This window comes from Argiope bruennichi, chromosome 6, assembly GCF_947563725.1.
Source record: "Argiope bruennichi chromosome 6, qqArgBrue1.1, whole genome shotgun sequence".
Lineage (NCBI taxonomy): Eukaryota > Metazoa > Arthropoda > Arachnida > Araneae > Araneidae > Argiope > Argiope bruennichi.
In genome coordinates this window covers 13,367,838-13,439,926 of record NC_079156.1, presented here as the reverse complement: position 1 = coordinate 13,439,926, position 72,089 = coordinate 13,367,838, and the positions used below count along the sequence as shown (strand labels likewise).

Genomic DNA, 72,089 nt, shown 5'->3' with positions numbered 1-72,089 from the left:
AACTTAAAGTAAAAAAGAATTAAATAAAATGAGAAAAATTCAAAGTAAAACGAATACGAACAACTTGGATCAAACTTGCAGCCACTGCTTGGCAGGCCGATACTCGGTTCACAAGGCTACATACGACCCGTCGTGACAGAGAATTTAAAGCCACATGTTTATTTATTAGCTTTATAATTGTGCAAATCCCTGCTTGAAAGCCATGTGTATACGAGAAGGAATACGTCTGCGCATGCCCAGAATCTCTGAACGAATTTAGGGTTTTATTTCTAAAATTTCTTTATTTTGGAAGTATTTTTCAATAAAATATTGAAATCTTTGTAAATGTTGGTCGAAATATTAGTACTAGAAAAGAAAAATTATGATTTTCACTAAACTTAAAGTAAAAAAGAATTAAATAAAATGAAAAAAAGTCAAAGCAAAACGAACGCAAACAACGCGGATCGAACCTGCGGTCACTTCTTAGGAGGCCGACACTCGATCCACAAGGCTACATACAACCAGTCGTGACAGAGAATTTAAAGTCACATGTTTATTTATTAGTTTAAACTCTATAATTGTGCAAATCCCTGCTTGAAAACCATGTGTATACGAGAAGGAATACGTCTGCGCATGCCCAGAATCTCTGAACAAATTTAGGCTTTTATTTCTAAAATTTCTTTATTTTGGAAGTATTTTTCAATAAAATATTGAAATCTTTGTAAATGTTGGTCGAAATATTAGTACTAGAAAAGAAAAATTATGATTTTCACTAAACTTAAAGTAAAAAAGAATTAAATAAAATGAAAAAAAGTGAAAGCAAAACGAATGCGAAGAACGCTTATCGAACTTGCGGCCACTGATTAGCAGGCCGATACTCAGCCACGCAGGCTACATACGACCCGTCGTGACAGAGAATTTAAAGCCACATGTTTATTTATTAGTTTAAACTCTATAATTGTGCAAATCCCTGCTTGAAAGCCATGTGTATACGAGAATCAATACGTCTGCGCATTCCCAGAATCTCTGGACGAATTTAGGATTTTATTTCTAAAATATCTTTATTTTGGAAGTATTTTTCAATAAAATATTGAAATCTTTGTAAATGTTGGTCGAAATATTAGTACTAGAAAAGAAAATTAAGATATTCACTAAACTTAAAGTAAAAAAGAATTAAATAAAATGAGAAAAATTCAAAGTAAAACGAATACGAACAACTTGGATCAAACTTGCAGCCACTGCTTGGCAGGCCGATACTCGGTTCACAGGGCTGTTTATTTATTAGCTTTATAATTGTGCAAATCCCTGCTTGAAAGCCATGTGTATACGAGAAGGAATACGTCTGCGCATGCCCAGAATCTCTGAGCGAATTTATGCTTTTATTTCTAAAATTTCTTTAATTTGGAAGTATTTTTAAATAAAATATTGAAATTTTTGTAACTGTTGGTCGAAATATTAGTACTAGAAAAGAATAACTTTGATTTTCACTATACTTAAAGTAAAAAAGAATTAAATAAAATGAAAAAAAGTGAAAGCAAAACGAATGCGAACAAGGCGGATCGAACCTGCGGCCACTACCTAGGAGGCCGACACTCGGTCCAGAAGGCTACATACGACCCGTCGTGACAGAGAATTTAAAGCCACATGTTTATTTATTAGTTTAAACTGTATACTTGTGCAAATCCCTGCTTGAAAGCCATGTGTATACGAGAAGGAATACGTCTTCGCATGCCCAGAATCTCTGAGCGAATTTAGGCTTTTATTTCTAAAATTTCTTTAATTTGGAAGTATTTTTAAATAAAATATTGAAATTTTTGTAACTGTTGGTCGACATATTAGTACTAGAAAAGAATAACTTTGATTTTCACTATACTTAAAGTAAAAAAGAATTAAATAAAATGAAAAAAAGTGAAAGCAAAACGAATGCGAACAAGGCGGATCGAACCTGCGGCCACTACCTAGGAGGCCGACACTCGGTCCAGAAGGCTACATACGACCCGTCGTGACAGAGAATTTAAAGCCACATGTTTATTTATTAGTTTAAACTCTATAATATTGCAAATCCATGCTTGAAAGCCATGTGTATACGAGAATCAATACGTCTGCGCATGCCCAGAATCTCTGAACGAATTTAGGATTTTATTTCTAAAATATCTTTATTTTGGAAGTATTTTTCAATAAAATATTGAAATCTTTGTAAATGTTGGTCGAAATATTAGTATTAGAAAAGAAAAATTATGATTTTCACTAAACTTAAAGTAAAAAAGAATTAAATAAAATGAAAAAAAGTGAAAGCAAAACGAATGCAAACAACGCGGATCGAACCTGCTTCCACTGCTTAGGAGGCCGACACTCGGTCCACAAGGCTACATACGACCCGTCGTGACAGAGAATTTAAAGCCACATGTTTATTTATTAGTTTAAACTCTATAATTGTGCAAATCCCTGCTTGAAAGCCATGTGTATACGAGAAGGAATACGTCTGCGCATGCCCAGAATCTCTGAACGACATTAGGCTTTTATTTCTAAAATTTCTTTATTTTGGAAGTATTTTTCAATAAAATATTGAAATCTTTGTAAATGTTGGTCGAAATATTAGTACTTGAAAAGAAAAATTATGATTTTCACTAAACTTAAAGTAAAAAAGAATTAAATAAAATGAGAAAAATTCAAAGTAAAACGAATACGAACAACGTGGATCAAACTTGTAGCCACTGCTTGGCAGGCCGATATTCGGTTCACAAGGCTGTTTATTTATTAGCTTTATAATTGTGCAAATCCCTGCTTGAAAGCCATGTGTATACGAGAAGGAATACGTCTGCGCATGCCCAGAATCTCTGAGCGAATTTAGGCTTTTATTTCTAAAATTTCTTTAATTTGGAAGTATTTTTAAATAAAATATTGAAATTTTTGTAACTGTTGGTCGAAATATTAGTACTAGAAAAGAAAAATTATGATTTTCACTATACTTAAAGTAAAAAAGAATTAAATAAAATGAAAAAAAGTGAAAGCAAAACGAATGCGAACAAGGCGGATCGAACCTGCGGCCACTACCTAGGAGGCCGACACTCGGTCCAGAAGGCTACATACGACCCGTCGTGACAGAGAATTTAAAGCCACATGTTTATTTATTAGTTTAAACTGTATACTTGTGCAAATCCCTGCTTGAAAGCCATGTGTATACTAGAATCAATACGTCTGCGCATGCCCAGAATCTCTGAACGAATTTAGGATTTTATTTCTAAAATATCTTTATTTTGGAAGTATTTTTCAATAAAATATTGAAATCTTTGTAAATGTTGGTCGAAATATTAGTACTAGAAAAGAAAAATTATGATTTTCACTAAACTTAAAGTAAAAAAGAATTAAATAAAATGAAAAAAAGTGAAAGCAAAACGAATGCAAACAACGCGGATCGAACCTGCTTCCACTGCTTAGGAAGCCGACACTCGGTCCAGAAGGCTACATACGACCCTTCGTGACAGCGAATTTAAATCCACATCTTTATTTATTAGCTTAAACTCTATAATTGTGCAAATCCCTGCTTGAAAGCCATGTGTATACGAGAAGGAATACGTCTGCGCATGCCCAGAATCTCGGAGCGAATTTAGTCTTTTATTTCTAAAATTTCTTTATTTTGGAAGTATTTTTCAATAAAATATTGAAATCTTTGTAAATGTTGGTCGAAATATTAGTACTTGAAAAGAAAAATGATGATTTTCACTAAACTTAAAGTAAAAAAGAATTAAGTAAAATGAGAAAAATTCAAAGTAAAACGAATGCGAACAACGCTGACAGAACCTGCGGCCGCTGCTTAGGAGGCCGACACTCGGTCCACAAGCCTACATACGACCCGCAGTGACAGAGAATTTAAAGCCACATGTTTATTTATTAGTTTAAACTCTATAATTGTGCAAATCCCTGCTTGAAAGCCATGTGTATACGAGAAGGAATACGTCTGCTCATGCAGAGAATCTCTGAACGAATTTAGGTTTTTATTTCTAAAATATCTTTATTTTGGAAGTATTTTTCAATAAAATATTGAAATCTTTGTAAATGTTGGTCGAAATATTAGTACTAGAAAAGAAAAATAATGATTTTCACTAAACTTAAAGTAAAAAAGAATTAAATAAAATGAAAAAAAGTGAAAGCAAAACGAATGCGAACAACGCGTACAGAACCTGCGGCCGCTGCTTAGGAGGCCGACACTCGGTCCACAAGCCTACATACGACCCGCAGTGACAGAGAATTTAAAGCCACATGTTTATTTATTAGTTTAAACTCTATAATTGTGCAAATTCCTGCTTGAAAGCCATGTGTATACGAGAAGGAATACGTCTGCTCATGCAGAGAATCTCTGAACGAATTTAGGCTTTTATTTCTAAAATATTTTTATTTTGGAAGTATTTTTCAATAAAATATTGAAATCTTTGTAAATGTTGGTCGAAATATTAGTACTAGAAAAGAAAAATTATGATTTTCACTAAACTTAAAGTAAAAAAGAATTAAATAAAATGAAAGCAAAACGAATGCAAACAACGCGGATCAAACCTGCGGCCACTTCTTAGGAGGCCGACACTCGATCCACAAGGCTACATACGACCCGTCGTAACAGAGAATTTAAAGCCACATGTTTATTTATTAGTTTAAACTATAATTGTGCAAATTCCTGCTTGAAAGCCATGTGTATACGAGAAGGAATACGTCTGCGCATGCCAGAATCTCTGAACGAATTTAGGCTTTTATTTCTAAAATATCTTTATTTTGGAAGTATTTTTCAATAAAATATTGAAATCTTTGTAAATGTTGGTCGAAATATTAGTACTAGAAAAGAAAAATTATGATTTTCACTAAACTTAAAGTAAAAAAGAATTAAATAAAATGAAAAAAAGTGAAAGCAAAACGAATGCAAACAACGAGGATCGAAATTGCGGCCACTTCTTAGGAGGCCGACACTCGATCCACAAGGCTACATACGACACGTCATGACAGAGAATTTGAAGTCACATGTTTATTTATTAGTTTAAACTATAATTGTGCAAATCCCTGCTTGAAAGCCATGTGTATAATAGAAGGAATACGTCTGCGCATGCCCAGAATCTCTGAACGAATTTAGGCTTTTATTTCTAAAATATCTTTATTTTGGAAGTATTTTTCAATAAAATATTGAAATCTTTGTAAATGTTGTTCGAAATATTAGTACTAGAAAAGAAAAATTATGATTTTCACTAAACTTAAAGTAAAAAAGAATTAAATAAAATGAAAAAAAGTGAAAGCAAAACGAATGCAAACAACGCGGATCGAACCTGCGGCCACTTCTTAGAAGGCCGACACTCGATCCACAAGGCTACATACGACCCGTAGTGACAGAGAATTTAAAGTCACGTGTTTATTTATTAGTTTAAACTCTATAATTGTGCAAATCCCTGCTTGAAAGCCATGTGTATACGAGAAGGAATACGTCTGCGCATGCCCAGAATCTCTGAACGTATTTAGGCTTTTATTTCTAAAATATCTCTATTTTGGAAGTATTTTTCAATAAAATATTGAAATCTTTGTAAATGTTGGTCGAAATATTAGTACTAGAAAAGAAAAATAATGATTTTCACTAAACTTAAAGTAAAAAAGAATGAAATAAAATGAAAAAAAGTGAAAGCAAAACGATTGCAAACAACGCGGATCGAACCTGCGGCCACTTCTTAGGAGGCCGACACTCGATCCACAAGGCTACATACGACCCGTCGTGACAGAGAATTTAAAGCCACATGTTTATTTATTAGTTTAAACTCTATAATTCTGCAAATCCCTGCTTGAAAGCCATGTGTATACGAGAAGGAATACGTCTGCGCATGCCCAGAATCTCTGAACGTATTTAGGCTTTTATTTCTAAAATATCTCTATTTTGGAAGTATTTTTCAATAAAATATTGAAATCTTTGTAAATGTTGGTCGAAATATTAGTACTAGAAAAGAAAAATAATGATTTTCACTAAACTTAAAGTAAAAAAGAATGAAATAAAATGAAAAAAAGTGAAAGCAAAACGATTGCAAACAACGCGGATCGAACCTGCGGCCACTTCTTAGGAGGCCGACACTCGATCCACAAGGCTACATACGACCCGTCGTGACAGAGAATTTAAAGTCACGTGTTTATTTATTAGTTTAAACTCTATAATTGTGCAAATCCCTGCTTGAAAGCCATGTGTATACGAGAAGGAATACGTCTGCGCATGCCCAGAATCTCTGGACGAATTTAGGATTTTATTTCTAAAATATCTTTATTTTGGAAGTATTTTTCAATAAAATATTGAAATCTTTGTAAATGTTGGTCGAAATATTAGTACTAGAAAAGAAAATTAAGATATTCACTAAACTTAAAGTAAAAAAGAATTAAATAAAATGAGAAAAATTCAAAGTAAAACGAATACGAACAACTTGGATCAAACTTGCAGCCACTGCTTGGCAGGCCGATACTCGGTTCACAGGGCTGTTTATTTATTAGCTTTATAATTGTGCAAATCCCTGCTTGAAAGCCATGTGTATACGAGAAGGAATACGTCTGCGCATGCCCAGAATCTCTGAGCGAATTTAGGCTTTTATTTCTAAAATTTCTTTAATTTGGAAGTATTTTTAAATAAAATATTGAAATTTTTGTAACTGTTGGTCGAAATATTAGTACTAGAAAAGAATAACTTTGATTTTCACTATACTTAAAGTAAAAAAGAATTAAATAAAATGAAAAAAAGTGAAAGCAAAACGAATGCGAACAAGGCGGATCGAACCTGCGGCCACTACCTAGGAGGCCGACACTCGGTCCAGAAGGCTACATACGACCCGTCGTGACAGAGAATTTAAAGCCACATGTTTATTTATTAGTTTAAACTGTATACTTGTGCAAATCCCTGCTTGAAAGCCATGTGTATACGAGAAGGAATACGTCTTCGCATGCCCAGAATCTCTGAGCGAATTTAGGCTTTTATTTCTAAAATTTCTTTAATTTGGAAGTATTTTTAAATAAAATATTGAAATTTTTGTAACTGTTGGTCGACATATTAGTACTAGAAAAGAATAACTTTGATTTTCACTATACTTAAAGTAAAAAAGAATTAAATAAAATGAAAAAAAGTGAAAGCAAAACGAATGCGAACAAGGCGGATCGAACCTGCGGCCACTACCTAGGAGGCCGACACTCGGTCCAGAAGGCTACATACGACCCGTCGTGACAGAGAATTTAAAGCCACATGTTTATTTATTAGTTTAAACTCTATAATATTGCAAATCCATGCTTGAAAGCCATGTGTATACGAGAATCAATACGTCTGCGCATGCCCAGAATCTCTGAACGAATTTAGGATTTTATTTCTAAAATATCTTTATTTTGGAAGTATTTTTCAATAAAATATTGAAATCTTTGTAAATGTTGGTCGAAATATTAGTACTAGAAAAGAAAAATTATGATTTTCACTAAACTTAAAGTAAAAAAGAATTAAATAAAATGAAAAAAAGTGAAAGCAAAACGAATGCAAACAACGCGGATCGAACCTGCTTCCACTGCTTAGGAGGCCGACACTCGGTCCACAAGGCTACATACGACCCGTCGTGACAGAGAATTTAAAGCCACATGTTTATTTATTAGTTTAAACTCTATAATTGTGCAAATCCCTGCTTGAAAGCCATGTGTATACGAGAAGGAATACGTCTGCGCATGCCCAGAATCTCTGAACGACATTAGGCTTTTATTTCTAAAATTTCTTTATTTTGGAAGTATTTTTCAATAAAATATTGAAATCTTTGTAAATGTTGGTCGAAATATTAGTACTTGAAAAGAAAAATTATGATTTTCACTAAACTTAAAGTAAAAAAGAATTAAATAAAATGAGAAAAATTCAAAGTAAAACGAATACGAACAACGTGGATCAAACTTGTAGCCACTGCTTGGCAGGCCGATATTCGGTTCACAAGGCTGTTTATTTATTAGCTTTATAATTGTGCAAATCCCTGCTTGAAAGCCATGTGTATACGAGAAGGAATACGTCTGCGCATGCCCAGAATCTCTGAGCGAATTTAGGCTTTTATTTCTAAAATTTCTTTAATTTGGAAGTATTTTTAAATAAAATATTGAAATTTTTGTAACTGTTGGTCGAAATATTAGTACTAGAAAAGAATAACTTTGATTTTCACTATACTTAAAGTAAAAAAGAATTAAATAAAATGAAAAAAAGTGAAAGCAAAACGAATGCGAACAAGGCGGATCGAACCTGCGGCCACTACCTAGGAGGCCGACACTCGGTCCAGAAGGCTACATACGACCCGTCGTGACAGAGAATTTAAAGCCACATGTTTATTTATTAGTTTAAACTGTATACTTGTGCAAATCCCTGCTTGAAAGCCATGTGTATACGAGAAGGAATACGTCTTCGCATGCCCAGAATCTCTGAGCGAATTTAGGCTTTTATTTCTAAAATTTCTTTAATTTGGAAGTATTTTTAAATAAAATATTGAAATTTTTGTAACTGTTGGTCGACATATTAGTACTAGAAAAGAATAACTTTGATTTTCACTATACTTAAAGTAAAAAAGATTTAAATAAAATGAAAAAAAGTGAAAGCAAAACGAATGCGAACAAGGCGGATCGAACCTGCTTCCACTGCTTAGGAGGCCGACACTCGGTCCACAAGGCTACATACGACCCTTCGTGACAGCGAATTTAAAGCCACATCTTTATTTATTAGCTTAAACTCTATAATTGTGCAAATCCCTGCTTGAAAGCCATGTGTATACGAGAAGGAATACGTCTGCGCATGCCCAGAATCTCGGAGCGAATTTAGTCTTTTATTTCTAAAATGTCTTTATTTTGGAAGTATTTTTCAATAAAATATTGAAATCTTTGTAAATGTTGGTCGAAATATTAGTACTTGAAAAGAAAAATGATGATTTTCACTAAACTTAAAGTAAAAAAGAATTAAGTAAAATGAGAAAAATTCAAAGTAAAACGAATGCGAACAACGCTGACAGAACCTGCGGCCGCTGCTTAGGAGGCCGACACTCGGTCCACAAGCCTACATACGACCCGCAGTGACAGAGAATTTAAAGCCACATGTTTATTTATTAGTTTAAACTCTATAATTGTGCAAATCCCTGCTTGAAAGCCATGTGTATACGAGAAGGAATACGTCTGCTCATGCAGAGAATCTCTGAACGAATTTAGGTTTTTATTTCTAAAATATCTTTATTTTGGAAGTATTTTTCAATAAAATATTGAAATCTTTGTAAATGTTGGTCGAAATATTAGTACTAGAAAAGAAAAATAATGATTTTCACTAAACTTAAAGTAAAAAAGAATTAAATAAAATGAAAAAAAGTGAAAGCAAAACGAATGCGAACAACGCGTACAGAACCTGCGGCCGCTGCTTAGGAGGCCGACACTCGGTCCACAAGCCTACATACGACCCGCAGTGACAGAGAATTTAAAGCCACATGTTTATTTATTAGTTTAAACTCTATAATTGTGCAAATTCCTGCTTGAAAGCCATGTGTATACGAGAAGGAATACGTCTGCTCATGCAGAGAATCTCTGAACGAATTTAGGCTTTTATTTCTAAAATATTTTTATTTTGGAAGTATTTTTCAATAAAATATTGAAATCTTTGTAAATGTTGGTCGAAATATTAGTACTAGAAAAGAAAAATTATGATTTTCACTAAACTTAAAGTAAAAAAGAATTAAATAAAATGAAAAAAAGTGAAAGCAAAACGAATGCGAACCTGCAGCCACTCTTTAGGAGGCCGACACTCCATCCACAAGGCTACATACGACCCTTCGTGAAAGAAATTTAAAGTCACATGTTTATTTATTAGTTTAAACTCTATAATATTGCAAATCCATGCTTGAAAGCCATGTGTATACGAGAATCAATACGTCTGCGCATGCCCAGAATCTCTGAACGAATTTAGGATTTTATTTCTAAAATATCTTTATTTTGGAAGTATTTTTCAATAAAATATTGAAATCTTTGTAAATGTTGGTCGAAATATTAGTACTAGAAAAGAAAAATTATGATTTTCACTAAACTTAAAGTAAAAAAGAATTAAATAAAATGAAAAAAAGTGAAAGCAAAACGAATGCAAACAACGCGGATCGAACCTGCTTCCACTGCTTAGGAGGCCGACACTCGGTCCACAAGGCTACATACGACCCGTCGTGACAGAGAATTTAAAGCCACATGTTTATTTATTAGTTTAAACTCTATAATTGTGCAAATCCCTGCTTGAAAGCCATGTGTATACGAGAAGGAATACGTCTGCTCATGCAGAGAATCTCTGAACGAATTTAGGCTTTTATTTCTAAAATATCTTTATTTTGGAAGTATTTTTCAATAAAATATTGAAATCTTTGTAAATGTTGGTCGAAATATTAGTACTAGAAAAGAAAACTTATGATTTTCACTAAACTTAAAGTAAAAAAGAATTAAATAAAATGAAAAAAAGTGAAAGCAAAACGAATGCAAACAACGCGGATCGAACCTGCGGCCACTTCTTAGGAGGCCGACACTCAATCCACAAGGTTACATACCACCCGTCGTGACAGAGAATTTAAAGCCACATGTTTATTTATTAGTTTAAACTATAATTGTGCAAATTCCTGCTTGAAAGCCATGTGTATAATAGAAGGAATACGTCTGCGCATGCCCAGAATCTCTGTTCGAATTTAGGCTTTTATTTCTAAAATTTCTTTATTTTGGAAGTATTTTTCAATAAAATATTGAAATCTTTGTAAATGTTGGTCGAAATATTAGTACTAGAAAAGAAAAATTATGATTTTCACTAAACTTAAAGTAAAAAAGAATTAAATAAAATGAAAAAAAGTGAAAGCAAAACGAATGCAAACAACGCGGATCGAACCTGCTTCCACTGCTTAGGAGGCCGATATTCGGTTCACAAGGCTACATACGACCCTTCGTGACAGCGAATTTAAAGCCACATCTTTATTTATTAGCTTAAACTCTATAATTGTGCAAATCCCTGCTTGAAAGCCATGTGTATACGAGAAGGAATACGTCTGCGCATGCCCAGAATCTCGGAGCGAATTTAGTCTTTTATTTCTAAAATTTCTGTATTTTGGAAGTATTTTTCAATAAAATATTGAAATCTTTGTAAATGTTGGTCGAAATATTAGTACTTGAAAAGAAAAATGATGATTTTCACTAAACTTAAAGTAAAAAAGAATTAAGTAAAATGAGAAAAATTCAAAGTAAAACGAATGCGAACAACGCTGACAGAACCTGCGGCCGCTGCTTAGGAGGCCGACTCGGTCCACAAGCCTACATACGACCCGCAGTGACAGAGAATTTAAAGCCACATGTTTATTTATTAGTTTAAACTCTATAATTGTGCAAATTCCTGCTTGAAAGCCATGTGTATACGAGAAGGAATACGTCTGCTCATGCATGTTAAAGTATTTTTCAATAAAATATTGAAATCTTTGTAAATGTTGGTCGAAATATTAGTACTAGAAAAGAAAAATAATGATTTTCACTAAACTTAAAGTAAAAAAGAATTAAATAAAATGAAAAAAAGTGAAAGCAAAACGAATGCGAAACACGCTTATCGAACTTGCGGCCACAGATTAGCAGGCCGATACTCAGCCACGCAGGCTACATACGACCCGTCGTGACAGAGAATTTAAAGCCACATGTTTATTTATTAGTTTAAACTCTAATTGTGCAAATCCCTGCTTGAATGCCATGTGTATACGAGAAGGAATACGTCTGCGCATGCTCAGAATCTCTGAACGAATATAGGCTTTTATTTCTAAAATTTCTTATTTTGAAAGTATTTTTAAATAAAATATTGAAATCTTTGTAAATGTTGGTCGAAATATTAGTACTAGAAAAGAAAACTTATGATTTTCACTAAACTTAAAGTAAAAAAGAATTAAATAAAATGAAAAAAAGTGAAAGCAAAACGAATGCAAACAACGCGGACCGAACCTGCGGCCACTTCTTAGGAGGCCGACACTCAATCCACAAGTTTACATACCACCCGTCGTGACAGAGAATTTAAAGCCACATGTTTATTTATTAGTTTAAACTATAATTGTGCAAATTCCTGCTTGAAAGCCATGTGTATAATAGAAGGAATACGTCTGCGCATGCCCAGAATCTCTGAACGAATTTAGGATTTTATTTCTAAAATATCTTTATTTTGGAAGTATTTTTCAATAAAATATTGAAATCTTTGTAAATGTTCGTCGAAATATTAGTACTAGAAAAGAAAAATTATGATTTTCACTAAACTTAAAGTAAAAAAGAATTAAATAAAATGAAAAAAAGTGAAAGCAAAACGAATGCAAACAACCCGGATCGAACCTGCGGCCACTTCTTAGGAGGCCGACACTCGATCCACAAGGCTACATACGACCCTTCGTGACAGAGAATTTAAAGTCACATGTTTATTTATTAGTTTAAACTATAATTGTGCAAATCCCTGCTTGAAAGCCACGTGTATACGAGAAGGAATACGTCTGCGCATGCCCAGAATCTCTGAACGAATTTAGGCTTTTATTTCTAAAATTTCTTTAATTTGGAAGTATTTTTAAATAAAATATTGAAATCTTTGTAAATGTTGGTCGAAATATTAGTACTAGAAAAGAAAAATTATGATTTTCACTAAACTTAAAGTAAAAAAGAATTAAATAAAATGAAAAAAAGTGAAAGACAAACGAATGCGAACAACGCTGATCGAACTTGCGGCCACTGATTAGCAGGCCGATACTCAGCCACGCAGGCTACATACGACCCGTCGTAACAGAGAATTTAAAGCCACATGTTTAATTATTAGTTTAAACTCTATAATTGTGCAAATCCCTGCTTGAAAGCCATGTGTATACGAGAAGGAATACGTCTGCGCATGCCCAGAATCTCTGAACGAATTTAGGCTTTTATTTCTAAAATTTCTTTAATTTGGAAGTATTTTTAAATAAAATATTGAAATCTTTGTAAATGTTGGTCGAAATATTAGTACTAGAAAAGAAAAATTATGATTTTCACTAAACTTAAAGTAAAAAAGAATTAAATAAAATGAAAAAAAGTGAAAGCAAAACGAATGCAAACAACGCGGATCTAACCTGCGGCCACTTCTTAGGAGGCCGACACTCGATCCACAAGGCTACATACGACCCGTCGTGACAGAGAATTTAAAGTCACATAATTATTTATTAGTTTAAACTATAATTGTGCAAATCCCTGCTTGAAAGCCATGTGTATAATAGAAGGAATACGTCTGCGCATGCCCCAAATCTCTGAACGAATTTAGGATTTTATTTCTAAAATATCTTTAATTTGGAAGTATTTTTCAATAAAATATTGAAATCTTTGTAAATGTTGGTTGAAATATTAGTACTAGAAAAGAAAAATTATGATTTTCACTAAACTTAAAGTAAAAAAGAATTAAATAAAATGAAAAAAAGTGAAAGCAAAACGGATGCAAACAACGCGGATCTAACCTGCGGCCACTTCTTAGGAGGCCGACACTCGATCCACAAGGCTACATACGACCCGTCGTGACAGAGAATTTAAAGTCACATAATTATTTATTAGTTTAAACTATAATTGTGCAAATCCCTGCTTGAAAGCCATGTGTATAATAGAAGGAATACGTCTGCGCATGCCCAGAATCTCTGAAGGAATTTAGGCTTTTATTTCTAAAATTTCTTTAATTTGGAAGTATTTTTAAATAAAATATTGAAATCTTTGTAAATGTTGGTCGAAATATTAGTACTAGAAAAGAAAACTTATGATTTTCACTAAACTTAAAGTAAAAAAGAATTAAATAAAATGAAAAAAAGTGAAAGCAAAACGAATGCGGACAACGCGGATCGAACCTGCTTCCACTGCTTAGGAGGCCGACGTTCGGTCCACAAGGCTACATACGACCCGTCGTGACAGAGAATTTAAAGCCACATGTTTATTTATTAGTTTAAACTCTATAATTGTGCAAATCCCTGCTTGAAAGCCATGTGTATACGAGAAGGAATACGTCTGCGCAAGCCCAGAATCTCTGAACGAATTTAGGCTTTTATTTCTAAAATATCTCTATTTTGGAAGTATTTTTCAATAAAATATTGAAATCTTTGTAAATGTTTTTCGAAATATTAGTACTAGAAAAGAAAAATTATGATTTTCATTAAACTTAAAGTAAAAAAGAATTAAATAAAATGAAAAAAAGTGAAAACAAAACGAATGCAAACAACGCAGATCTAACCTGCGGCCACTTCTTAGGAGGCCGACACTCGATCCACAAGGCTACATACGACCCGTCGTGACAGAGAATTTAAAGTCACATGTTTATTTATTAGTTTAAACTATAATTGTGCAAATCAATGCTTGAAAGCCATGTGTATAATAGAAGGAATACGTCTGCGCATGCCCAAAATCTCTGAACGAATTTAGGATTTTATTTCTAAAATATCTTTATTTTGGAAGTATTTTTCAATAAAATATTGAAATATTTGTAAATGTTGGTCGAAATATTAGTACTAGAAAAGAAAAATTATGATTTTCACTAAACTTAAAGTAAAAAAGAATTAAATAAAATGAAAAAAAGTGAAAGCAAAACGAATGCGAACAACGCGGACCGAACCTGCTTCCACTGCTTCGGAGGCCGACACTCGGTCCACAAGGCTACATACGACCCGTCGTGACGGAGAATTTAAAGTCACATGTTTATTTATTAGTTTAAACTCTATAATTGTGCAAATCCCTGCTTGAAAGCCATGTGTATACGAGAAGGAATACGTCTGCGCATGCCCAGAATCTCTGAACGAATTTAGGCTTTTATTTCTAAAATATCTTTATTTTGGAAGTATTTTTCAATAAAATATTGAAATCTTTGTAAATGTTGGTCGAAATATTAGTACTAGAAAAGAAAAATTATGATTTTCACTAAACTTAAAGTAAAAAAGAATTAAATAAAATGAAAAAAAGTGAAAGCAAAACGAATGCAAACAACGCGGATCTAACCTGCGGCCACTTCTTAGGAGGCCGACACTCGATCCACAAGGCTACATACGACACGTCGTGACAGAGAATTTAAAGTCACATAATTATTTATTAGTTTAAACTATAATTGTGCAAATCCCTGCTTGAAAGCCATGTGTATAATAGAAGGAATACGTCTGCGCATGCCCAAAATCTCTGAACGAATTTAGGATTTTATTTCTAAAATATCTTTAATTTGGAAGTATTTTTCAATAAAATATTGAAATCTTTGTAAATGTTGGTTGAAATATTAGTACTAGAAAAGAAAAATTATGATTTTCACTAAACGTAAAGTAAAAAAGAATTAAATAAAATGAAAAAAAGTGAAAGCAAAACGAATGCAAACAACGCGGATCGAACCTGCGGCCACTTCTTAGGAGGCCGACACTCGATCCACAAGGCTACATACGACCCGTCGTGACAGAGAATTTAAAGTCACATAATTATTTATTAGTTTAAACTATAATTGTGCAAATTTCTGCTTGAAAGCCATGTGTATAATAGAAGGAATACGTCTGCGCATGCCCAGAATCTCTGAAGGAATTTAGGCTTTTATTTCTAAAATTTCTTTAATTTGGAAGTAATTTTAAATAAAATATTGAAATCTTTGTAAATGTTGGTCGAAATATTAGTACTAGAAAAGAAAACTTATGATTTTCACTAAACTTAAAGTAAAAAAGAATTAAATAAAATGAAAAAAAGTGAAAGCAAAACGAATGCGGACAACGCGGATCGAACCTGCTTCCACTGCTTAGGAGGCCGACGTTCGGTCCACAAGGCTACATACGACCCGTAGTGACAGAGAATTTAAAGCCACATGTTTATTTATTAGTTTAAACTCTATAATTGTGCAAATCCCTGCTTGAAAGCCATGTGTATACGAGAAGGAATACGTCTGCGCAAGCCCAGAATCTCTGAACGAATTTAGGCTTTTATTTCTAAAATATCTCTATTTTGGAAGTATTTTTCAATAAAATATTGAAATCTTTGTAAATGTTTTTCGAAATATTAGTACTAGAAAAGAAAAATTATGATTTTCACTAAACTTAAAGTAAAAAAGAATTAAATAAAATGAAAAAAAGTGAAAACAAAACGAATGCAAACAACGCAGATCTAACCTGCGGCCACTTCTTAGGAGGCCGACACTCGATCCACAAGGCTACATACGACCCGTCGTGACAGAGAATTTAAAGTCACATGTTTATTTATTAGTTTAAACTATAATTGTGCAAATCAATGCTTGAAAGCCATGTGTATAATAGAAGGAATACGTCTGCGCATGCCCAAAATCTCTGAACGAATTTAGGATTTTATTTCTAAAATATCTTTATTTTGGAAGTATTTTTCAATAAAATATTGAAATCTTTGTAAATGTTGGTCGAAATATTAGTACTAGAAAAGAAAAATTATGATTTTCACTAAACTTAAAGTAAAAAAGAATTAAATAAAATGAAAAAAAGTGAAAGCAAAACGAATGCAAACAACGCGGATCTAACCTGCGGCCACTTCTTAGGAGGCCGACACTCGATCCACAAGGCTACATACGACCCGTCGTGACAGAGAATTTAAAGTCACATGTTTATTTATTAGTTTAAACTATAATTGTGCAAATCCCTGCTTGAAAGCCATGTGTATACGAGAAGGAATACGTCTGCGCATGCCCAGAATCTCTGAACGAATTTAGGCTTTTATTTCTAAAATATCTTTATTTTGGAAGTATTTTTCAATAAAATATTGAATTCTTTGTAAATGTTGGTCGAAATATTAGTACTAGAAAAGAAAAATTATGATTTTCACTAAACTTAAAGTGAAAAAGAATTAAATAAAATGAAAAAAAGTAAAAGCAAAACGAATGCAAACAACGCGGATCTAACCTGCGGCCACTTCTTAGGAGGCCGACACTCGATCCACAAGGCTACATACGACCCGTCGTGACAGAGAATTTAAAGTCACATGTTTATTTATTAGTTTAAACTATAATTGTGCAAATCCCTGCTTGAAAGCCATGTGTATAATAGAAGGAATACGTCTGCGCATGCCCAAAATCTCTGAACGAATTTAGGATTTTATTTCTAAAATATCTTTATTTTGGAAGTATTTTTCAATAAAATATTGAAATCTTTGTAAATGTTGGTCGAAATATTAGTACTAGAAAAGAAAAATTATGATTTTCACTAAACTTAAAGTAAAAAAGAATTAAATAAAATGAAAAAAAGTGAAAGCAAAACGAATGCAAACAACGCGGATCTAACCTGCGGCCACTTCTTAGGAGGCGGACACTCGATCCACAAGGCTACATACGACCCTTCGTGACAGAGAATTTAAAGTCACATGTTTATTTATTAGTTTAAACTTTAATTGTGCAAATCCCTGCTTGAAAGCCATGTGTATACGAGAAGGAATACGTCTGCGCATGCACAAAATCTCTGAACGAATTTAGGATTTTATTTCTAAAATATTGTTATTTTGGAAGTATTTTTCAATAAAATATTGAAATCTTTGTAAATTTTGGTCGAAATATTAGTACTAGAAAAGAAAAATTATGATTTTCACTAAACTTAAAGTAAAAAAGAATTAAATAAAATGAAAAAAAGTGAAAGCAAAACGAATGCGAACCTGCAGCCACTCTTTAGGAGGCCGACACTCCATCCACAAGGCTACATACGACCCTTCGTGACAGAGAATTTAAAGTCACATGTTTATTTATTAGTTTAAACTCTATAATATTGCAAATCCATGCTTGAAAGCCATGTGTATACGAGAATCAATACGTCTGCGCATGCCCAGAATCTCTGAACGAATTTAGGATTTTATTTCTAAAATATCTTTATTTTGGAAGTATTTTTCAATAAAATATTGAAATCTTTGTAAATGTTGGTCGAAATATTAGTACTAGAAAAGAAAAATTATGATTTTCACTAAACTTAAAGTAAAAAAGAATTAAATAAAATGAGAAAAATTCAAAGTAAAACGAATGCGAACAACGCTGACAGAACCTGCGGCCGCTGCTTAGGAGGCCGACTCGGTCCACAAGCCTACATACGACCCGCAGTGACAGAGAATTTAAAGCCACATGTTTATTTACTACTTTAAACTCTATAATTGTGCAAATTCCTGCTTGAAAGCCATGTGTATACGAGAAGGAATACGTCTGCTCATGCATGTTAAAGTATTTTTCAATAAAATATTGAAATCTTTGTAAATGTTGGTCGAAATATTAGTACTAGAAAAGAAAAATTATGATTTTCACTAAACTTAAAGTAAAAAAGAATTAAATAAAATGAAAAAAAGTGAAAGCAAAACGAATGCGAACAACGCTTATCGAACTTGCGGCCACTGATTAGCAGGCCGATACTCAGCCACGCAGGCTACATACGACCCGTCGTGACAGAGAATTTAAAGCCACATGTTTATTTATTAGTTTAAACTCTATAATTGTGCAAATCCCTGCTTGAAAGCCATGTGTATACGAGAAGGAATACGTCTGCGCATGCCCAGAATCTCTGAACGAATTTAGGCTTTTATTCCTAAAATTTCTTTAATTTGGAAGTATTTTTAAATAAAATATTGAAATCTTTGTAAATGTTGGTCGAAATATTAGTACTAGAAAAGAAAAATTATGATTTTCACTAAACTTAAAGTAAAAAAGAATTAAATAAAATGAAAAAAAGTGAAAGCAAAACGAATGCGAACAACGCGGATCGAACCTGCTTCCACTGCTTCGGAGGCCGACACTCGGTCCACAAGGCTACATACGACCCGTTGTGACGGAGAATTTAAAGCCACATGTTTATTTATTAGTTTAAACTCTATAATTGTGCAAATCCCTGCTTGAAAGCCATGTGTATACGAGAAGGAATACGTCTGCGCATGCCCAGAATCTCTGAACGAATTTAGGCTTTTATTTCTAAAATATCTTTATTTTGGAAGTATTTTTCAATAAAATATTGAAATCTTTGTAAATGTTTTTCGAAATATTAGTACTAGAAAAGAAAAATTATGATTTTCACTAAACTTAAAGTAAAAAAGAATTAAATAAAATGAAAAAAAGTGAAAACAAAACGAATGCAAACAACGCAGATCTAACCTGCGGCCACTTCTTAGGAGGCCGACACTCGATCCACAAGGCTACATACGACCCGTCGTGACAGAGAATTTAAAGCCACATGTTTATTTATTAGTTTAAACTATAATTGTGCAAATCAATGCTTGAAAGCCATGTGTATAATAGAAGGAATACGTCTGCGCATGCCCAAAATCTCTGAACGAATTTAGGATTTTATTTCTAAAATATCTTTATTTTGGAAGTATTTTTCAATAAAATATTGAAATCTTTGTAAATGTTGGTCGAAATATTAGTACTAGAAAAGAAAAATTATGATTTTCACTAAACTTAAAGTAAAAAAGAATTAAATAAAATAAAAAAAGTGAAAGCAAAACGAATGCAAACAACGCGGATCTAACCTGCGGCCACTTCTTAGGAGGCCGACACTCGATCCACAAGGCTACATACGACCCGTCGTGAGAGAGAATTTAAAGTCACATGTTTATTTATTAGTTTAAACTATAATTGTGCAAATCCCTGCTTGAAAGCCATGTGTATAATAGAAGGAATACGTCTGCGCATGCCCAAAATCTCTGAACGAATTTAGGATTTTATTTCTAAAATATCTTTATTTTGGAAGTATTTTTCAATAAAATATTGAAATCTTTGTAAATGTTGGTCGAAATATTAGCACTAGAAAAGAAAAATTATGATTTTCACTAAACTTAAAGTAAAAAAGAATTAAATAAAATGAAAAAAAGTGAAAGCAAAGCGAATGCAAACAACGCGGATCGAACCTGCGGCCACTTCTTAGGAGGCCGACACTCGAGCCACAAGGCTACATACGACCCTTCGTGACAGAGAATTTAAAGTCACATGTTTATTTATTAGTTTAAACTATAATTGTGCAAATCCCTGCTTGAAAGCCATGTGTATACGAGAAGGAATACGTCTGCGCATGCCCATAATCTCTGAACGAATTTAGGCTTTTATTTCTAAAATATCTTTATTTTGGAAGTATTTTTCAATAAAATATTGAAATCTTTGTAAATGTTGGTCGAAATATTAGTACTAGAAAAGAAAACTTATGATTTTCACTAAACTTAAAGTAAAAAAGAATTAAATAAAATGAAAAAAAGTGAAAGCGAAACGAATGCGAACAACGCTGATCGAACTTGCGGCCACTGATTAGCAGGCCGATACTCAGCCACGCAGGCTACATACGACCCGTCGTGACAGAGAATTTAAAGACACATGTTTATTTATTAGTTTAAACTCTATAATTGTGCAAATCCCTGCTGAAAGCCATGTGTATACGAGAAGGAATACGTCTGCGCATGCCCAGAATCTCTGAACGAATTTAGGCTTTTATTTCTAAAATTTCTTTAATTTGGAAGTATTTTTCAATAAAATATTGAAATCTTTGTAAATGTTGGTCGAAATATTAGTACTAGAAAAGAAAAATTATGATTTTCACTAAACTTAAAGTAAAAAAGAATTAAATAAAATGAAAAAAGTGAAAGCAAAACGATTGCAAACAACGCGGATCGAACCTGCGGCCACTTCTTAGGAGGCCGACACTCGAGCCACAAGGCTACATACGACCCTTCGTGACAGAGAATTTGAAGCCACATGTTTATTTATTAGTTTAAACTCTATAATTGTGCAAATCCCTGCTTGAAAGCCATGTGTATACGAGAAGGAATACGTCTGCGCATGCCCAGAATCTCTGAACGAATTTAGGCTTTTATTTCTAAAATATCTTTATTTTGGAAGTATTTTTCAATAAAATATTGAAATCTTTGTAAATGTTGGTCGAAATATTAGTACTAGAAAAGAAAAATTATGATTTTCACTAAACTTAAAGTAAAAAAGAATTAAATAAAATGAAAAAAAGTGAAAGCAAAACGAACGCAAACAACGCGGATCGAACCTGCGGCCACTTCTTAGGAGGCCGACACTCGATCCACAATGCTACATACGACCCGTCGTGACAGAGAATTTAAAGCCACATGTTTATTTATTAGTTTAAACTCTATAATTGTGCAAATCCCTGCTTGAAAGCCATGTGTATACGAGAAGGAATACGTCTGCGCATGCCCAGAATCTCTGAACGAATTTAGGCTTTTATTTCTAAAATTTCTTTAATTTGGAAGTATTTTTCAATAAAATATTGAAATCTTTGTAAATGTTGGTCGAAATATTAGTACTAGAAAAGAAAAATTATGATTTTCACTAAACTTAAAGTAAAAAAGAATTAAATAAAATGAAAAAAAGTGAAAGCAAAACGAATGCGAACCTGCAGCCACTCTTTAGGAGGCCGACACTCCATCCACAAGGCTACATACGACCCTTCGTGACAGAGAATTTAAAGTCACATGTTTATTTATTAGTTTAAACTATAATTGTGCAAATCCCTGCTTGAAAGCCATGTGTATACGAGAAGGAATACGTCTGCGCATGCCCAGAATCTCTGAACGAATTTAGGACTTTATTTCTAAAATATCTTTATTTTGGAAGTATTTTTCAATAAAATATTGAAATCTTTGTAAATGTTGGTCGAAAAATTAGTACTAGAAAAGAAAAATTATGATTTTCACTAAACTTAAAGTAAAAAAGAATTAAATAAAATGAAAAAAAGTGAAAGCAAAACGAATGCAAACAACGCGGATCGAACCTGCGGCCACTTCTTAGGAGGCCGACACTCGATCCACAATGCTACATACGACCCGTCGTGACCGAGAATTTAAAGCCACATGTTTATTTATTAGTTTAAACTCTATAATTGTGCAAATCCCTGCTTGAAAGCCATGTGTATACGAGAAGGAATACGTCTGCGCATGCTCAAAATCTCTGAACGAATTTAGGATTTTATTTCTAAAATATCTTTATTTTGGAAGTATTTTTCAATAAAATATTGAAATCTTTGTAAATGTTAGTCGAAATATTAGTACTAGAAAAGAAAAATTATGATTTTCACTAAACTTAAAGTAAAAAAGAATTAAATAAAATGAAAAAAAGTGAAAGCAAAACGAATGCAAACAACGCGGATCTAACCTGCGGCCACTTCTTAGGAGGCCGACACTCGATGAACAAGGCTACATACGACCCGTCGTGACAGAGAATTTAAAGTCACATAATTATTTATTAGTTTAAACTATAATTGTGCAAATCCCTGCTTGAAAGCCATGTGTATAATAGAAGGAATACGTCTGCGCATGCCCAGAATCTCTGAACGAATTTAGGATTTTATTTCTGAAATATCTTTATTTTTGAAGTATTTTTCAATAAAATATTGAAATCTTTGTAAATGTTGGTCGAAATATTAGTACTAGAAAAGAAAAATTATGATTTTCACTAAACTTAAAGTAAAAAAGAATTAAATAAAATGAAAAAAAGTGAAAGCAAAACGAATGCAAACAACGCGGATCTAACCTGCGGCCACTTCTTAGGAGGCGGACACTCGATCCACAAGGCTACATACGACCCGTCGTGACAGAGAATTTAAAGCCAAATGTTTATTTATTACTTTAAACTCTATAATTGTGCAAATCCCTGCTTGAAAGCCATGTGTATACGAGAAGGAATACGTCTGCGCATGCCCAGGATCTCTGAACGAATTTAGGCTTTTATTTCTAAAATATCTTTATTTTGGAAGTATTTTTCAATAAAATAATTAAATCTTTGTAAATGTTGGTCGAAATATTAGTACTAGAAAAGAAAAATTATGATTTTCACTAAACTTAAAGTAAAAAAGAATTAAATAAAATGAAAAAAGGTGAAAGCAAAACGAATGCAAACAACGCGGATCTAACCTGCGGCCACTTCTTAGGAGGCCGACACTCAATCCACAAGGTTACATACGACCCGTCGTGACAGAGAATTTAAAGCCACATGTTTATTTATTAGTTTAAACTCTATAATTGTGGAAATCCCTGCTTCAAAGCCATGTGTATATGAGAAGGAATACGTCTGCGCATGCCCAGAATCTCTGAACGAATTTAGGCTTTTATTTCTAAAATATCTTTATTTTGGAAGTATTTTTCAATAAAATATTGAAATCTTTTTAAATGTTGGTCGAAATATTAGTACTAGAAAAGAAAAAATATGATTTTCACTAAACTTAAAGTAAAAAAGAATTAAATAAAATGAAAGCAAAACGAATGCAAACAACGCGGATCGAACCTGCGGCCACTACTTAGGAGGCCGACACTCGGTCCATAAGGCTACATACGACCCGCCGTGACAGAGAATTTAAAGCCACATGTTTATTTATTAGTTTAAACTATAATTGTGCAAATCCCTGCTTGAAAGCCATGTGTATAATAGAAGGAATACGTCTGCCCATGCCCAGAATCTCTGAACGAATTTAGGCTTTTATTTCTAAAATATCTTTACTTTGGAAGTATTTTTCAATAAAATATTGAAATCTTTGTAAATGTTGGTCGAAATATTAGTACTAGAAAAGAAAAATTATGATTTTCACTAAACTTAAAGTAAAAAAGAATTAAATAAAATGAAAAAAAGTGAAAGCAAAACGAATGCAAACAACGCGGATCGAACATGCGGCCACTTCTTAGGAGGCCGACAGTCGGTCCATAAGGCTACATACGACCCGTCGTGACAGAGAATTTAAAGCCACATGTTTATTTATCAGTTTAAACTATAATTGTGCAAATCCCTGCTTGAAAGCCGTGTGTATAATAGAAGGAATACGTCTGCCCATGCCCAGAATCTCTGAACGAATTTAGGCTTTTATTTCTAAAATATCTTTATTTTGGAAGTATTTTTCAATAAAATATTGAAATCTTTGTAAATGTTGGTCGAAATATTAGTACTAGAAAAGAAAAATTATGATTTTCACTAAACTTAAAGTAAAAAAGAATTAAATAAAATGAAAAAAAGTGAAAGCAAAACGAATGCGAACAACGTTGATCGAACTTGCGGCCACTGATTAGCAGGCCGATACTCAACCCAGCAGGCTAGATACGACCCGTCGTGGCAGAGAATTTAAAGCCACATGTTTATTCATTAGTTTAAACTCTATAATTGTGCAAATCCCTGCTTGAAAGCCATGTGTATACGAGAAGAAATACGTCTGCGCATGCCCAGAATCTATGAACGAATTTAGGCTTTTATTTCTAAAATATCTTTATTTTGGAAGTATTTTTCAATATAATATTGAAATCTTTGTAAATGTTGGTCGAAATATTAGTACTAGAAAAGAAAAATTATGATTTTCACTAAACTTAAAGTAAAACAGAATTAAATAAAATGAAAAAAAGTGAAAGCAAAACGAATGCAAACAACGCGGATCGAACCTGCGGCCACTTCTTAGAAGGCCGACACTCGGTCCACAAGGCTACATACGACCCGTAGTGACATAGAATTTAAAGCCACATGTTTATTTATTAGTTTAAACTCTATAATTGTGCAAATCCCTGCTTGCAAGCCATGTGTATAATAGAAGGAATACGTCTGCGCATGCCCAGAATCTCTGAATGAATTTAGGATTTTATTTCTGAAATATCTTTATTTTGGAAGTATTTTTCAATAAAATATTGAAATCTTTGTAAATGTTGGTCGAAATATTAGTACTAGAAAAGAAAAATTATGATTTTCACTAAACTTAAAGTAAAAAAGAATTAAATAAAATGAAAAAAAGTGAAAGCAAAACGAATGCAAACAACGCGGATCTAACCTGCGGCCACTTCTTAGGAGGCGGACACTCGATCCACAAGGCTACATACGACCCTTCGTGACAGAGAATTTAAAGTCACATGTTTATTTATTAGTTTAAACTCTATAATTGTGCAAATCCCTGCTTGCAAGCCATGTGTATAATAGAAGGAATACGTCTGCGCATGCCCAGAATCTCTGAACGAATTTAGGATTTTATTTCTGAAATATCTTTATTTTGGAAGTATTTTTCAATAAAATATTGAAATCTTTGTAAATGTTGGTCGAAATATTAGTACTAGAAAAGAAAATTTATGATTTTCACTAAACTTAAAGTAAAAAAGAATTAAATAAAATGAAAAAAAGTGAAAGCAAAACGAACGCAAACAACGCGGATCGAACCTGCGGCCACTTCTTAGGAGGCCGACACTCGATCCACAATGCTACACACGACCCGTCGTGACAGAGAATTTAAAGCCACATGTTTATTTATTAGTTTAAACTCTATAATTGTGCAAATCCCTGCTTGAAAGCCATGTGTATACGAGAAGGAATACGTCTGCGCATGCCCAGAATCTCTGAACGAATTTAGGCTTTTATTTCTAAAATTTCTTTAATTTGGAAGTATTTTTCAATAAAATATTGAAATCTTTGTAAATGTTGGTCGAAATATTAGTACTAGAAAAGAAAAATTATGATTTTCACTAAACTTAAAGTAAAAAAGTATTAAATAAAATCAAAAAAAGTGAAAGCAAAACGAATGCGAACAACGCGGATCTGTTAAGAAAAAGATAATTTAATCGTAATTCTTATTACCTTTTTCGGTTAGTTTTCCTAGCCAAAGTTCGAAATGTACGCGAAAATGCCTACATAAACAAAAGCATAGTTTGCTTCTGTTCTTTCTTGAGAAATTGTTTCTTTTAATCTTTAAACATATTCATCTCGTAAATAATAAATTATCATAATCTCGTGCTAATTTAATATTGTCTAAGATTAAACTATTTAGATGCAATCATCTGACTAATTAGCATAAGATTTCGGTATTTCTGATTCGAGTCGTAACTACTGTGCAATATGCAAATGTAAGTCTGTATGTACATGTAAATCAATCACGTGATCGCAATGAGATCATATAAAAGCGGATGCCAGCTTTTGTAAGGTGACATCCGAATCCATGCTCCCGCTCTCTGGCTTGCTTTTCGCTCTAGCGACGTTTGTTTGCTACGAGTTTCTGAAATTTCTGAGAATAGACAATATAATACTTTCTGTGCTTTTAAAATTTTGTAAAGTAACTTCTTGATTTTATATTTTCTGTTGAACCTTAATGAATAAATCCCGTTGATGTTTTTAAAAGGATGTTGATCTCCAATCAATGAACTTTTGAATCCTTTGCATCGTAAGTAGTATTAGTATGCGATTAGATGAACTTTTAGACCACTGCGTGATATTAGAGTTTCTTCATAATTAGATGCAGCCAATGCTACTCGTCATTTCATAAGAAGAAATTTTAACAGGATCGAACCTGCTGCCACTGCTTAGGAGGCCGACACTCGATCCACAAGGCTACATACGACCCGTCGTGACAGAGAATTTAAAGTCACATGTTTATTTATTAGTTTAAACTATAATTGTGCAAATCCCTGCTTGAAAGCCATGTGTATAATAGAAGGAATACGTCTGCGCATGCTCAGAATCTCTGAACGAATTTAGGATTTTATTTCTAAAATTTCTTTATTTTGGAAGTATTTTTCAATAAAATATTGAAATATTTGTAAATGTTGGTCGAAATATTAGTACTAGAAAAGAAAAATTATGATTTTCACTAAACTTAAAGTAAAAAAGAATTAAAGAAAATGAAAAAAAGTGAAAGCAAAACGAATGCGAACAACGCTGATCGAACTTGCGGCCACTGATTAGCAGGCCGATACTCAACCCAGCAGGCTACATACGACGCGTCTAAAGCGTTTAAAGCCACATGTTTATTCATTAGTTTAAACTCTATAATTGTGCAAATCCCTGCTTGAAAGCCATGTGTATACGAGAAGGAATACGTCTGCGCATGCCCAGAATCTATGAACGAATTTAGGCTTTTATTTCTAAAATATCTTTATTTTGGAAGTATTTTTCAATAAAATATTGAAATCTTTGTAAATTTTGGTCGAAATATTAGTACTAGAAAAGAAAAATTATGATTTTCCCTAAATTTAAAGTAAAAAAGAATTAAATAAAATGAAAAAAAGTGAAAGCATAACGAATGCAAACAACGCGGATCGAACCTGCGGCCACTTCTTAGGAGGCGGACACTCGGTCCACAAGGCTACAGACGACCCGTAGTGGCAGAGAATTTAAAGCTACATGTTTATTTATTAGTTTAAAATCTATAATTGTGCAAATCCCTGCTTGAAAGCCATGTGTATACGAGAAGGAATACGTCTGCGCATGCCCAGAATCTCTGAACGAATTTAGGCTTTTATTTTTAAAATATCTTTATTGTGGAAGTATTTTTCAATAAAATATTGAAATCTTTGTAAATGTTGGTCGAAATATTTGTACTAGAAAAGTACGAATAGTTCGAGGCTCGAAGGCGACGAATATTTTTATATATTTTTTTTAAATTTATTTTTACCAGATTTCTCCATTATTCCTAGAGTTAAAATGAATTATTCCAAATCATATACGTCAAAAATAGAATTTAATTTCAAAATATTTGTATATTTATTCGAAATTTTACGAGTCAAGTCTACGCACATGCGCAGAATTCATTCGTATTCTTAGCATTGTGCTTTGAGACCAGATTGACACCGTATTTAAAATTTTACTGGACAGTCGTAATGAGAATCTTAGACCCTTCAGAAGCTCTCGGATAACGGAGCTTGGTGGCTGGATCGGCAGAGTGTGGCACTTAGTTTTACAGGTCTTCAGTTCTAGGATCTGATCAGACAAATTTTTTTCTATATTTTTCTTTTTTATAAAAATTATTTTAGTCAGTTTCATGTATCATTCCCATAGTTAAAATGAATTATTCCAAATCATATACATCAAAAATAGAATTTAATTTCAACATATCTTTATATTAATTCGAAATTTTACGAGTCTAGTTCACGCACATGCGCAGAATTCATTCGTATTTTTAGCATCTTGCTTTTAGACCACATTGACACCGTATTTAAAATTTTACTGGATAGTCGTAATGAGAATCTTAGACCCTTCAGAAGCTCTCGGATAACGGAGCTTGGTGGCTGGATCGGCAGAGTGTGGCACTTAGTTTTACAGGTCTTCAGTTCGAGGCTCGAAGCCAACAAATATTTTTATATATATATATATTTTTTTAATTTATTTAGACAGATTTTCCCTTCATTCCTAAGAGTCAAAATGAGTAACTCCAAATCATATACGTCAAAAATAGAATTTAATTTCAAAATATTTCTAGATTTATTCAAAATTTTACGAGTCAAGTTCACGCACATGCGCAGAATTCATTCGTATTCTTAGCATTGTGCTTTGAGACCAGATTGACACCGTATTTAAAATTTTACTGGACAGTCGTAATGAGAATCTTAGACCCTTCAGAAGCTCACGGGTTACGAAGCTGTGTGGCTGGATCGGCAGAGTGTGGGATTTAGTTTTGCAGGTCTTCAGTTCGAAGCTCGAAGGCGACAAATATTTTTATATATTTTTTTAAAATTTATTTTTACCAGATTTCTCCATTATTCCTAGAGTTAAAATGAATTATTCCAAATCATATACGTCGAAAATAGAATTTAATTTCAAAATATTTGTATATTTATTCGAAATTTTACGAGTCAAGTCTACGCACATGCGCAGAATTCATTCGTATTCTTAGCATTGTGCTTTGAGACCAGATTGACACCGTATTTAAAATTTTACTGGACAGTCGTAATGAGAATCTTAGACCCTTCAGAAGCTCTCGGATAACGGAGCTTGGTGGCTGGATCGGCAGAGTGTGGCACTTAGTTTTACAGGTCTTCAGTTCTAGGATCTGATCAGACAAATTTTTTTCTATATTTTTCTTTTTTATAAAAATTATTTTAGTCAGTTTCATGTATCATTCCCATAGTTAAAATGAATTATTCCAAATCATATACATCAAAAATAGAATTTAATTTCAACATATCTTTATATTAATTCGAAATTTTACGAGTCTAGTTCACGCACATGCGCAGAATTCATTCGTATTTTTAGCATCTTGCTTTTAGACCACATTGACACCGTATTTAAAATTTTACTGGATAGTCGTAATGAGAATCTTAGACCCTTCAGAAGCTCTCGGATAACGGAGCTTGGTGGCTGGATCGGCAGAGTGTGGCACTTAGTTTTACAGGTCTTCAGTTCGAGGCTCGAAGCCAACAAATATTTTTATATATATATATATATATTTAATTTATTTAGACAGATTTTCCCTTCATTCCTAAGAGTCAAAATGAGTAACTCCAAATCATATACGTCAAAAATAGAATTTAATTTCAAAATATTTCTAGATTTATTCAAAATTTTACGAGTCAAGTTCACGCACATACGCATAATTCATTCGTATTCTTAATATTGTGCTGTCAGACCAGATTGACACCGTTTTTAAAATTTTACTGGACAGTCGTAATGAGAATCTTAGACCCTTCAGAAGCGCTCGGGTTACGACGGTTTGTGTCTGGATCGGCAGAGTGTGGCAGTTAGTTTTGAGGGTCTTCATTTCGAGGCTCGGAGCCGACAAATGTTTTTATAATTTTTTTAAAATTTACTTTAGTCAGTTTCATTTGTCATTCCCAGATTTAAAATGATTTATTCCAAATCATATACGTCAAAAATAGAATTTAAGTACGAAATGTTTCTATATTTAATCGAAATTTTACGAGTCAAGTTAACGGTCATGCGCGGAAGTCATTCGTATTCTTAGCATTGTGCTTTTAGACCAGATTGACACCGTATTTAAATTTTACTGGACAGTCGTAATGAGAATCCTAGACCCTTCAGAAGCTCTCGGTTTACGAAGATTGGTGGCTGAATCGGCAGAGAGGGGAAATTTTAGGGAAGAATAGGGGAAATGCTATGCAACATGAGGAGAATTATCCAAGAATCTTAGAGGAAATTTTTGATAGAAATATTGAAAATTTTATTCTAAAATTGTAAAAAATTGTGAAAATTTTCATGATTAATAAGGGAAATTTTAGGGAAAAATTTGAGCAATGCTGGGAAACATGTGGAGAAATGTTCAGAATCAAATATTAAATTTTAGAGAGAAATAGTGAAAATTTTATTATAAAATTGAAAAAAAAAAATTGAAAATTTTAGGGAACAATAGGGGAAGTATTAGGGAAAAGTAGGAGAAATGCTGTGTGACATGTGGAGAAATGTTCACAATCATAGAAGAAATTTTAGAGAGAAATAGGGAAAATTTTACTCTAAAATTGGAAAAAATTGTGAAAATTTTAGAGAATAATAGGGCAAATTTTAGGGGATAACAGAAATGCTGGGGAAAATGTGGAGGAACTTTCAGAATTATAGAGGAAATTTTAGAGAGAAATATTGAAAATTTTACTCTAAAACAAGAAAAAATTATGAAAATGTTAGAGAACAATAGGGAAAATTTTATAGAAAAATAGTACAAATGCTAGGGAACATGTGGAAAAATGTTCAGAATGATAGAGGAAATTTTAGACCGAAATAGGTAAAAATTTACTCTAAAATAGGAAAAAATTGTGAAAATTTTAGGGAACAATGGGGGAAATTTTATAGAAAAATAGGAGAAGTGGTAGGGAACATGTGGAGAAATGTTCAGAATCATAGAGGAAATTCGTAGAGAAATAGGGAAAATTTTACTCTTAAGTAACAAAAAATTGTGAAAATTTAAGGGAACAATAGGGGAAATTTTAGGGAAAAGTAGGAGAAATGCAGGGCAACATGTGGAGAAATGTTTAGAATAATAGAGGACATTTTAGAGAGAAATATTTTCACTTTATATAATGGAATAGATATATGATATCGGTACATTGTTTGATATTCTCTATGCTATGTCTTCCATCCTTTGGACATTGTGATATTATTTTTATGCTTATGTGTGTTGCAGCTTTCTGTATGTACTTCTCAACTTAATCTCCTGAACCCAAAATTGGTTTGCTAACTATTTAATTTAAATATTTTATTTTAGTCAAATGAATTGTAATGTATACCCTTGATTACCGCCCATATTCTGGCGATGATTGTAAGCCTTTCAATAAAGAAATAATGGTTCTTTCCCCGGCGACCTTCAAAGTCTTACGCCCTTTCGGGTAGACGGGTCGTACTGGGGTAAACCAAAACCATTCATCGAGACGTAAACAATCTAACACCGACATATCTTTATATTTAATAGTCTTAGTTCGAATTTCTAAATTGAAAGGTATTTACCATCTCCATGTGAATGGTTGAATGACAATATCTATTACATGCTTCAAGAGAAAACAAATTCCAAGCCAATGATATAAATGTCAAGATTTTTTTTTGAAATCGTAGTAACCGTTGTATTGAGAATGTGAGGTGCTTATGTTGCACAGGTAATCATTAGTTAAGAGGGTACTGAAACCAAAACACGCTCTAACTTGTTTTCATTGCTGTGGCAAGTTTTTTTTTCATTGCGAGGCGTTAACTTTTTAGGTTTACCTATCTTCTTTCTCTTCTCACTTTTATCTGGATTTCTGATGAAGATAGAAAATGCATTGGAACAGACATGCAGAAACGAGCAATCTCTCTAACACTTTTGCCATAATTTTTATATACAAAATTGACCTTTTTAAAAATTATTTAAGGGTAATTCATTAAGGGAGAGCATTGGAAAAGAAAAGAAAGTCGTCGTTTTTAATGAAATAAACTTTTTTTAAAAAAAAGAAAAGTCTATAGTTATTGTAATCTGCATAAGAATTTTATAGCCACTATAAAAATATAAAAACTGACTTACAAAAAATGACTGCCCCCCCCCTTTTTTTTATCAAGAAGTGTACAAAGAATAGTATGGAAACAGTCAAAATAATTCGAACTCAAGATTTTGACAAATCTCTGGATTTCAGGCCTCTCTAAATCCGAAAATATGGATTTATTATCAGATTTTGATTTAACTGAGAGACATAATTTTGGAATAATATTTCTCTGTTCTATAATCACTATAACAGAAAATATTTCGAACTGTATGCATGAAATCCGGTATGTGATCTTCACATCGAACTCATAGATTTTCATTTCTATCAAATTTTGAGGAAGTTACTAAACGTAAAAAAAGTTAAATGACTAAAATTTAAAGCACAGATTTGATATTTGAAGTGTGTATCCGTATTCATTTTTAACACCAAATTCGTCAAGGTTTGTACTTTCACATAGATGCACAATTGACAACTCAGAAGCTCGGCGGCTTGGATAAATGAAACTTGTTGCATAGCCTTAATATTTAATGTGCAGATCCTTATTAATTTTAAACCAAATCTTTCAAAGGGTTCACCTTCTGTATTTTTTCTAGCATGTAAAAAGGATAACTCAAAAATTGAGTGTCTTAAACAAATGAGATATGGCGAGTGATTTTGTTAGTAAAATTCAAAATTTGCGTCACATTTTAATTCTAATCGATGAAAAAAAACTCATCCAAATTGCATACTTGATTTTCGCTACTATATTACAATGCCACGAAGCATAAAACTCTCGTGGCAAACTTTTACGTCTATGGTCTAGACACCTATTAAATTTTGAGTCAAATCCAAAAAGGGGTTGCACGTTTATTGGTCAGTACCTTCAGAAGCGATAACTAAAATGAACGTAATTACTTAAATATATCAAATTTGGTATGTGACAATTTTAATTATATATAAAATTTTATCTCCAATGCATTGGGGAAAAACGCTTCTAAAGCACAAATTCGATTTTCCGATATTATTAACTTCATGCTAGCGATTAATTACTAGAAATCTCACCAAGGATCACAAGGATAGATTGAGTAAAAAATGCTAAATAGTTAATATTTCTTAATTATTGTATGTTAACTACTGTCTCTGGAATAACACCTTTATCAAAGAGAATGCGAGAAAATTTTGAAGACACCACTTCCGGTGGTTTCATATAGACTTGAAAATTGTGTATTTTTTAATTAAATTTAATCCGTTTACAAGCAGGTTTTATGTAACACATATTACGATAAACTGAAATAAGAAAGTATTTCATTCAGAACGCTTTATAGAGAGTTGTTCTCAATATCTTGCGTGTAAAAATATTAATTTTTAAAATAAAATTGCAAGTTATAAATTTGCTGACGTATTCTAAATGTTTAAGAACAAAATTTATCAAGGAATTTAAAATAAGAAAATAAATTTAAATTCACTCAAATAACAAGTCAACATTTAAATAAGTTTAAATATTAACTTATGTGTCGTTCGACCAACTGTTTCAAAAAAAAAAAAGCCTAGTCATTAATTTCCATGTGTGGAAAACCAAATATATATATGATAATAATGCTCTAAAATTCAAACAAAACTAGATTTTAACTTAAGTATATGTATTTAAATTCATGATTTCAGTAAATCAAATGTTAACCAGAAAATACCGAAAGAAATTTGTTAAGTCTACAAGTTTTTTTTCGTAGTTATGGGATCTCTAAGCAAATGCCTACCTTGCCCATTTTATATAATATGACCCTTTTATCATCCTCTCCCTTCCGGTACTTTATAATATAGAACGAATTACTAAAAAAAAATGATCCTGAAATTCGTAAATAATATAAAATAAGCGATAAAGAAATATTTTAGGAAACCCAACCGGAGAGATATTGCACAACGTGTCGGTATATCGGCAACCCTTGAGCGAGATAAGCTGCTCGTCGTGGTAACGTTGTGAAATCTTTTCTCCCTGAATATTTATACGCGGGAAGTCTAAATGGCTCACTTCACAGATCAGCTGTTTGACCGACTCATCACACACCAGACACAACAAACAAAGAGTGCAACTGAGGTCTTTGCCAACATGGGTAAGCGGATTTTATAAATGATGTTTCTTTGAACAGGTCGATGTAATATTTTTCCAGATCGTAGCGATTTGTGTGCCATTGTATATAAAGCAAATCATGATGGAATAAAATCAGAAATATTTTTAACATTATATTTTACCTGCAAAATTCCTAGCAAAAGGACATTCAATAAAATTATTTTTTTGGTGTTTTTAAAATTTTATCTACTTTATTCGAGTTATGGAATGTATTTGATTATTTTAAGCTGAATATTTTTATTCGATTCTTAATATTGTTTTAAGCCCTGTAGCATTTATTTTAATGGAAATGTATTTTTTATTCGCCTTTTTTTAAAGTATTTATTTTGTATTAAAAATTTGTGTAAAAAATTTTGAATTGCAGGCTTTTGTTTATTAAATATTTAAATTTCATTTTCTGTCACAAGTTAAAATGCAATAATTTAAATCACATTTTTAAAAAAATCGATGTCCATTAATTAATTTTTATCCCTTTTAAAATAAAATAAAAACTAGATAAACTTGAAAAAATGAATAAGAATTAAAAACTACAAATTTTTTATAGTAAAATTTACTTGTTCAAAATTATTAAATTGCTCAAGCGTTTGCTTTTTTTTTTAATTTTTGCCATTTTTTAAAGGCGATTTGAAGAATTAATTTTTTAAAAATTATTGTCATTTGTATAATTTTGAACGAACAAATTATACTTTTGTAGTAATATTAGAAAATTCGTCATGAAACTAATTTTCTTCTTATCTTCATAGTCATAAATTAAGAATAATTTCTAAGAAATCGGAAGCAAATATATTATTTATTTGAACTCAAATTTCTTTTTTTATTCGTTTATTTAAAAATAAATAAAAGTTAATCAAAAGAAAATGTTGTTTTGATTCTTTAAAATCAATAATTGTAAATAAAATTCAAAATGATTTATGTTATTTTTTTATTATATTTTCTCTAGATGATTAAAAATAAAAATGAAACAATTTTTTAAAGTTTAATTTTAAAACTTTCAAATCTTTTTTGTTAAAAGCATTTTTAGCATTCTCAAATTGTAACAAATATAGAGAAAGTAAAATGATGGTTACAAATAATGTTTTGATTTGTTCTGATTCAATGTCTCTAAAAAACATAACTGATGTTATATTCATTCGTGCATAAGTGTGATTTAGATGCTTGAAATTTTTTACATGTCAACATTTTTAACCTATATCAAATATTGGGTCAAACTCTTGTAAGTACATTTCCGAAATATATACTCGTAATGCAAAGGCATTTTTCTTTACTACATTATTTTTCTTAAATAGAGAGAGATAGCATATTTACAAAAGTATTTATAATGTACTTATTTGCAGCATTTGACGACAAAGACAAATTTAATACACATTTTAGTTATTGCTGCTTTCAATATGCACATTGCCAGTTAATTTAATGAAGTTTAAAGAATTTCAACGAAATTATTTAAGTATTTGATGAAAACATTTATTTTATACAAATTATCGCATTTATAACTAAAAATAAGAATTTAAAAAATTCTAGAAATGAAGTAGAAAACATTTAATAATAGAGTTGACATCATTGAATAGATAATTTTGTTTTTGAATTTAAAAATTGAAAACATTAAAGATTAAAGATAAAGCTTTATGAGGTGAAAGTTTATTAAATTATCTAAGGACAAACACTGAGATTACGATATCATGAAATATTATGAAATCATCAGTAGAAAAGATAATTTTGCATATTTCAAAGTTTCTGTTTTAGGTTTGCTAATAGACAACGGTTAATTGCACAACACATGGATAAAATGAATGACACTAATCAAAACATATAAATAAAACCTGAACACATTGGCAAAAACACAAATTGATGACAGATATTTCATATTTTTCCTTACTTAAACTTATCAAACTAGGTTGACATTTAATTATTTATGTGCAGTTTTAAACATTGATATGATTCGTTTTGTATAAAATTTCATATAAACTTATAAAATCTTTTAGTTTGATGTTAATTCTATTTTCTCCAGAATATTAGTAGCTACATTATTTTTAAATACATGAGTATTAATTGCATGAGTGCTGTCATCTAGGTGAAATTATAAGATGAACTAGAATTCTTCAATGTATGCATTTCAATTTATTTAAAAAAATTCGTTGGAATAGAAACATTTGCTCATTTTGTATAGTTGCCATCAAAAATTTAAATTTAGAATAAATTTAAAACTCGGAAATGGATTCTAAAATTCATTAACTCATAATTTAATTAATGGATTTGAGAATGGATTTTAGAATTCAGAAATGGAAGGGAAAATTAAATCACAAATATATGTTAGAAATATATCAATTCGAAGATGATAGTTGGCAATTGGTAAAAAGTAGATAAAGTAAATTTTCAGCTTTAGCTCCTTTGCGTTGTTAATATTAAAATGTCATTGAAAAATTTTAGTCACAAGTAAAAAAAGTTTTAACATATACTCACGCACAATAATTGACTTTTATTTTGTAAAAAGGAAACCGAACAACTTGCTTGTTTGGAAATCTAGAGCTTATTAAGCCATAATTATTATGTCTTAGTCCCATATTTTAAATAAAGTCTTCAAAAAGCATTTTCATTTTGATTTGTGCCTCTTTTCGACCATTTTACGTATTACTCACGGTTGCTGAGACGCGCCAGGGATAATTGGGAGATCACTGCGTTCATTGTTCTAATGGGTGCATTTGGAGATAAAACATTTTTTTTAAAAATATTCTTTCCTGCTACACAGATTTTACAATGAATTTCTACATTGTTTTTATATGCATAAGGCAATTTACCACTGCTCTTCTAAGTGTTTTCTCTTAATTTTTCCCCCCTAGGAAAGTCCAAAGAGGGAATTTTCACCGGCGAGTTCGCCGCCACAAAAGAAATAGATGTCCCAGTTAGCCCTTGCCAAGGTTGGATCAATCCTTGCGAGTTCTGCGACAAGAGATTTGGCGACTGGGTGGAGGCGAGTGATGAAAATCTTGCCAAGATTTCAACAAATCCAGGAATTCTAATGGTTGGCCTAAAGAGCAAGAACAACACTGAAATTGTGAGCATATCTCTTCATTCTAGCGACATTCAAAAAATAAGCCACAGCTGCATCGATTATGTCAAACATCGCATTGCAGACAAAAAATCCAAGTTCACTAAAGCTGTCATCCTTTGTCGGTGGTTGACACTTAAGAATACAGATGATAAAGATGCTATCTATTTGTATGCTCATTGGTATAATAATGGTATTCTACCGAGATTCGTGAAGTCCTGGCCAGGTTTGGACAACCTTCAAAACACAGACAGTCTTATGTTTTCAGATGACCTCCAGAAGTGGTGTCACCTCCCAAAAGAAGCCTTTTGGAAGAAACCAAAACCACTGTCTGTAAAACTAGCTGAAGAAGTGAGAGGCTGTAGTTGGACTCAACCGTGCGAGATCTGTGATATGTATTTTTCTCCGTGGAAGAGACTGGACGATGTTGTCACCAATGGTCTGGCCCCTGATTGTGATGGGGTGTATATGGTGTCCCGATGCTCTGGTCGGACAAGGGAAGTAGTGGACATTAGTTATAAAGGTGATATCCTAGTCAATATTAAGAAGAGTTTACAGGAATATTTCCTTAGCACGTGCAGTGAACTGAAAAGAAAAGAATTAGAGAGCAGAAATGTTTTCTATGAAGTGAGGTGGTTGGTGGTCACCGATCCTGAAAATGATGATGCCTGCTTCCTCTATGCACATTGGCTAAATGCTGATACTTCAACAGGTTGCACATCCTACATCATAGATTATAATTTCAAAAAGATGCGGAGAAAGAAAAATTTCATTGTTAGGACTCGTGATAGGAAATGGTGTTATGAGATAGATGCTTTTAAGCAAATTAAGGAATCTAAAGCTAAATCTAAGAAGCATATTTTGAATGATCTGCGGGAAGATGTCAGTTTTATAAGCTTTGATACATAGCAAAAAATGTAATGTGTTGTTATTTGTTTATTCATGTAAATAAAATTATTTTTTTATGTTTTTATACTTGGAAGATTTCCTTTCTCTATTTGCAATGCACCTTTGTAAAATATCGTTCTCTATCAGATATCTGTAGTAAAATATCTGCACTTTAGATAATGAAATTAAGAAAATAATCTAAAATAGAGGCATATTAAATAACTTATAAGAAAACTTTAGCAGAACAACAAATAACTTAACAATTTCAAAGTTCTACTTTTCAAAAAATGTCGTGTTTCTATATAGAGATTTAGTATAAATGTAGCTGTCGTTTCGTTTGTCCCTGAGTAACATTTAATTTCACGTGCTTGTGTTAGATGTTGAGTTATTCTCCATCCATTATCGTAACCTCATCCAGCATTTATAACATTCCCAAAATTAATTAGCATAAGTTTCCTTCATACCCTTCTGCACATAGTGTACATTATGAGGCCCTACTTTCGATAACTTATCTATTTAATTTAATGTTTTGACACATTTTTAAACTTAACAACATGATTTATTTCAATTAATACTTTTTTATTTTACAAACTGCAAGAAAATTTTTAAGACTTCATAAATTTATTTTAAGATTTTTTAAATTAAGAGTAGTTAAAGCAATAAAATTGTTGAAAAATCAAAAATCAACCATCATTTGTAATTAACGCCTTCTTTATATGCAGACAGATGCATTTAATCACTGTGAAAGATTATTAAGAAATTTTAAATTTCAAACAAATGTAACTTAAAAAATTATTTTACTAGACCTGTTAACTTAAATATATTCAATTAATGAATAATTAATATTTCGATATCTCATAAAAAGTAAATACTTATACTTTAATTAAAGACTTTAATAATTCAATTTGTATTTTGATTCTAAAATCCTATTTTGTAAATCTAAACCTTATTATTTCCCATAAATTTATTTATTTGAAAACTGGACTTATATTATCTTTTACTTTCTTGTATGCTAAATATTCTAATCGTCGAAAAATTCGAACTTGAGATTTTGACGAATCTCCACGTTTTAGACCTCATGAGTTCGAAAAACAATTTTTAATTAATGTATTTTCGTCTGTCCGTGACAAAAATAACTGAAAAATGCTTTGAGCTAGAAGAATGAAATCTGGTATGCGGTCTTCAAATAAAATTTGTAGATTTTTATCAAATTTTGAGCAAAATCCTACTACAATACGAAGAGAGTTAGATGAATAAAATTCGGTGCACAGACTTAACATCTGTATTGTAGACCAATCTGTATTGTAGACATCTGTATTGTCTACCAAATTTGTTACCAAATCCAACAAATATTGTATTTTATGCTATAAATCATGCACACTTTTAAAACTAACACACACTCTATCTAATACAATCTGTAAGTTGTGTTTTATAAAGTATGCCTACAAACATTTAATTTTCATTTTTCTGATATGACAGGCATACTTAAAAAATGTTTCCTCTTGTACGTTCTCTTCCCCCTCCCCCCTAGTCATCACTTTAAAGGGAGGGAAGCCTACAAATTGATCAGTTGAAGATTATCATAGTTTATTAGATCAGGAGTACATTTTTAAAAGTGATAATTTATAAAACTATTTTTCATTACTTAAAAAAAAATGTGCGAAATTTTTTAACATTTCACTGCAGTACGTGTTACAGAGAAGGGAGTAAATAATTTTTAAAAAATTAGCTCAACCTATGCATTATCTTTTGAACAATTCAATTTTGTTAAAAAATATGATTGCCCAGAAATTAAACTCATTGATAAAAAAAAAATAATGCTATTTTAAAAGTACTATTCTTTAAATTAAAATGGTATAATAATGGCCTATTAAAAAAACCCGAGGCAATTTACATCCGAAAAAAAAAAAAAAACATTTTTTAGCGGTTGGTTCGTGAAAGATGTCAAATAATTCTACTGCCATTCGTAATGATAATTGGAAAAAGCTCTAGGCTTTAATAAGAGACTAAAAGTTAACTTCAGCTTAAATTTTTTATAAGATATTTTTATTAAGTTATATTTCTGTTTATTATATTTAAGATATATATGGTATAATATTTATAATTATTATTTTATTTTATTATTTCTAATAAAAATATAAGATATCTTCTAAATTCAAAGGATACGGTGGCCTGGTGATAAGGCCTCGGCTTCGGAACGGGATGGTTTGAGACCCGATTCTGCTGAGAACCGGGTCTGTTGCACGCTGAATCCGTTGTGGCCAAACGTCCTCCCGCTGGTGTGGTGTGGAAGCTTGGAGATTGTTGTGTCAGCTCAGGTGCCGTCCTCCTCTTCTTACCGCGGGCCAGAATAACGAGGTCCATCCCTAAATAGCCCAAGTGTTGCTTTAAAACGGGACGTTAATTTTATTAAACTAAACTGCCACGACTTGTTCTTCATATTCGGATCTCTATATAATTAAATGACATCGTTTTTGTTATCTCTTAACCAAAATAAAGAAGGGGTTATCTAATTAAATAGATGGTTCGAAGCAATTAGATAGCAAGCGTGAATCGCAGGTGAGTTAAGCAGCGACCAATGTTTTAAGTCTAGTTTCACGCTCTATTAACCCTTTTGGTCCCACCGTGACATAGTATATGTGCGGCCTATATTTTTAAATCATCCAAAGGGATACGTAAGTGGGGAATTTATTGAAGTGCATGTCCCAATGATTTTCTGTAATGACATTCATAAGTTAGTATAATTTTTAAATACATCTCAGTAATCAAGAGACCCGAACGAAAACTGTATGTGCCATGAGTAAAGTTGCACTGTGAAAAAAAAAACTGTTTTGCAATGTATCATACATAGAAATGTCGTGAATAATGTTGGATATGTAATCGGTAAGAGTTTTCTTGCAATAAAACTGTTTTAAAACATTATAAAAACTAGAGACTCAACTTTTCATTGCATTTTATATGGTCACCTTAACCCCGATGGGATACATATGACCCACCTCATAAATTGCACCTATAGTTAAATTTTTTATTTTAGCAGAATATAGCTATTCACACTTTATTTGACCCATTAGAGTCCTAAATTATCTTAATTTTGGGGAAAAAAACTGGAATTAAAAGGATTAAATCTTAAAAATTTTGTTTATATGAAAATATAACTTCTAAAAATGTTTATATGAGCCAAGAAAAAAATGCCAATGCTCTTAAAGACTTTATTTTTTAAATCGTAAATTCTTTACAAAAGTTATAAAAATATGAAAATATCCAACAATTTTTCATAAAAATAGATTAACAGTTCACCGATTTAATCACTTAAATATCTAGGAAAAATAAATATGCATAGAGAAAAACATACATTGACTATCTTGTAAAAATTGCACAAGTGATCAAATTGATTAAAAATACATCTGAAAATATGAAATTTGATAGTGAGTTTAAAACATTCAAACATAAATAATTTCTGGAAATATACAAATGAGATCGATAGAAGGCGCATCTTAATCAAAAATACGGATATTTACATATATGCAGTATAAAATATAGGTACAAAAAGTTTCGGTACTTTATCGCTAGCTTGGCAACAATTGCCACCAAAAATAAATTGCCTAAAATATCACTATTTTCAAAACATGACAGCCTCTAAAACGAGCGCTTAGTTTCCAAAATACTATAAGTAACCTTTATCAATAAAACATGTTGCTTAAGACCAACTTCCAGAGTTAGTGTCCTTGATGTGCGTTTTGAATGACGCCCATTTAAACGAAAAGTAAAGAAAGTTCTAATACTGAATAACCACATTTTTCAACACTTTAAGAAATATATTCTAGACCTCGATGGTAAAATATTTTTGTACAGTTTGTCATCGAAGTTATTTGACATTTTAAAATTTGTATAGATAACAGACATTATAAAATCACCAGGGCATATTTCATTTATACTAATGATCAAAATGTGACTATATATCAACAAACTTTTCTTGTCTTTGAATAGAGCCGGATTATTGAATAGGCAGCTGCCAAGGAATGACTCAACTTTTCATGACATTGAGATATTCCCCCTCCTCCCCAAGTATTTTCAAAATGATTTTATTTCACTTCTCACATGTAGTAGAATAAAGCATTCTTCTTGAAATTGAAATTAAAAATCAAGCATCGTTTATACATATATATGATATTTTAAAATCTAATTTAAGTCTTGATTAATTTCCAATTTTGTATTAAATTATATACACACACACACGAGATACTGAAACCAATTCTCTTGAAAGAGGCAGTCAATTAATTATTTTTTTTATTCCTGTTTATCACAATTTGTTACTTAAAATTACATATAGTGAGATAAGTTAAATAAAAATCTAGATATAAAGAAAAAAATATTCATTTTGAAAGTGGGAGTGGGAAAAGGGGCTCCTGAACTTTGCAATGGCTAATTTCTATCACAGTTTCATCTGAATAATGAACCATGCTCTACAAGCCTTACTCTAAATATATACAATCGAAAAAAGAAGAAAAGCGGGAGGAGTGAAACTTAGAACTTTTGTCTCATTTTACACAAAGGTGGAATTTTAAAAAGATTTCCTTGTATCTAAGTTATGGTAAGATCTGTAAACCAAAAAACATGCAGGGTGTTTGGAAATGCAGTATCAATAGAATTACATATCATAACTAGAAAAACAGGAAGATCCAAAAAGATTTAAAGAAAGGACAACAGAAGACAATTAAACAACTCGTAATATCAGCAAATTTTTCTGCTTTCAAATGATAAATTCGAGCAAAATCGTACACATCATTCTAAATAGAAGAAGCATAGATAAGCAAAGGATTCTGATAATTTCCACAAACATCAAAATGTTAGTTTAACCACTTAACTGTTTTATTTTCTTTACTATCTAATAAGACGACACTTTCTATTTTGGGAATATTTTCTTATTTTGATTCAAATGAAAATGCATTGAATACTTGACTTATCTATGTATTCGAAGTAATTTTAATATTGAATTATAATTGTTATGAATGGTTTATTTTTTGCTTACAACTATCGAAATTCGATGCATGTATGGCACTTGGGGAAAACAATTAAGCGGTTAATCAATGGGTATCAAAGTATGCTTGAGAGTAAAAAAGAAAAACTGACGAATTTATTATTTTTTTTTCCTTTTATTTATTGATCTCTCCATTCCTTCCTTCTTTTTTTTTAAATATCAAATCATTTTCTCATACTAAAAAAAGCACATTATCAATATCTAATCATCTAGATTAATGGTTATTTCTTTCTCTCTTATTACAATGCCTTGAAATGTGATAATTTTTAATTCTCTGATGTTAAAAAATTTAGAGTCAGTTTATTAAGAGTCAGAGTCGGGAAATTGTCTAGGATCCTCAACTTTACAAAGCCCCAGAATCTATTTTTTTTTTTTTTTTTTTTTTTTGCAGTATGTTCAGAATATAATTTTGCACTTTTACTGAATTTACAAAGACTATGCCCTCACACTTATTCAAATTAAAATCAGGAATCATTTAAATTATGGAACATTATCTGACCAACATTCCTAATTAAATATCATTTGCAATTATACTATTATGTTCCTTTGTAATTCTAAATAAAATAGGTTGCTTCACAATTCTAAAAAATAAATAAATAAAATAAAAAATGTTGCTTTACTAATGAAAGTTTGATCTATAATTTAAAAAAAACTAGATTATGTTAAAAAATTGCTATTTTTTAAAAACTTTTAAAAAAATCCTTTTTATACTTTTAGTTTTTTAAAGTGTGATCAACTGAAAACTAATCTCTTAAACGTGATTAGCAATTAAATATTTCACCATTTCAGTATGGCTAAATTTGCCTTTTAACGTAGAGGCTATATTAAACTTAATAAAAGCATATCCGGAATTTGAGGAGGGGGAGAAAAGTGGCCTTCAAGAGTTCTGATAAACTCAATATAAAACAACACTATAAACTTAACATTATAAAATTTCAGATAATAGAATTTTCAATGGCATAATGCAATGCATACTGATATATAAATTGTTTAAAAAATATAGAAAAACAGATAAATAAAAAATCATAATGAATAAATTACATATTTACAAAGGCTGATCTAAAGTAAAAAACAACAACTCACTTTATCTGTACAATGAGCAAATCAACAAAAGTAAATACAATTTTGCAATTACTTGTGCATATTTACAGCTGTGCATAAAAATATATCAAACTATATTTCTTCTAAATGTAATACATTATTTTAAAGTAAATAAATCATCAAAAATATACACAATGCAGCATTTTATTTATAGAAGCTAAAATTCTTTTAGAAAAGAATTTTAGCTAGAACTAATTAGATCTATTATCATTAAAAAAAATACTTAATATAAAGACACTCCTTTTTTTGTCTACTTTGTAACACAGAAGGACTGTTTTGGCAGTTTTTAAAAAAGAAAAATGAAATAAAAGTGAAATTTAATTCCGATTAGCAGGATTTTATTAATCCCCATCTAGGAAAGGAGTGTGGTAAAAAAAGAAAACATATGATGAAAGCAAAGATCAATTTCAACCAGTAAAATCAACTATAGATATGGCATGGTATTTAGCATTTTAGCAATAAGCTAAAAATAATTGACAAAGCTAAAATAATTAATTAATAACTCAAATAAAAAAATTTTACTATATTGTTACCTGCCCTTTTGTTAAAATAACAAAGATTAGAATCCAAAATTAATTTAATTATTTAATTGGTGTAAGATATGCAAACATATCAAATAAATATGGTACTGATACCTCCCATAGAAAGAATTTACCAATAGAATTACATTAATTACATATATAATTAACAACAACACTTTTTGAAATAATGTATTGTTACATTTGATAATCAATAAAAATGTTATTTGATTCAGAATTGAAAAATAAATTTCCAATCAGAAATCCTGATTGTAAATCAGATATTCACGAATTAATTCTCAAAACTTTCAAAAATAAGTGAATATTGATTCTCATTTTACATATTAAGGCAGATTCTACATATCCAAGATTTCCAGCATATTTACAAATAAACAGTTAAATTCCTAATTTAATGCACAAAAATAAACAAATAATATTCAGTCTTACATTGTATCTTGATTATCATATTTGAATCATACTATTATTTTTCAAATAATTTAAAAAATGGATAATCAAAACTGCTTTCTTTCAAAATTTATTAGATAGAAGTTTTTCTGTAATTAAACTTTCATTATGAAATTGATATTCCTTAATTAAGAAAAAAAAGTTTACTTTTAAATAATTTTCTTACATTCTTTATATTTATTTAAATAGATTTGCATAAAATTTGTCAAAGAATAATTACATAATGTAGGATTAAGCTTAAGAAAATTGTTTTGGCAAATTATAAAAATAAACTAATTCCTAACAATTAACAAAACTATTGAACAACAATTGATATAAAAATACGGCACAATTCAACAAAACAGGATTTTTAAATACTTAGAATTTAAACAAAAGCTTTTAAAAATCAACTAGGAGGTGGCTCATTGGACAATGTCCATCCACCTACTCCATCTAAGTGCAGAAAGCTGTCATGGAACTGAACAAGGCTCCTTCGATGCCCGATGCTTATTACAGTAATATCCAATTCTTTGCACTTTTTGTATAATTTTTCTTCCAGTTCTACATCTAAGGCACTTGTTGCTTCATCCAGGAAAGCCATCTTGGGTTTGTGGCAAAATAGACGAACAAAACTAAGCCTTTGGCATTCTCCTGGAGATAAAACATCATACCAATTCCAATCTACTTTGTCAAAAAGTCCAGCTTTTAGCAGTATATGTTCCAGCTCAGCATACTTAATGTATCTAGAAAATATATATATATATAAAGGATTAGTTGCAAGCTTATGAAAGTCTTTCTTAGCAGTCTTTTTTTAACTAGTTGTAATTTATGTATAATTTTATGTAAATAGATAAAAAATAAAAACTTTTTTATATTTATTAAATTTATGTCCAATTTTGAAAAAAAAAATGATATATGTTTTGGGACAAAATCTAGATCATTTAACTATGTTGATAAATAAATCAACTCCCAATACTCCAAAGCTCAAACTACATGAATTATTTTCCCAGCCAAATTTTTGCAGTTTTATCTTTCCCATTTGTTCAAGATTGCAAGGAGTCAGTTGGGAAATTTTGGAGCATCTACCATACACCCTTGACTTAGAACTCTCAGATTTTCCCCTTTGGACCCATGAAAGAGATTCCTCGGAGATCAGAAATTTACTCTCATAAAGACCTATACAGGCCAACATGAATGACATAACAACAAATGCTTCAACATGAATAGCAGTAATATCGAAAAGAAATAAATTGGTAATACTTTAATTTATGTTTATTATTATTATTATTATTCATTTTATTTCTAATAGTCTTGTTGAAAATTATATGCATTACTAATTAATACTCCTTCATATTTGTGATTTCTTTTAATGATGATCTTATTTAGCCATAAAGATGTAAAGTAAAGACATGAAAAGAAAAAAGAAAGCGAGTCCTTGAAAGGTCTCTAAAATGAAATTCTTACAACATAATTAGTAGAAATAATGAAAAACAAAATTTAACTTGTGTCAACTAAAATAAAATAAAAAATTAATAAAAATATTTTTTTTAAATTGTTTGCAATTTTTTCATGGCACAATTTTTAAGTTTTTTTATATCTTTTTTCTACTTCTATAATCTTAACGTGTTACTTCAATAGAAATCTACAAGAATTAAATTAATTTTTAAAGAATTCCAGAATTGAATGATTATTCTAAGTCACACATTTTATTCAGTACACAATAGTTCCATAGATAATTATCAATGATTTGAAAAGTATCAAATAAACAATTACTAAGAATTCCTATAATTGCATCAAAAGTATATATTGATTAAATGGAAATTTAATTAGAAACAGATAAAAAAATTATATTTTTCTTAACTAATTTAAAGAAATTACATTATAAATCTCATTAACAATACTTAGAAAAAGAATAAAAAATTTTCATGACTTTTCTAGAAGTTATATTGAAATTACAAGCATTTTTATGAATGCAAATAGATTTTTAAATAATTAAATACTAAATTAAATTTTCAATGGCAATATTGGATGAAAGAAAAGAAAACTTTCCATAAAATTGACTTACTTTAAAATTGAATCAATGTCTTCATCTTTTGGTTTCAAATCATTTGGCATTTCTAATGGATACACAATTTGTTCAATCAGAGATCCATCTGTGAGTAATGGATGTTGTGGTAAAAAAAATATTAATGATGGCTGAAATGGCAACCTTCTTGTAATTTTTCCTTCTTCAATTGGCCATAATCCTTTAATGACCCTAAAAAGAGAGGTCTTTCCACTGCTACTTTTACCAGATATAAGAAGATTGATGCCGAATCTTAGATGTAGAGATATACCAGATATTAATATCTTTGAATCTCGAGGAGCAGAAAATGTTACATTTTGAAGCTCAATAACTGGGTCTTTTACATCTCCTGTAATTTCAAAAATAAAAAATTTAGATACAATACATAAAAATAGGTTACAAGAAATATTACAAATGAAAAGATAAGCATCAAGAATATTAATCAATCAGATAAAACACAGAACGAAATAAAATATAATCAAAAAATTTAGAAGGAATGTAAAGAATAATTAGTTTAATGCAGAAATTGGTGGAGCCTTATTTATGTTTGGGATTATTGGTAGGATACATAACTAAAAACATAGTTCAGTAAATTGAAGTTTAAAATATAAATAAACTGTAAAAATATCATTTCAATATGAAGGAAATGATTTTCAGAATCCACAAAAGCATAAAAAATTTTAAATATGAGAAAAACATTTCATAACTCTACAAGCACAAAAAAATTTGAATATCAAAAACTAGCAGAAATTAAATGAAAATCTTATTTTTAAAAAATTAATAAGCTAATTTACTTATCTAATCAGTTCATGAAAATCACATTTGGCTACTTAAGAAAGGAAGAAAGAAGAACGAAAAAAATGTAATGTTAAACATGAATATAAACCAAATATTAATTTTTAAACCAATTAAAAAACTGAGGAATCTCTCCAATAAAACACTTTTGTTTTTTTGTTTTTTTTAAAATTAAATTACAAATGTTTGAAAAAGAGAGAAGAATAAAAAAAAAGTAAAAAAAGAGCAAATTTTAAACCTAAAATTGACAACTAAAAAAACATTTTTATTCGATAATAAAATATTAATTCATATTTCAATTATTCTTTACTTTTACTTTAAAATTTATAATTCATTATTTTAAATACTATCGAAGTCTGCAAATGAAATCTTGTGTCATTCCATTCATCAGTTTTAGCTACAGAGATGCTTGCAAACAGGGATATTTCATGAACACCTTGATATGATTTTGGTGACGAAGTATATAACAACAGTGGTGCAAATTTTGTAATTAAAGATGACCCTGTACATAAGAAGATTGTTCAGAATGCCAGCATAAAATCAACACATAAAAAACCCTCTTGAAAATGGAATTAAAAGATTATATTTTAAAAACATTCAAAGTGAATTCTCAAGAGCTTTAGAAGTGAAAGTGACTATTTTTGACTGCAATATATAAGGTTTGGTGAAAAAATTAGGAAGCCTAAAATTTAATTCACTGCCCTTTGTTATTTCAAAACTGCACTTAACAGTGTGCATTGGCAATTTAATTGAACTAATTCTAATAGGTCATTCAGCGTTTATGAAGAACATGAAGACATAAAGAAAGTTCATAGTGATGTAGCAAGATTAGATATAAGTCAAACTTCAGATATATAATCTTCAGATCAATGATCAGATATATGCACTGACTTCAAAATAATATACTTTCTTCATGGTCAATGGATACACAAAATATCTCTGCTATTTATGCCCATGAGATAGCAGAATGCACAAGAAGTCTTGAGTAGCAAGTAATAGCATCCATAGTCGGCCCTCAAATTTGGTGATCCAAACATTCTATACGAGACACTTTCTGATACCAAAGCGTAACGTTCTTAATAATTCTGCGCATGAAATTAGATTTCATGAGGTATTTTGTTACAGTTTTACTGGAAGCTGCTTAATCACAGCCTTTTCTTGCATGTATTTTGAAAATATAAAGATCAGTGTGTTTAATGGTCTGCAGATTTAATAATTCATCAGATAACAACAATTTATAAAGACACTGTCAAAGATGGAAAAGAATTAATGGTTATCAATCAAAACCACTGCCACTACTTCTTTAAGGATTCATAAGAAAAATTTTTCACTAAAACTGTTCAAAATCTCTGTGAATCCTACAAAATGTTTGGATCGCAAAATGAGAATCAAGATGCATTTCCTACTCAGCCATTCTGACACATTCCTAAAAAACTTTGAAACCAGCAGTGATGAAAAAGAACCTTTTCACAAAGATCTGTAGATCTAAGAAAGGAAAATGAAGAAATGGAATAAAACATGATAGCTAAATATTAGTGGTGTATTAAATAGAATTTCCCAGTAACTGAATACTGTATATTTTGATAAGTATAGCAGTATGCCCTTTGTGAGGGTGGGGTAAAAGACAATACATGCAGGAAAATTATTTACTTTTTAATATGTATTTTAAGGGACATTCGGAGTAATCTGTATCATAAAAAGTTGATGCAAACGAAAGAAAAAAAAGCAACCAAGGCAATATTTCATTAGTAAAAAAAAATTACTGTTAGAGCTAAGAACGAAAACATCCCCCTAAGTTATGAAAACTGAAAGAACATATCATAGAATAGATTTTATATCTATCCAATACATTAAGATCCTTTAAGGAGGATAATTATTGTTTTTTATTCTGTTAATGCAATTCTTTTATTACATGAATCAGAATAAAATAATTTTGATATCTGATAGAACATAAAACTAAAATATGCATCAAGATCTTACCAGTACTTCGAGGTTTCAATTTCATTCTTGAATTTCTTAACAATTCTTCATCTGAAGCACTATCATCGCCTTTTAGAGTATCCAATATCTCACATATACGATGAGTTAAACCACCAAGTTCACTGATATTTGTTGATATGTTAATAAGGGAAGAGAAACAACTTATTAAATATATTGCTACAAAAGCATTCACACTAATCAAGGCGCTTAATTCTGATGGAGTCAGGTTATCATACTTCCCCATAAATATTGGATAAGCTAGTATCAGATAACTTACAATACTTCCTGTATAGCTGAATATATTAACAGCCACATCCAAAGAGAACTGCCTGAGATATAACATTTGCTGGGTTTTGATTAAATCAAGTAATTTGTATTCTGAACGAGCCATTTCAGCAATATTAGCATCTTGAAATGCAATGGATTCAGCATTACTTCTCACATGCATGTGCTTGAAACGAAAGAAGCCTTCACATTTTTCTTGCTTTATGACAAGTGCCATGATTGGTTTGATCAGAACTTTATTAATTACCACAGATATCAGAAAAACTGCAAAAACAGCAACAGGTCCTACCCAGCCAGTAGTTTGGTAACACGTGTAAGAGTAGTAGGATATAGTAAAAGGGGCCACAACAAATGGACCAACCACAGTGCTAAGCTGTTTAGTAAATTTATCAACATCTTGAGTAATTCGCTGATCAGGATTGTCAGTAAAATCGTACCTCATCGTGTTTAAAATATAAAATTTATTACGTGTGAAATACATGAGATGCAATTTATCCGTTAATATTTCTCGAGATGCTACGTAAAAAACATTTAGAATGTAGGTTTTGCAACTCAAAACGAAGCATATGGCCAATATGAGAAGCACGGCTTTCAAAACATGATACCAAAATTCTTTGAAATTTTTATCACCAAGAACTTTATAAAATCCACTAGGTATGATTCCAACATTATACGTAAGATACTGTTCTAGAAGAGCCATTAAGCAAATTAATACCAAAAATAAAATACAGATGCGTTTAGAAAAGATTATTTTGAAAATTTGACCCATACGACGAAGAGTGAACATCCCAAAGCTGTATGTATCTGGCGAAACAGGAGCGTTTGCTTCGTTCAAACTCATTCTTTCAGAAGCGTTATCCATTTCGAAATTTTGCTTAGATTTCAGCTTTCGAGAATAAATATTTATAAGGAAATTATCGCAGCAAAAATGAAATTCTCCCGCCGCCACCTCTGAGGAGAAACTAACTCATGACCGGATAACCGGATCAAAACAAATAATTTAATATTGATGCCACCTACCTTTTCATAATTTGTATATCAGATTCATCAAATCGCAAGCGCATTGCCTAAGGGTCAAGTATCAAAATCGCAGCTGGAAGTCCGATTCCATTCAAGATTCACAGAATATCGGGGTATATAGATTGTAATTTTAAAAAATTGAGATGGGGCGCTGTTTTAATATTTTTCTTGGGTGTCATTTTATGTGAGTACACTTCTGGAAACAATTAAAATTAAAGAAAATTAAGTAAGATGATAAATAAAAGTGAATTGTTTATAAGCGTTCATAAACTGAATAGTTATTTTAAGCAGGTAACAAATTTAATGGATATGATTTTGAATTACTATGCAGCATTAAATATTATTTAATAAATAATTATTTCATTAAAAATACAAATAAAAATTCATCATTTTGCATCATTGCAATTCTAAAGTAAAGATGAATTTGTTGCCAAAATGTATATGTAATATAATGTTTATATTATCTAAAAATCTCCGAAATTTTTGCATGAATATAAACATTGTTTTTCCGTGAATTTGGAATTTTGATAAATTGGAGGTATATTTTTAAAGTTTAATTTTATTTTTAAAATATATTTATTCACCATATTATTATTATTTTTTTTTTTTTTTTTTTACCATTTCCTGTTTTAATGAAGCCAGTTCATAAATTTCGTTGATCAGTGCTGATAGTTTTTCATGTGTGTTTTGTTGAAATAAGTCATTTTTTTTTTTTGTCTTTTAATTGGATTGCAGAAAATGAGCTTGTTTCAAAATCAAAACAAGATTTTCTTATAATTTTGAAATCTTTATTAAGTGGTAAGATTTTTGTACTTTCTGTTGTTTTTTTTTCTATCTGAATACTTTTTCTCTTCAAATGCCGGTATCTCAAACTCTTTATCTTAGCGACCAATTTTTTTTTTTTTTTTTTTTTTCTCCCATAACCAGTTAAATACATATTTGATGACAGGAATTTTTTAACCTGATTTTTGATGTATTCATGTGCTAAAAACAAATATGACTAATTTTTATACGTCAGCTATTCTTGGTAAGATGTGTTATGTAAAAGCAAAAAATTGAGTTTAGAGTCTAAACGTTTATTTAAAAATTCCTTCATTCAAAATACTTTTCATTAAAAAAAGAACAGCAATACTTTATTTAGCTTATTACAGCTTAGATAAAAATTAGAAGAATCAAACAAAAACTATTGAAAAATGTTTGTTCATCATTGAGTGTTTTTTTTTTTTTGTTTGATATTCCTGAATTAAATTTATTTATGTTATCTTTATGGATTCTATCAGTAATCTGAAATCAGATGAATATTCCGAATATTTATGTTGGTATTATTTATGCTCTATTTCCTTTATGTCTCTATAAAATCCTTCATTATGTTTTCCTCTATTATCACCAAGATTTTCTGGGAAATTACATGACTGTGTTTATGGGCAATAATTAAAAAAATACTTTATTCTAGTTGTCAAAAATCTAATGCTCCTGTAAAATGAAATAATTTAAAATTAGAAATAAAGAGAATGGAACAAAAACAAAGGGAAAAGTTGTTTTGTTCATGAAAGCCCCCTCCCCCTCGCATTTCTTAATAAACTATCCTTTTGCAGACTCTAACAATATTTTGCCTTCATATGAGGGTACTATCTGTCCTGGTATTTGTCCATCATTGCTTTTATGTTTTGGTGAAGTTGTTTACATTTATTTAGTCATAATTGTTTTTTAATACTTTCAAGATTTTCAGGAAAAATTGTCTAAATGAATGTGAGAGAAATGAATATGTTTATATTTTTGTTACCAAAGTTTCTGATGCTGTTCATCTGGCGTTTAACAAAATTAAAATTTTCAGCCTTCTAATTATCGAAAAAATTCTAACCAGGACAAAGGAATTTTCTAAATTCATTTCCACATTTATGGGATGAGGCTTTTTTTATAAATTGTTTGATTTGGTGGCTATAAAAATTAAATTTACCCGATAAATTAACCAGTTTTAAATTTTCATTTTACTTATTTTATCATTTTCTTTCCTTCCTGTGCTTGGGAAGAAAAGCTACCCAGTTCAAAGCTTTTGGAAAATTGTTACATTAATCACTGTATCACAGCGGTTCTTAACCTATGGGTCGCGAAGCATATTTCTTGGGTCGCGCTGAGTCGAACCAAAAAAGTTAGTAATACACCAAATTTCAGACATTTTAGAAATGACGACTTGAATAAATATGAACAATCGAAAATGAATGTATTCAAGCACAAGGTTCTCATTAAAACTGTATGACTTGCATTTTAAATTTAAAAGACTTAACATATGTATTGATATTTCTTTTTTTTTTTTTTTTTTAGGAATAAGTTAAAATGTCAATTATTTTCAAAAAGTTATAAATATATTTTAATTTAGTCAATAAAAATTATTAAAAACACTTGATTATTAATTAAATTTTCCTTGGATCGAAAAGTACTTTTGTTTATCTTTATTATTAAAAAAATAAATAAAAATTTATAAGTTAAAAAAAAATAATCGTCGTAGGATTGAAGATTTTTTTATATATATTTCTCAAATTTGGGTCGTGACTTAAAAAGGTTAAGAACCACTGCTGTATCATAAATGTATTAGATATTATGATTATGTGTTATAAATATATTAAAATTCTATAAAAAAGGTTTCTTGCCATCAAATAAAAAAAAAAGTTTCTTTGTTAGTGTAATAAACAAAATCAGTATTTCATTCAATTCTACTTTTATATATAAAGAGGCAAAATGATGCTATCTCATTGGATGAAAGTTCCATGAATTACATTTCTTCCTGGTCTCGTGTTTTTCATTGTAACCATTTCTTTCATATTCTGTGGTATTGTTTGGTTCTTCTATTCCGTAGGTGTAAGAAGGATATTTCATAGGATTGAAATATTATTTTGATTTATTTAATGATATAAATGTTTTGAATTTATTGTATTGTTTACTTTATTCAAGATTTTCTATGCAAGAACAGGTGTTACTATTTTTTACTTTTTTTCTCTTGTAATTTTTTTCAAACAGTTATTTATTTTTGAAAGTTTTTAACATTTTTTTTTTAATTACATGAAAAGCGGGACTGCTCGATAAACTTAACTTTTCATATTTAAAATGCTAATATATCATAAATGTATTAGATATTATGATAACATGTTATAAATATATTAAAATTCTATAAAAAAGTATTCCTGCCATCAAATAAAAGAATTTCTTTGTTAGTGTAATAAACAAAATCAGTATTTCATTATTTCAAATTCATTTTTATTACCAATCATTGCTATATATATCAGTTTATAAGTTGAGAAATTTTGGGAACTTTTTCTATAATCGGTTGGCTAAATAAACAATAGTGATAGACTTATGAATTGCAAAAAAAAAGAAAAAAGAAAGACAGACTTGGCCAAGAGCAAATGATGATTTGCCAAATACATCAACTTTTATTTCTATAGCGTATATATCAAAAATTTAAGAAAAAAATTTATTTTAAAATAAATTAGTTATTCTTTGGTGAAAATTAGTTGTTTTATGGACTAGAGATTAATATACGTTTGCTAAATTTTAATTATTAAGAAATGATTTGTCATCAGAAGTATTCTTGATAATTTGATTTAAAGCCATTTGTTATCATTTCTAATAGCCATCCAAGATGATAAATTTTTAGTTTATTTTCAGATGATTGGCAGAGTTTTGATGTATTTGTAAATGTTATACATTAATCTGAAGGCTTACTGCTTTATTTTCAAAGTAGTTTATTATTGCTGGTTTGTTGTATCAGGTGGAGGGTTTTATGAGAAATGCTGATTATACTCTGTTTCACCCTAACTTGGCAGTAGTACATATTCTAGACATGCCGAATCGCAGTCGTTGGCAGGGGAACTGGGTTACTTTAAAGTACTAAGTTATTAGAAATGCAGATCGCTAGCGAAACTTTATCTCGCAAATATTTCGCCAAATAGTAAATATTTATCTACTTTATTATATTATCACTTTATTGGAGAATTAATTGTTTCCTTATTTTCTTTATTTTTTCAATGCTATTGATACATTATTTTAATAAGTCATTAAAGTTATTTCATTTCGTTTCATCGTTTCTCAAAAGAAAACCCTAAATCTTTCTATATTCTGTAAAGCGTAGTTCGGCTAATGCTTTTCGAAAAGATATCTATATCATCGTTCACATCTTTTAAAACTTTATCTAATGTTGGAATCTCATTTGTACGAAAAAATGCATGGATTTTTTGTCAAATACAGGATAAAGTAAAATCATCATATTTTACTTGAATGTTTACCTATTGAGCCCGGTCATTTCTTTCCATGGGTACTTAAAGGACTGGATGCCTTTATTTATTTTTTCAAAAGGAAAACTGTTCATTGCGAAACACCTGTAAGATGCGAAACTTTATCGACGATTTGATTAATAGAATCTTGAGGGTTTTCTCGGAGTCGAGAATAAACATTTAATATGTTTCTGCATGCTGCACTTTTTGTTGGTTTCACTCGTCTTGAAGGTGTGCACAGCGTAGTCGGTGTAACTCTTTCTCTTTTTCAGACATTTTAGTAGTGAATAGAAATAACGAATCAAATAAATATTCAACAATCAAAACTAATAACTACTAATGCAATTAATAGTATCAAAAATATCAGCTGGTAAAAAAACGAGAATAAAAAAGTACGAAAGATGATAATGGTTGCAGACTGTATGAAGCTGAGTTGGCGGAGACGTAAAAGAAAAGCGCGTGAAATATTTGACCTTGAAGAACAGTTCTAGCCAAAGTGGAATTCATTATGTCAATCTTTTAGTTTTATTCGTTCGCTTTATTTACAAAATACTTAACAGATAAGCACTTCTAACTTGAGAATAATTTTAAATACATACTGATAACAAAAGGATTTCTGTAATTTATGATATTATTTGATAAATTTCTGCGCAATTTAACTATTTTAAAGTCGGAATTGATGGGGAACTCTTTCTCAATGCGGAGCGTCACATTTTCTACCTTTTACAATACTGCCAAGTTAGGGTGAAACAGAGTATAGCTATGCATTTGTTAGAAATTTCTGTGAACCCAATCACTAGTAGTTTGAAATTTTCCTTATAAGATTTCTCCTCCTGCTCATCTGTGAAACAAAAATTGAAATGGCCAAGAATTTAAGACCAGTACAGAGATAATAGATTGTTAATGAGATAGCAAATGAATGTGTGAAAAAATTCACTAGCTTGATATAGTTATCCAGAATTTAAGCTGTCATTGTTGATTTATTTCATAGCAACTTGATTGCAAAACATTTCACCCATTTTAATTGTTTGATAATATTTTTGCCCTCATTGCAACATTTTAAAATCCTGCAATTTCTTTCTTTCTTTCTTTTTTTTTCTTTTTTTTTCCCAAATTATATATGGATTGTGAATTTTAGATAAATTTTTGAAGAAAAAAAAAATTCACCCTTGATTTTATATATATATATATATATATATAATTTAAAAAAGCATTTAAAATTTAGAATTATAGATTTCTGTAATTCTTCAAAAAGACTGCACCTGATCAATATTTATATCAGTTTATACTAAGAAACTAGTATACCTTATCCTAATCAAATTTTATTACTACTATTGGTATAATCCAGAACTTAGTATAAAAAGATGATTGCAAGGAAAAACTAGATAACATTTGAATAGCATTTCAGAAAATAATTTGTTTGAATTTGAAGCTACATATGAAATAACACTGAAGATAATATTTGCAGAAATAATATTTTAGATCAGTGGTAGGGTTGGTCGCATCAAAAGATTTTTAATTAAAAGAAATTATTTAATTGACAACTTTTTCATACATAGATTATTCAAAATTTTTAATTTTTTGTTTTATATATGTAAAAGATAAGCAAAATTTCACTGCTTCCAAAATGGTATTATATATTACAAATTATATTTGAAGCAATAACTTCTGTAGATAATCAAAACATGCATGAAGTATATTGAAAACATCTTTATTTTCAAACTAGATTTCTGATCTGCCTGTTATCAGTGCTTATAAGTTTTGGTTTACTGATTTTTGCTAAGTTTGCATATAATCAAAAAAATAAAATATTAATTTAATGTAATTTCTGTTTATTGAAATATTTATCAATTTCAAATAGTAGTTTGTTACCTCCCCAATTATTGCCAAAAGAAATTTTTGAGATTTTTTCTCATTTAATATTTATTATAATAGTTGTTCCATGTCAGTATAACATTATTATTTTGCTGGTTTCTTGCAAAACTTTTGATGCAAAAGAAATATTAAGATAAGATGAGATAAAATGAGCAGTAATTGTAAATACATTATTTTATTGCCACACTGCTCTTTTTTTTAAGTTTTTGCATTGAATGCAATATATTTAAATTTTTTGATTTGATAACTTTTTTAGTATGAATCATCATTTTTTGATCTTATACTTTAATCTTTCTATGGAAGCTGAACTTTATTCTACTAGGTTTATTTGTCATTCAGAGTTCTAGAAAATTTAAGGATATATTATCTATTCTTAATCTTATGGATATATTATCTATTCTTAATCTTATGGATATATTATTTATTCGTATTAACCATCTAAGGTTTCATTGTTTATTGCAAACAGCAATTAATCGTAAAAGCTGCTATGTTAAATGTATCTAAAATTTCTCTATGTTCACCAATATATGGTTAAGTGATGTGTGGATTCAGTTAAGTTTCTTAATGGCATGTATTAAATATTCAGGTATCTATAATTCTATTTGTAGAGAAGTTATATTAATTTTATTTTTTATTTCAGTGAGCTGTTAGTGTATGCATAGAAAATAGTTAACATTTTGTGTTAATTTTTTAGAAACAAATGACATGGGCATAGATTCTGAAAAAATTAAGACTTTATTTTGCATATTAAATAAATCTAGTTATCCTGTAATCATGTTGAAAAAGTAACCTGAAAGTAAGAAAATTGTAAACAGTATAATTTATATATATATATATATATATATATATATATATATATATATATATATATATATATATATATATATATATATATATATATATATATATATATATATATATATATATATATATATATATATATATATTGAATAACAACCTAAGTGGAAAAATTTAAATCTTTTTTCTAAATTGTTTAAATATTATATAGTCAGTTTTGCTTACAATTATAAACATTATACATACATATTTTCTTATGTTAACTTCATCATTTTTGCGTAATGTCAGATATGATGTGATCAGTCAGATATGATTTTTAAATATGTTGCAATTTGCAGCTTTAAAGAAAAGTATTTTTAGGGAAGCCAGTTACAAAATATTTTGCAAGTTTTTCCCTTTACTTTTTATAACAGCTGACTAAAAAATTCTCTTCACAAAATACCGTGAAAGTTTTAAAGCTTGTGAACTTTACCCAGCCATTAAAGTAGAAAAATGAGTAATAATGCAAATGTTGCATGATTACTTAGGTTGCAATTGCTACTTAGAATTCAAATAAGAATGAAAATTCTCTTAGTTTTAATAAGAGGTGATCACCAGTTGATCAACAAAAACTGTTGTATTACCTTTGAAAGAATTAAAATTGGCTTATCTTTCTGCACTAAAACCTCCACCATTGAGTGAAAAATAAATGCATGGAAAAATTTAAAAGGGAAAAGAAAATATATTAAAGCAATGACAGGTGAGAATCTCGGGGAACATATGGCTTCAGTTCTTCTCATAGAGCTAAAATGGAAAGCCTGTGAAACTATGATGAGGCGAAAAAAAAAAAAAAAAACTTGTTGAAATTTAGAATTAGTGGGAGTGATCTCTCTAAAGCTGTTTTGTACACTCTCTAATAAATAACAAACAATAATTGTGAAAGCGATAATTACCTTTTTATATCAGATCTGTTATCACTGATATGTGATTAATCACCAAATGTAAACAGCAGAAAAAAAATTATATTTTAGATTCCTATTTCCTAGTCAATTGAAACCAAAATTTTAGAGTGAAGTATAATCATGGTCACAAAATTATATATTAAATTTCATATAGTTAATATATTTGGTGTAAAGACCATCTACCAAATTTCATTCATTTAACTCTAAAAAATTTTTGAGTTTTAATGTTCATACAGGGACAGATCAAGGCAAAATTCTAAAAACATGGTTTTTAGTCTGAAATATGGACATCTGTTAATGTCTTGACTTTGTATTTTCTATTGATTACAATACTTTTTCATTGTGTACTTTATACATGAGAAAGTAAAAAAGTCAACAAGAGAATAAAAAACCATAGTACCTCCTTCAGACGAAATATCTGTTGGTTGTAAAATATTTGATACTGGTAAAGCATTGTATTAAAATGTCAAAAAAAAATGTTGGTCAATTTTTATTAGCATAAAATGGCTTGCTTTGAATGAAATATTTTATTAGATCTCCTCTTAGAAAAAATACACTTTTTCAGAAAATGAGGATATAAATGAAACTGAATCCAAATATTAGATAAACCAGTATTCAGTATTATTGGGCATTATACTTTCAATTTTTGATGTTTTAATTAAAATGTTAAAACTTCTAAGTGAATTTGTTCTATTTTATTTTCCAGTTGATCTTAATGATGTAGTAGAATTTTTATGCTATTTCATTTCTTCCATTTATAATGATTTTACCTCACAAAATATTCATTTTACCCCACACTATGAAATAAAATTGTCATAGTGACAAACCTAAAAATATAGTGATTGCTCAATTTTGTTTCTTAAAAAAGAGGCAAACAAAAAGTTAATTTTAACTCTGAGATAGTTTAATGAAAAATATCTGACAAAAAGTATAGATGTTTAACATAGTTTTAAAAGTGTAGCTTGCCAAAGTTGAAAATAGTCAATCTTATGGCTATTTCACCCTATCTTACAATGTTAAATGATTCTTAATAAAACTGCAGCACATATATCATTTTTGAGATTGATTCAATTTGTTATTCTTGTATTTAAAGAAATTATTACATTTCATGACCTTTGTCAACCCAGCCTGCTTGACTAGGTGTAAGGCACAAAAGGTTGGAAGGGAAAGTGGTTTTATTTATCTTTAAGAATATTTTACATATTTCACACATAAACAGAGGTGAAATTTAAATAGAACTATTTTAAAGATTCTAAGTACTGGAGTGAGGAGGCTATTGTAAATTATAGATAACTGCTCTTCGATGCTCTGGGAAAATACGATAATTATAAATTTAAATTTTATAAAAGTTAGATCATAATTTATTCCAATCTTAACTGGGAGTATAGAAGCATAAAATTCCAGGAAAAAAAAAAAAGGCAGCAACAAACCAAATGTAAAGAAATTTCATTAAGTAATTAAATTCTCATTTTGCATTTATTTTTTATTGTAGTAATCTTCTAATGATGTTTTATATTAGCTCATTCGAGAAAGTCAATATGAATGAAGAACTATGCATTAAGGTAGAGTTTGAAAAAAATCGAAACCATGATGTTAAAAGGCCTGTAAATGAAAAAGCTGTCTATTACAAAAACTATTTATAATGTAAATTTTTAGGTTAATTAAAATTAAATCTTTGACTGTTGAGATAATAATTTTAAAATTGATTATTTTTTCAAAAGTGCTTTCATGAATTTTAATAGCTTTGAAATTGAAATTTTAACTTGAAACTATACTTAAAATTAAGCTGTCAGAAATCAACCAGTTGAAATTTTACACATCTTGGGAATTGGGAGATTTGCCCTTCAAATTTCCACTGTCATGAGTATAGATTTTAATTCTTTTTCTTACCATCATGGGCACGGCTGAGGCTTGCATTTTTTTAGAGTCATTATTTATTTATTTGTTTGCAATAAGCACACGGCAGTGACTGGCTCCATTTACAGAGTGCATTAATCTAAAATGCAACACTTACCACAAAGCAAATTAAAGCACATAAAAATAAGAGACAGCAAAGAATAAAGAAATACAAAATTTTAAACCATATATAAATAAAAATGCAAACAACTAGCAAGGGTCAAAAAGTAAAGTAACAAGCAAAATTATGGCTGCATTCCCTGGCAAATATGATTGCTTTTCAATTATTAATGTATAATTTATTGTTCTATGTAATTCATTAATTTTTTCCTCCATATTTTAATGGTTATTATGTGCAACTTTTTGTAAGATGTTAATTTTTTTTTTTCCTTTCAGTTTTATGCGTAATGCATCTTTGAACAAATATATACTTTTTTGTATTTAACCATATCAACGATTGCATGCTAATTGGTTCTTTTGTAAGTGATACCCAATGGAAGGCAATTAATAAATCAGTATCTTTCAAATCTCATTCAAATGTTCTAATGGATGATGAAATAATAATTCACTTTTATGTAACATAGAGAACAAATCATTTAAAAGACTTCACATAGAAAGTTTGCCTTATACTGCCATTATTAGAACATGTATTAATCATTGTTCCATCACAACCAGCAGTTTGCAGCTAAGGAAGTTCAACATTTTTCTGTTTAAAAATGTGCTTGTTTTAATATAACAAGAACTATATGATGTAGCAACGGCATAAGCAAGATTCTAAATTCTGATTCTAAAAATGGAACAATACCCTCTTTTGTTATGGTCTTTCCTATTACCCCTTCTCATTCCTTAATCAAAATTAGTCTCACCTCTTGCACATATATCCCATAATTTGATAAGTTTACCCCTCAATTTATCTTTCCAAGTTACAGTGGGTGTTTACTAATTCTCTTCTGAATTTGCTACTAATAATGATTTTAGCAGAATTATCTTTGATAATTATATCTGTACCTTTTAAAGCTGTTTTTGTAAGAATTGTTATTACATTTGTGATTCTGAAGGAAAATCTTGATTGTAATTGTATTTTTCTTTTCACATTTTTATATTCCATGCTTTCTTATCCATCAGAAGAATTCTAAATGTATCTCATTGAAGGAGAAGGCCTAACAATCCCTCTAATCCCCCCTTCTCCTATCTTGCTATTGGATGTTTTGATGTCTTCAATTTTTTTTTCAAATAATTTGCTCATTTTGATTTTAATATTTTCAGTAATCATTCTTCGAAATCCCTATAATCTAAATATATATATATATATATAGGTACTTTAATTTTGTAATTACATGTAAAAAAATCCTTGTATTTACAGAATTGCATTAAAGAGATTTTTCTCAATTAATACTCTGAATTAAAATAAATGTTTTGAAGAATTTAATTTAACTTTTTTTTTTTCAAAAGCTTCTCAATATTACAATATTATTTCTGCCCTTCTCTTTTCATATGTAATTATTTGTTAGTCTGTTATAATGGTTATTGATCTTTTATTAATGGCAAACACCTTGATTGGTATTATCATAATTTATATAATCTTTTAATTGTTGCATATGTTGGAAGTTTATTATCTTTAATAATTTCGGGTGCATTTCCAAATTCTGAGCACTAGTTATCTGATATCATCTAAGGAGAATATCATCATTAAGAAATGTATTGTTCTATATTTCTTGTTCAACATGAGATGATATTAATTGAAATATGATGGGTAAAATTAACACAATGTACACTATACAAATCATGTAGTATAAACTTAATGCAATGTCTTCTAATAGTTGAAAAAACACTCTAGAGAGATAGTTGTGCGCTATTAGCAGGAAGGATCTGGCTGCACACAGAAGTGCAATGATGTCTTGAGAGGCAAATCTCTCAATTCCCAGATCATATCAAGTTTCAAAATTTTGATTTTGCTTACAGTTCAATTTCAACCCTTTTATGATTTTATTTCACAATTTTAGTTTCAGAGCTATTATAATCTGCGAATGAATTTTTGTCAATTTTGTGGCAAATGAAGCAAAAATAATGGAATTTAAAAGATATTTGTGGAGCCTTTGAATGAACTTTGTTCATCTAAGATATTGCATAATAATAGATTTTGTGCTAGGGAACTTTATTTATTTATTCCATTCTATGGTACATTTTGAATTTCAAAGTGAGTGTAATTTGTGGCAAGATAATATTTTTAATGATCTCTTATGAATATTATTATCAATAAAAGTCCAAGCAACTATAAATTAATCTTGAAAAGTTGCCATTTTATCTGTTTACAAAATCTCTGAACCCACTTTACATTTGACACATATTTACTTATTTATGTACAAAAAGAAAGTATTGCAATTTTTAAAAAATTCAGTCTCAAGTTTTAATATAACTATTTCAGACATTCCTGAATCTGAATAAGCCATTTCTGAAAAAGATGTCTACAAACATGATAACTTAAAAAAACAGTAAGAGATAGATAAAAAAAAAAATTGATATGTAACTTATGCACCAAAAATTAGATTTTTACTTATTTGGGTTGAAATCTATGTAATTGTTTATCTATGTCTGATATAAAAAAAACCAGATGGATGGATTCAAGCATATAGTTTTATCAATGAAGCTTTAATTCTTTATCAGATTTTGCATCCAATTCATCCAAGAATTGAATGACTGTATGACAACATTTTTATTTTCTTTTGTATTTGTACAACTTTCGTATTTTGTATGGTACAGGATAATTTTAAGATGCAATTAAATAGGCAAATAAAATTTGATATGTGGTTTTGTAAGCAAAGCTGTAGTTCTTCATCAAATTTTGGGTACCTATGTATTATTGAATTATTCTCTAATCCCACCCACCCTCGTTTTCTGAGTGGGGGTAGGGAATCTCCACCGTAATTGCAGTAGTGCACAGTATAAAATTTGGGACTCAATGGTGGAAAGAAAATCACCCATAATCCAGGGCAATTTCCTTCTATATATGCTATCAGGCACAAAACATGCTATATTATATTAGTGAAGAGAAGAACATTCTATCTGTCTTTAAAAAAAATTGTTAGAAGGGTTCCCTCTTATATATAATATATTGCGTACATTCTTAAAGCTAAAAATGCAACTCACTTAATTCTCATTCGTTTCATAAAAAAATATACCAATTAAAGCGCATAAATGCTACATCAGAAAAAAACAAGATATTGCATATAACTTCTCTCTAGAAAAAGAAGCAGTGAATAAAAATAAAAAGGAATCCGACCCAAAAATTTTATCAAGCTCTGTGTGATTATTTTTTTTTTTTTTTTTTTCCTACATGAAAAGTACTTAATAACAAAAGTATTGTAACTATTAATAAATTTACCTTGAGAGTAATTTTTTTGTTTTTAAACCTCTTTAAATCTGTAAAAAATTTTGGAATTATGGTTTAAGAATACCATTGAAAGACAATTATCTAGATTAAGGATATTTACTGTATGATCCTTACCTCAAAATTTTAGGGATCTGTATTAAATGTTAGGCAAAACATACTTTCCTATACTAATTCTCGATTTTTGTCTCTTAGCGATAAAACTATACTTAAACGATAGTGTACGTTTGATTATTTCTTTATGAAATGTTTGATTTTTATCCTCATTATTATTTTTTTCTTCCAGATCATTGTAATTGCTCTGAAGGATGTCATCTACTCCAACCTTAGAAGAAAGACGTCACTGTAGTCCCATGGAAAGCGAAACTAGCATGAGTGGCAGTTTCGATGAAAAGCTTGGAAATGTCAATGGCAGTGGGGATGAGCAGAACAGAAGGTCGACACGTCGGAAGAGGCCGAAAGTCGAACACAAGGAAGGGGAAATTAAAACGTTCACTATATCCGAAGAAGAAAATGCCTCTGACATCGATGACAAAAGTAAAATTGAGAAGGTTAGTCCTCCCGGAAATCAGAGTGAAGACTTAGAAGAAATGGATAGCGAGCATGATGATCCGACGGGACTTGAAGGGGCCGCATTCCAAAGCAGGCTTCCTTTTGATAAGATGACAGGCCAGGAGGCTGCATGCTTCCCTGACATTGCTCAAGGTTTACCGCAAGCTCAGAAAGTGTTCTTGCACATTAGAAATCGCCTGTTGCAATTATGGCTTGATAACCCGAAGCAGCAGTTGGTGTTTGAATCTGCTATTCAACAGGTAGAGCCTCCATTCAACAGTGATGGTAATTTAGTTATGCGCATACATGCTTTCCTCGAACGTTATGGTTTCATTAACTTTGGTGTGTTTAAACGGTTAAAAATGCTTCCGACAAAAAAAGTTGGAAAAGTTATTATTATTGGAGCTGGAATATCAGGCTTAGCTGCTGCTCAGCAGTTGCAACAGTTTGGTATGGATGTTATTGTTTTAGAGGCTAGAGACCGGGTAGGTGGCCGTGTTGCTACCTTCCGCAAGGGCAATTTCATTGCCGATTTGGGAGCTATGGTAGTGACAGGATTAGGAGGGAACCCGATAACTGTACTTAGCAAACAGATAAGTATGGATTTGCATAAGATACGGCAGAAATGCCCCTTGTATGAATCGAATGGCAACACTGTACCCAAAGATAAAGACGAGATGGTAGAAAGAGAATTTAATAGACTTTTGGAGGCTACTTCTTATCTCTCTCATCAACTTGATTTTAATTACGTGCAGAGCAAACCTGTTTCTCTAGGACAGGCTCTCGAATGGGTTATAAAATTGCAAGAAAAACATGTTAAAGAAAAACAAATACAGCATTGGAAAGCTATCTTAGAGTTGCAAGAAAAGCTGAAAACTAATTTGAACAAAATGCTGCATCTTAAAGAACAAATTGAAGAGATGCGTAAACATTATCAGGAATTGTCTGAATCTAAACAGCAGAAAGATATTACTTTAGAATTTGTTTTGAGGAGCAAAATGAGAGACATAGGAGCTGCATGCAAAGAGTGGGACCAATACTTAGAGCAACAGAAAGAAATTGAAGAGAAACTGCAAGAACTTGAGGCTTCGCCTCCTAGCGATGTTTATTTATCTTCTCGAGATCGGCAAGTTTTAGACTGGCATTTTGCCAATCTAGAGTTTGCAAATGCGACTCCTTTACACAATTTGTCCCTTCGGCACTGGGATCAAGATGATGATTTTGAGTTCACTGGTAGCCACATGACTGTCAGAAATGGTTATTCTTGTGTACCAGTTGCTTTGGCTGATGGATTGGACATTAAACTGAATATGTGCGTGAAGAGTATCCGCTACAATCCTCACGGCGTTGAAATTCTGGCTATGAATACTCGAGCTAATTCCGGTATGGTCAGTTATAAGGCAGATGCTGTGCTCTGCACCTTACCTTTGGGAGTACTGAAAACTGCAATTCAGTCTAGTGGACAATCAACTAACGTTGTTCAGTTCATTCCTCCACTTCCTGAATGGAAAGGTGCTGCAATACAGAGATTGGGATTTGGTAATCTCAACAAGGTTGTTTTGTGTTTTGATCGAGTGTTTTGGGATCCAAATGCAAATCTTTTTGGCCATGTTGGCAGTACGACTTCAAGCAGAGGTGAATTGTTTTTGTTCTGGAATTTGTACAAGGCACCCGTGCTGCTTGCTTTAGTGGCTGGAGAAGCAGCAGCTATCATGGAAACGGTCAGTGACGACGTGGTTGTCGGTCGCTGCATTGCAGTTTTGAAAGGTATTTTTGGCAACAGTACTGTTCCACAACCTAAAGAAACTGTTGTAACTCGCTGGAGAGCAGACCCTTTCTCGAGAGGTTCATACTCTTACGTTGCCACTGGATCTACTGGCAATGATTACGATATATTAGCAACACCTGTGGCCCCTCCCACCGGAATGCAGTCTGGACAGCCATCTGCCATGCCGAGATTGTTTTTTGCTGGTGAACATACCATCAGAAATTACCCCGCCACTGTTCATGGAGCGCTACTGAGTGGCTTGCGGGAGGCGGGAAGAATAGCAGATCAATTTCTTGGTTGCCCGTATGCACTTCGTACACAACCAATACCTCAACAGCCACCTGTTTGAAAAACGGTTTCAGTTCATTGTTTTTAGTTTAAGCATTTCATTATTTACTTGCCCTTTCAGTGTTATTTAATTTCACGATATATTCATATTCTGCACAGATTCATTTTTAAAAAAATACTTTTGTCACATTATTATGCATTGTGTTAAATAGAAACTTTTTATGGAATTTTGGTATTTGAATTTACGATGTACAGACTGTCAATAAACTCACTTGAAAGTGTTTTATTTCTGGAATTCTTTTTATGAAGTGTTACATAATTTAGAATTTAAACTTGTTTAAAAATAAATTTATTGGGAAAAAGGCGTTTTCAGGAGCACTAAAATTAAATTTAAAAGAATGTCTCATAAGGATGCTATATTTAATTTCGTAATCTTAATGCCAGCTATATTTAATTTCGTAATCTTAGTTTTAAAAAAAAATAGATGTTACTTCTGAATATTTTTTTGTCATTAAAAATGAAATCTCAAAACATCCCGGCATTCTGCTTCTTCCATGTTTTGGGCGAGGAGGTGTCGAAAATTGCTTCAATATAGTCAGACCAGTGATCGGGAAGATAAAATCGAAAAAAAAAAAAATTATGGCTAAAATTTTTATTTCTTTAATCATTTCATTTAGGGTCGGTCTGGTGTGACTATTACAGTTTTTTCTCTTCGGGAGAGGAGAGTTAAGATTGCAAAGTAGAAAGGTAATGTAAAATATTTTTCTCCTTATTCTTTAGCCTACTTTGAAAAGGAACATATTCAATCTCAAAAGTTGTTGAGTATAAATAAATTGCATAAAATGAATGCCAATATTGTATATTGCCTGCATGGATGTTCCATGCAGCTCTTACTAAACTTGAGATGTTCAAAAAAACAAAATCACTTTTTACGAAAGAAAATGCATATAGTCAAAACAGTTGTCTAAATGAAATTTGTATCCAAAAAATATTAATTTTTATATGCATGTCAGTGTACAAATACCGAAAGGGCTTGTGTGGAAATAAAAATTTGTATGTTCCAGTTAAGGTAGTGCCTTGTTTCTTTGACCATGGGTATTCTGCATTACTATAAAATGACGCTGCTAATTTATCGTTTGATTTCTTACTTTTAATTAACTAATCTCGCGCCAAAAAAGATCGCGATAATGTCGTTTGGTAGTTTCGAACTTTTTATGCTTTGATTATCGCACTTTTGTAATAACACAACTTACGTTTTGCATTAAACGACTTTATAACCCGCAATCTTAAGAATTCTTCCGGAATATTCCAGTAATTGTGTATTTGTGATCAAATACCTTGATACTGTTTATTGCTTGCATTGCAATGGAACAAACAAACATTTTTTTTTTTTCTGAGGCATTTGCAAGATTACCTGAAACTGGAAGTTATACAAATAAATACTTCTTTCATTTTATTTTTTAAAATTCATCTTTGGTTTTCTTGCAAAATGACTGAAGATACCGTAACAATGGAGAAAAAACACTAATATTTCCAATTTTACACTTTCCTAGATTTAGTTTGCAGCAAGAATTAGTCTTTTAATTTGAGTCACTGTGATGACAACGCGCTGATAAAAGATACTTAATTTTTCCCACGGACTCCTACAGGTTAAATTTATTTTCATTTTGTGCGAAATAAATTATTGAAAAGTATGATTAAAATATTTTTAAATTCATTAAAAATAGAATTTTATTTATAAGTTAAAACACTAATACCATTTAACAGATTATATTTTAAACTTTAATTTAATGTAAAAATCAGTTTTTATGTTATAATATCTGTGGAATTTACAGAGAAAAAGGGCCAGAATGGGTCTCCATTATTAATTAATTAAAAATTGAAAAAATCGCTCAGAAATGAATTTTCTTGCTCACTGTAACTGTAGGCCAAACAGTATGGCCTGTATGATGCCATCACATATACATGCATTCATCTTTATTATTATCATATATATATATAATTAAGATGTTCTTTTAGGGAGGAGTGGAACTTCTATTTAGAAAGTGCAGGGAAAATCCTATTATATGGCACCATTTTCATTATAATATCTGGATACGTGCTGCAATTTTGGCAAAACGCAAGGTCGAATTGTCTCCAAAATCTTGAATGTCGCAAATATTGCTCCCGCTATAATACATGAAATTTACCAAAAACTTGTCCATCCCTCCAGCTTGCGATTGAGGCTGCAATAAGTCGTATCAGTGCTTCAGTTCAGGAGAAATTCAGTTTTTCGCTTGTATATCACTGAAATAGGTATTCCTCGATATGGGACCATTGAAAGGATATTGGATAAATGGAATGTAAATATGATTTCTTTTGGATATGAAGGTGTTTGTCGGTTTGATTCCATTGTGCTCAGTAAAGAGGTTACTTTTCTTATTTGGCTGTAATATTTTCTCTGTTACTGTTCTAAATCTACTTTATTTCTTTACTTAATTAAAATATCAGACTTATGATGAACAGGAAATTAAAATCAGGAATGAAGACGGCCTTTTTTTGATCAACACCGATTTTAGGGATGCATTGCTAACGAAAGGTATTGCAGCTAAAGCTGTATTGAGGTTATTCAATATAAAAGAGCTTCGCGATAATTCGATTTTGCATTTCACTAAAGTTTCTGCGCTTGTAGATCGGCTTTAAATTCAGGTGACGGCCGCGGTAGCCTGGTGATAAAGTCTCGGCTTTGGAACCGGAGGTTTCACGTGTGAGACTCGATTCCACCGAAGAACAGTCGTGTAAACGGGTCTGATGCATGTTAATTCCGTTCGTGCCAAACGTCCTCCCGCTGGTGTGATGGGGAAGTTTGGAGAGGGGTTATCGGTTCAGGTGTCGTCCTCGTCGTCTGACCTCGATTAAAAAGGAAGAAGTCCGTCCCAAAATAGCCGTATTGTCTCTTTAAAACGGGATGTTGATATAACTAAACTTTAAATTCAGGTATTTAAATGAATATTATGCCCTCTTATAATATTTTCTCTAGTATTTCAAAATATAAGCTTATTTTATTTGTAACTCTGTCAGAAGTGTTTGAAAGTATGTTTTATACCGATTGGTAGCATATGTTCTTTTAGTCGCAATAACTTGCAAAACAGTCGGATATGGAACATAATTGCTATAATGTTTTATGATCCACATGGAACTTTTTTTTCCCTTTTCGTTTCGAACATCCCTTTTTCGTTTGGCAGATTAGATTAAATTCACCCAGTATTATATAACATATATATATGGCTATTTTATTTATACTTGTTGTAATTCATAATAACAAATTTTTCTTGCCGAAATGTTCTTTAGAAGGACATGATAAAATATTCTCTTGTCAAAAAAAATCTATATTTCCAAGTGCTTTTTAACTTTTAATAGAGTTTGGGTAAAGATGTCTAAATAAAAGGATGATTAAAAAAGTAATCCATATATAATACATTAAGAAAAACCAATGTATGCAACTCAGGAGGAAAACTAATTTTTGGGAAGAGAATATTAGTTTGCAGTAACTCCGAGAGAAAAAGGATGGCAAGAAGACATGCCTTAAGATAAAGATAGAGAATTCAAATTCAAGATCTAATTTTTTAAAATAAAATGCATTGGTTTTTAAGTTTTAATTTACACATATAAATAAGAACATGGAGAATGCAAAGTAGCTACGTTACCGTTTTATTAATCTTAAAATGAGAGAGTCATTTGTGCGACACACTATATTATTTACAAAAATATAATAATAATAACTGTATTAAGATAATAGAGCAAATATAAATGCTTCGTATTTCATTTAAGGGTATTTATTCAATTGATATAAAAATATGCATTTTATTTTAGTAGAAGAAATATTTTATTCAGATAAACAAATTTTATATGTTTAGATAATATAAGTTAATGTAAAAATAGTTATAAATATAATTCTTACTTTATTCCTTTTTACGATTGTTTAATCGATTGATGTAAATATGTACAGTTTATGAATTTTATAGCCTTATTTTTTACCATAAAAGTTTTGTGGCAAATTTATCAATGAATTGAGTTTCATATATATTTTCTAATTTGTCATTTTCTATACATAAATCATGTAATTTAAATTGCCCTAAAAACGACGAAATGTTTTGGCTCATTATTAAACTAAAAACAATTTCGTGTAAGTTTAGGTTCTGTTGGACTACAATATAATTAACCCACTGTAAAATAGCATTGGACGTAAATCTGGTGACTTTTTTTCTTTTATTTCCATAAAAATAATTACATTTGATTGGTTTTGCAATTATAAAATATTATCTTTTACTACTAATTTTAGGAACCGCGGTGGCCGGTGGTAAGGCCTCGGCTTCAGAACCGGAGGGTTTCAGGCTCGAGACCAGCTTCCACCCAAGAACCACCTTGTAAGGGGGCCTGATGCTCGTTAAATCCGTCGGGGTCAAATGCCCTCTGTAGGTGTGGCGTGGAAACTTAGAGAGGGAGTGCTAGCTAAGGCGTCGTCCCCGCCATCCGACCACGGCTCAAAATTACGAGGTCCGTCCCAAAATAGCCCTAGTGTTGCTTAAGACGGACATTAATATAACTAAACTACTGATATTAATTTTTTGGAAGGAATGAGGCAGGGGTTCTTAAACACTTCAACTGAACTCCGCTCTGATATTAGTTTAATAATAAATAAGTTATTTAAAATTAGAGAAATTTTTAAGTTAGCTAAAGGCTATTGTTTTTAATGACGAACTCTACTTGTTGAAAATCCCTATGCTGAAATATTTGGATCTCTGGAAATATATTAACGTGTTTTCAGTTTATATCCTGCTTCCTTCTACCATTTTATTTATAAGTATTACGCTCTACAATTGCTACATTATTCATTTTTTAATCGGATGAGTCAATATTTGTTGAATAATTACAATTCTTTAAATTAATCAATTTTGTTTTTAACATAACTTTCATAATATCTTAAATAATATAATTAATAAAATATGTAGGATTATTTTTAAATTACAAATAATTACTTTTCTAGTCTTTAAAACTTTCCAATTGACTGCATGCGATGTAAATAAAATTCATGCACAATATAAGTAGAAAAAAAAAAAAAAAAACGTTTGATATTTACTAACAAAATTTGTGTAAAGCAATAATTGAAATAAATTTTTCCCTAAAAAAATTCCTTCGTCATATTAGATGTATCAATACTAATTATTATTTTTAATAATTTTTAATCTGTATACAATAGTATTCTATTTAACCAGTTATCCCGTCCATATGGTGTGGAAGTTTGGAGAGGGGGGTGTCAACTCAAGTGTCGTCCACGTCATTCGATCGCGGCTCAAAATGATGAGGTTCGTCCCAAAATAGCTCTAGTGTTGCTTTGAAAACGGGAC

General features: G+C 30.6%; 3 protein-coding genes across 5 annotated transcripts; 2 read left to right on the top strand and 1 right to left on the bottom strand.

The window, feature by feature from the left end:
* The first annotated feature begins 33,607 nt into the window (after positions 1-33,607).
* LOC129972275 (uncharacterized) lies at positions 33,608-37,767 on the top strand. The gene is made up of 2 exons (XM_056086352.1): positions 33,608-33,734; positions 36,586-37,767. Exons 1-2 carry the CDS (start codon positions 33,644-33,646, stop codon positions 37,701-37,703), a joined length of 1,209 nt encoding a protein of 402 aa, XP_055942327.1. The 5' UTR covers positions 33,608-33,643; the 3' UTR covers positions 37,704-37,767.
* A 3,160-nt stretch (positions 37,768-40,927) lies between these two features.
* On the bottom strand, positions 40,928-50,879 carry LOC129972301 (lysosomal cobalamin transporter ABCD4-like). The gene is made up of 3 exons (XM_056086387.1): positions 49,624-50,879; positions 46,849-47,197; positions 40,928-45,526 (listed from the first exon to the last, which is right to left on the bottom strand). The coding sequence occupies exons 1-3, from the start codon at positions 50,768-50,770 to the stop codon at positions 45,190-45,192; spliced, it is 1,833 nt and encodes a 610-aa protein (XP_055942362.1). The 5' UTR covers positions 50,771-50,879; the 3' UTR covers positions 40,928-45,189.
* Positions 50,880-51,348: 469 nt separating this feature from the next.
* Positions 51,349-66,986, top strand: LOC129972669 (lysine-specific histone demethylase 1A-like). 3 transcript variants are annotated; one of them, XM_056086890.1, is made up of 2 exons: positions 51,349-51,466; positions 64,381-66,986. In XM_056086890.1, the coding sequence occupies exon 2, from the start codon at positions 64,403-64,405 to the stop codon at positions 66,761-66,763; it is 2,361 nt and encodes a 786-aa protein (XP_055942865.1). In that variant the 5' UTR covers positions 51,349-51,466; positions 64,381-64,402; the 3' UTR covers positions 66,764-66,986. The 3 variants fall into 3 exon arrangements, with proteins under 3 accessions (XP_055942865.1, XP_055942864.1, XP_055942866.1); XM_056086889.1 differs by lacking the exon at positions 51,349-51,466 and adding an exon at positions 51,579-51,726; XM_056086891.1 differs by lacking the exon at positions 51,349-51,466 and adding an exon at positions 51,936-51,955.
* Positions 66,987-72,089: the final 5,103 nt, after the last annotated feature.

Bases quoted from the DNA above. Each gene is read 5' to 3' on its own strand.
- LOC129972275 (XM_056086352.1), top strand. From the start codon at position 33,644: ATGGCTCACTTCACAGATCAGCTGTTTGACCGACTCATCACACACCAG. The intron at 33,735-36,585 runs GTAAGCGGATTT...TTTCCCCCCTAG, and splicing joins TGAGGTCTTTGCCAACATGG to GAAAGTCCAAAGAGGGAATT.
- LOC129972669 (XM_056086890.1), top strand. From the start codon at position 64,403: ATGTCATCTACTCCAACCTTAGAAGAAAGACGTCACTGTAGTCCCATG.
- LOC129972301 (XM_056086387.1), bottom strand. From the start codon at position 50,770: ATGGATAACGCTTCTGAAAGAATGAGTTTGAACGAAGCAAACGCTCCT. The intron at 47,198-49,623 runs GTAAGATCTTGA...TTGAAATTACAG, and splicing joins ATTGAAACCTCGAAGTACTG to GAGATGTAAAAGACCCAGTT. The intron at 45,527-46,848 runs GTAAGTCAATTT...TATATTTTCTAG, and splicing joins GACATTGATTCAATTTTAAA to ATACATTAAGTATGCTGAGC.